Consider the following 57,592-nt stretch of genomic DNA (forward strand, 5'->3'; position numbering starts at 1 on the left):
AATTTTAAATAGGTCTAAGACAGGTGACCATTAACCACCTCACATATTTCGTACTTATTATTATGGAGATTATCAAATTGAAGTATCTTGAAAAAATATATTTTCTCAAACTAGTTCATTTCCAAACATAATATCGGTTTGTGAAGTGAATGAGGATAAGTCAGAAAATTGCCCGAGGAACCCCAAGATAGGCAAGGCAAGGACGCAGACGAAGGACCAATGCAAAAGCTCCCCTGAGACGAGAGTTTGTAACAGTCCTCCCTTATTATCGATTAGGTTATAAATGATGATAGTATTAAAAAAATGTCGATGAATATGAAATATAGTGGACATGGGAGCATTGCATTATGAATTCTACAAGGTGACAATACTAAGTTGGAAATTGATTACACAGAACACCGGAACAGAACAACTTATCAACTAAGTGTAGTCAAAGAAGCATGCACCTTCACATGGGAACACCAATAACAAGATGGGGCCTATTATTTTCTGGTTAGGTTAGGTGATACAGACAGATTAGCGTACAATACAATTATAAGAAAAAAATGGACCATGTCTTCAGTCATTTTGTTTATGTCAGCTCCGAAGTTTCATTTTGTACCTTATTCTTCTTAACCTCGGTTTTAAATTCCTTTTTGGTTGTGACATTGCATTCTTGGTTCCTGAAGCATGTCAAGAGGTGGTCATTAACAAGTCCTGCTACTTGCATGAACGAATAAATCACAGTCGGTCCCACACATTGGAAACCTCTACGCATCATGTCCTTGCTTATGACTTCTGCTTTTGGAGTCTTCACTGGTACTTGACGTCCATATCGGAATTCATTTCTTACCGGTTTGTGGTTAACAAATCTCCAGCAGTAATTGCTGAACGAGCCAAACTCCTGCTGAACCTATAATGAATAAATCATCAACCATGTCGTTTTGAGATGCATTAGTTCCGACTTTCCTCACTTTACAATTCAAATCTCCACTCATATAGAAAGTTCCAATGTATTTTGCTTGAAAAGCAGCATTAAAAGTTACCTTAAGTAATTGTTTAGCATTTTCCACAATGGCACGGAGCTTTGGCTCTGATAACAATGAGCTGTCGTTTATTTTCAGTGTTAGCAATTTCTTTTCAGTAAACTGTGCAACTGATGAGGGGTCAAAATTTTCAAAAAGCTTCCTGCGGCATATGTTAAAACACTGGGAGTCAGATCATACGTATTCAAATAAAGTGTCAGGTTATTAAAAAATTGGTTGATTTAGACATGCCTGAATATGTCTCTCTGGTTAAGAATTATTGGCCAACGATGTTCTGCCAATGCTTGTGAAAATACCAGAAGTTCAAAGAGCTTTCTATCATTGTTAACTGGAACACCCCATTCTTCGTCATGGAAAGCAGTGTAAAGGGGATCTGTTCGGAATGAAATAGCATTGCTTGAGAAGGTAATTATCAATGGAATAAGGTAATAGCTCGCATACTCCAGTTAAATTTAGCAATATGGAGTATTTGATAACTGATCCGAACACTAATTTTTATATATTCATGCTTTTTAATTTATTAAAAAAAAAAATACTTAATTATACACTGTATCTCATAAAAAGTAGTCTAAAGTGGGTAATCCAGAATCACTCAACAATCACCCACTAATAAAAATTTGAAATTTAGAACTATCACATACAAAAAGTTTAGAAACACAGACAGGCAACTAGAATAAGAAACTAGAAAGCAAGATCAAATTATGTACTTTCAGATGCATTTCTACGTAACTCCATTGGGGGAATTCTAACTGAGTTTTTAGCTATGCAGAAGCACATGCATGGAAAGTTAGTTGAACAAAAAAATAAAAGCCCATTTCCACCGCCCTCATTAACGAGATTCATAAAGGTGTGGTATGAGCAATATAGCTCTAGACAAACACTTTAAGAAGGAGTACCGTAATGTGACTTAATGTCCATATTTAAAACAGTAGTTGTCACAGCAGATCATGCTCTATAATTTGTGATGATGCTAGGAGAGAAAGATTAAAATCTTCAGTTCTTAGAAATTAGTTTAATCCAGACACCCATTTCATCACTGCCGAGGAAATAAAGATGTTATTGTTGGTAACATAAGTACGAGGCTAAATTTCACATTATATATAAATGAAAAAAATAGAACATTATATTATATAAAGATAACCTGTTTTAAGGTTTTTTTTTAGAAAATAATGTCAATCTCTCTTCCTATAGTATGTAATTGGTGTTTGTGTTACTATTTTACAAATATTATTTGTCTTTTACGTTTAAAGATAATTTTCAATGAATACAATTTGAGAATAAATTTAGAAAAAATGGAAGTAATAAATATTAAAAATAGATTTAATTATTATTTTTTATAGTTTTAATTATTTAATTATTATTATACTCTCGTGTAAATAAATGACATGTAATAACTACTACCGAACAAAACCAGTTTTCGACCATAAATACCATCTCAAGCGTAATGACTATGGCACTACTCGACAGACTTTTATAATCACAATAAACTTTTGGTTACTCAAGGGCCAATATTGACAAAAACTATTATATTTTTTTAATAATAGTGCATAATTAAAATTACGTAATAATAAATTAATTATCATAAAAAGCCTTATGTTTATATCATGATATTAGTCTTCACTAAGTATCACTAAATTCATTTCTCGAAAATTCTTCTAAATATTGTTATTCTAATATTAAAAGTATCTTTGACGGGAGGGATTATGTAATTTTTTTCAAAAGTAGTAAAGTAACTTTTTAATTTTTATGTATTGAATGAACAAATTCAATTTAAAAAAAAAAAGTAAATTAATTAAAAATTAAGTAAAGTAAGGAAAATCATCGAATTCGTCCCCTGCTTGACCAAATTCCTAAAGAGTTCAGGCTATTACACCAAATTGTTTCCAAAAATTCCTTTTTTTCAGCTCTAACTCTTTGAAGGAAGGGTATTTTGGTCAAAAATTTAAATCAAAGACTACTTTTACAATAAGTTGACTATTCGAGATATAAGTTGTAGGATAAAATTTTCAGAAAACTTCCATGACTATTTAAACATTATGGTGAAAAATCGGTGACCCTAATACTTCTATAATATGTACCAAATACTTAGAAAAACAGGCAAAGAAGAGCGCGATAATCTGATTAAAAATTGGCTTAAATATGTGCGAGTTTTTTTTTTTTTTTACTTTATTCTCTATAAAAATAATTATTTCTAGAATTATAACATTATATTATCCTGATTAATTGATTTATGTGTTGAATTAGAATATTATTATATTGTAACATAAGTTTAGCCTAAGACATTTATGAAAATCTTAAATTTTTTAAAATCAATACTATCTATCCATATAAAAATAATCTAATGGAGAAAAATATCGATTTAAAAATTTGGTAAGATGAAAATAATAAAAAAAAGTTTAGAAAAAAAAAATTAAAACTTATACATTGAATAAAAATTATAAGGATATAAATCAAAATCCATACATGTTTTAAGCGTTGAAATTTGGTTACATGCAGTTTCAGATTCTCACCATTCATTAAAAAAGAAAAGGTGACTTTAACACTGAAGAAGAAAATGAAAATTCTCTTCTCTGTTATGTGTGTGGGCGAGGTAGGCTTACCAGAATGTTGAGTGATCCATTCACATCTCTTGGGAGGCGGAGACACAGTAGTGGCTACGTCCACGGCGTCGGGCACAACCCTAACCGGCTTAAGCCCGTTACGGTTCACGCTTCTTCTGCTTGCAGTTGCGGGATTCACCCTTTTGGTTAGTGAGTTGCTTGAACACGAATCCGAGGAACACGTGCTGTCCAAAGACACGGTGCTTTGCGCAACGACATTTGGAATTTGCGGTGCCAGGTTTCTCAAGCGCTGTGGAGTCTTTACGTGGTTCTGGTTCTCGTGTTTGGGCACGTTTCCGGCGGGTTTCAGAGCGAGTCGCGGTTCGGGCATTGTAAGTGTTTGTTTGTTTGTTGGATTTGATTTGGAGTTTTGAATTTGGAGGATGAGATGAATATTTGAATCCTGAAAAAAGGGGAAGAGAGTAAGATTGAAGTTTAGCTTAGGCGAAAGGTCACACTCACTATTGTTCAGTAACGTTAAAGGAATTGGATGTGTGGGTTTGTTGTGAGAATTGGCCTTGCTTTTGTTTGTTGTATTGTATGGAGGATGGGTTGCTTTGTTTACCGTTAAGAAAAAGAATCCAATGACTCTCACACTCACCAAAAGGCCACCTAATGCCACCATTCACTTCACTCTCTATCTGTAACTTCTCCCAACATGGGCCGGGCCCTCACTTATCTTCTATACAAGCCCTGCCCATTCATTTCATGGGCTCAAAAAACGGCCCGTTATGATTTCACTTTCCTTTTTCTTCTTCTCCCTTCCCTTTTGCACAAAATCTGGTTGGTTGTTCGAGTTTGATTTGATTTGGGAGCAAAATAATATTAACAAAATTATTATATTTTATGATAAATTACTATTAGTTTATTCTAGCTAATTTAATTTTCTTTTATCGAAACTTCGTAGATGTCACACCGTGTGCAAAATCAAATCTCCTAACTTATATTGAGGCGGTTGAATAACTTGGAACATTAAATATTCCCACGTTAGTTTAGTTATGTTTCCATATTTTGTATCACTTTGATTTTTTTTAATATTTATAATTTTTTCCTTTTTCAAAAATCAGATTATTGGGCCTGTGCTACTTCTCAAGATGAATCCAAACCTAAAAACTGAAATGTTTTATCCTATACCTCCAAGATATTATCCTGTACCTCCAAAAATTATATTTTTGACTTTCTAATATTTCATCTAAAAAAATGAAATTTTTAAAAAAAGTTAGAAATGCAAGGATAAAATATTAGAAGGTTAAAAATAAAATTTTTGTAAGTAAATACTGAAATATTGAAAGTGTTGGATGAAACACTAAAAAAACTGTAACCTCAAGAAAATGGGTGGGCCTACCCAATTCATTTAATTTCTTCGGTGTCAACGGAATCAGTTCAGCAAATATATAGGAGAAACAACTTTTTATTTATTTATTTTGTTGTGAAAAAGATATTTTAACGAGTTTATTAAATTTCATAGTATGTTATTGTTTTTGAATGTTTGAAAAAAAGGGGAAAAAGCGCATTTTTGAGGAAAGAAAAAGCAGGCAGGAGAGGATGTGGTTTGCGTGGGCAAATTTTGGTGAGATCGCATAAGCGAATGAATTAAAAAGAAGGAAAGAGAAGCATCGTCGTCTATCCTTTTCTCCCGTTGCGTCGCTGCATTTCCCTTCTCTCTCTTCCTAAAACCCTAAATCTGCCATGGAAGGGAAAACCAGTGACTAATTCATCAATCAAAGTGACTTCATCGTTCGATCCACTATGGAGTCGGAGCTCAAAGACCTCAATTCCAAGCCTCCCAACGGCAGTTCCGCCAGGGATGACCGTCCTCTCCTCAAGTCCGAGTCTCTAGCCTCCGCTGACAGCATCGCCGAGATGGAAAAGAAGTTCGCTGCATACGTTCGCCGCGACATCTACGGCACCATGGGACGCGGCGAGTTGCCGCCGAAGGAGAAGCTCTTGCTCGGTTTCGCGTTGGTCACTCTTCTCCCTATCAGAGTTCTTCTCGCGTTCACCGTATTGCTCTTCTATTACTTAATTTGTAGGGTTTGTACTCTATTCTATGCGCCCAATCGCGAAGATGAACAAGAAGATTACGCTCACATGAGTGGCTGGAGGAGGGCGGTTATTGTTTCCTGTGGACGCGCTCTCTCTAGAGTCATGCTCTTCATCTTTGGCTTTTATTGGATCCCCGAATCTAACTCTGCTTCTCAGGTTATTTTTTAATTGCTTTGTCTTATTCGCTTTCTCAGTTTCTAGTTCTTGACTTTTATTTGAGACTCGATGAAATCCACGACGATAAGTTTAGCTTACTTAGTGTTAACTAGTATAAAAGTAAGAGCATTCAGTATTGTTTTTAGGATTATACGGAAGATAATATAGGACAAAACTTAGATACGGGGCTCCTCTCCAGAGAGATTTTGCCTGATATTTTCTTCCTTTTTGTTTTCTGGGTAAAAAATAAGTGTTGTATGCTGTTCATTTTAGGATAACAACTTGTACGGATAGAAAGTGTCTACTCACGAGTTGTATTTCTCATTTCAGTTGAAGTTATGTGAATTCTGTCCCGTTGAAACTGAAAAAAGGATTTTGTTACTTTCTTTCCATTTTTAGTATTTTCTGTAAGTGGTTTGCTATTAAGCTTTACTGAGAAGTGGTGTCTCCCTTTGCCTTTCATTCTTGAGTGGGATGATGAAATGTATTTTACCAGTTATTAGATGATAAGTCTTTAGCCATGTTTCATTATAATTTATAATTCGCAATAAAAAATGTTGTGTATTGGTGTTTGATTTTACTTCTTTCTCTTTTCTTTTTGTTTACTTCAATTCCCGAAGGAAGACAAGCAACAGCCTGAAGAGTCGGACAGACCTGGTGTAATAATATCTAACCATGTGTCATACCTGGACATTTTGTATCACATGTCATCCTCGTTCCCTAGTTTTGTTGCTAAGGTTTGTGTTATGACGAACTTTCTGCTCCACGATTAGTTGAATATGAATGTATCTTTTACGTTTGTGTTACTGACATTTTTTTGTTTCAATTATTGTATTTCATCGATGAAGAGATCAGTGGCTAGACTTCCTCTCGTTGGTCTCATCAGGTCTGTTGGCTTAAATTGGATTACTGCAACCTTATATCCCTTTGATTCATTTGAGTTCTTTAGATCCTTACATGCTCTGCTCTTTTTTTAACCTTAAATCTCCATTTAAAATTGATCAACACATGGTTCTGAAAATGAGAAAGCTAGGTTTAATATAATTCAGTATGCATTATCTTTCCATTGCAAGGGACTGCTAAAAGATCAGGTGCTTATATATTTTGGTATATTTGTTGTCACAGTAAGTGCCTTGGTTGTGTCTATGTTCAGCGGGAGTCAAAGTCATCAGACTTCAAGGGTGTTTCAGGTGCATATATTTATCGTTGTATGAGCATGCACTTTATAACATTGTGTACAATTCGAAGAAAGTGAAAGAATGTAAAAGCGCTGGTTGTATTCTTCGTTCCGTGCTTTGTGGTTTTTCTTTCTATGTTTCCAATGGCATTGCATTAGTTATTTTGTATCTTGGATTTTTATTTTTTTGTACCCAATAGGCATACCTCCCAATCGTTTAATTGTAATGCATAAATTACTAGATCCGATATAAAACTTTATATACCATTTGTTAAAAGAGTGCCCAATCATTGTTTATAGTTCTCCTTCTGTCTGTTGGTGGCATCACTCGTTTGATTAGAATTTCAAATTCTGGACATAATTCTGAACTAACAATAATTAATCTTCATTTCCCTTTGTCTAAATTAATTTCATTTGTTGTATTTGAATTTCCCTTTGGCATCTAAATATACTCATTCTATTTATCACTGTCTAGAGGGCAGTTGTACTGTTATGCACATTAGTTAGTCAAGCTAGGATTTTAATGCACTGTTTATATTGAGTGCTATGAGTGGTGGGTAAATTTAATCTTATGCAATTTTTTCTTTGGGACATAATCATCGATAAAATCCGTAATGAAGCCGACATGTGAATTTTCATTCTGCAGCTATTGTCACTGATAGAATTCGAGAAGCTCATCAGAATGAGTCCGCTCCATTAATGATGTTATTTCCAGGTTATCATCCTCTTTCCTCTTTTTTTCTTTGGAGAGAGAGATCATACTTATTTTCTGAATAATTAGGTAGTGTTTGGTATCCTGTTGAAGATGAAGACAATTAGTTGGCAGTTTTTTGAACTTTTAATAAATTATTACCCTTACCACCTGTGTTCTCTATTATGTGAAGAGAAAGGTCTTGATTTTTATGTACTAACATATAAAATGATTTATGTCGATTTTTCTTCTCCTATTTGCAATTTGTTTTTATAATAAAATTAATTTGATGATTAAAGTTGCTGTAGTTCTTGACCTTTTATCCTAATTATTAATACTGAATCCGTGTTCTCATCCACAGACAAAAGTTTGTGTTTTTAATTCACCCTGTTTTCTCTATAAAATCCATTTTCACCCTAGCGATTCCTTAGTTGTGTTCATAACACCTCTCATTTCTATATCTCAAAACTCTGTAGCTTTACGTTCTTTATGTTTATTAATTTATTCTGCTGCTATTAATTGTTGCATATGGTTACACAAGAATTGGTCACATAAAGTTTCATAGTTTATCAGTTTCTTTCACTCATTTTTATTTATTGTTTAATTGTAAATGGAGTAATTTAAGTTGTTCATGCATATTTGGTATTCTACAGAAGGTACAACCACAAATGGAGAGTTCCTCCTTCCATTCAAAACTGGTGGTTTTTTGGCAAAGGCACCAGTACTTCCTGTGATTTTAAGATATCATTACCAGAGATTTAGCCCTGCCTGGGATTCCATATCTGGGGTGAGTACTTCAATAGTAATAAAGTGTCATGTTTTTGGCTGAATTCTGATTATAAAAGCCAATCTTATACCCCATAAACTGTTCTATTCCTTTAACTGTTATATTTTGAATCTAGAGGTGTGCCTAAGGTTTGAATATTTTTCTTGAATGTTTTTCTGAATTGAAGTTTGATGCCATGTCAAAATTTGTGAGAATGCTAGTGGAACTCTCTGTACTCATTTGGCTTGATACTTGGTAGTTGATAGTGCAATATCTTTTTATTTTTTCTTTTTCATGAGTAGCTCAAAAACATACGTTCTACCTGTGCGAAGTGTAAATTGTTGTAGTACGTTTTGGAACAGAGACCAGCCTTTGTCCTAAAAGGATGCTGTGCTAACCATCTTGGAGAAATAATTTGTTTCTGCTTTAGTATTCTCATTTTAATGTTATCTGCTCATTTTCAGTAAGTAGCTCTAATCAAATTTAATTCTTTGAAATCTTTTGGTAATTTGTATTGTTGAAATTGTCTTGTTCCTTAGCAACATTTGTTTTTATTCTTTATGTAAGTGTACATTTGTGTTGGCAGGTGAGGCATGTGATATTTCTCCTATGTCAATTTGTAAATTTTATAGAGGTGATCCGATTACCTGTTTACCATCCTTCACAACAGGAGATGGATGACCCCAAACTTTATGCCAATAATGTTAGAAGATTGATGGCTTCTGAGGTATTGTTTTCTCAAAGAAAAAAAAATCACCGTTTCTCTACTGTAGTGTTAAAGAAATAGTTAAGAAGGATACAGGTGTTTCTCTGTTCTATGACAGGACTCGGTCTTTACTGGTGTGTAAATTGACAGAGACTTTACAGTCACACCAAAAGATTCTTTAAAGAACTTGTTTTTTGGGCCAATCCATCTTTTGAAAATTTGTTGATTCTTTCTGCTTTCATAATTTTGAGGAAAAAGTGCTACGTGCTTCAATTATTGGTATTTTCTTTGAAAAGTATATTGTAAATTAATTGTCATGTTTTATCCAATTAAAAAATTTATTGGATTTTGTGTTTATTATTTTATTAAGATCTGCGTGTTTTAAACTAATTTGTTTTTTGTAGGAAACGTTAGAGTATTAGGACTGGGTGTTTTAGGAGTCTTGTTGCTAGTTTGCTCTCCTTGTTAGTGCGACTTGTTCTAAATTGTCCCAAGCCATACACTAGTACTCGACTTAGATTGGTAGTTTAACTTGGTGTTTGTGGTTTGTATTCAATACAAAGAATGCACAACTTACTCTCAAAATACTGTTACACTTGGAAGTTATTCCGTGGTGGACACAAGTGTGAATCAAAGCCATCTTACATTATATAATCTGTTGGATGACTTTCTTAGAGTCTATCATTATATTGGATGTTTTATCACATTCATAATTGTATAAAATTTTATATTCAGTTGAAACTGTATTTTGGCTTACCTTGATAACTCTAAACTTCTGCTACTTTTCTAATATAGAAGAATATTAATTGTGTGTGTGAACACGCACTTACACGCAATGCTGATAAAACATTAATTATAGAAATGGTTCAATGTTAATTGAGTACAATATTTAAATTTTTTATATTGTCCGTGTAATTTTCATTTTCATCGAGTTAGGCATAATGGATACTCTTAAAAATCTTACATACTTTCACTTTCAAGTGTTGTTTTTGTGATTATCAAAAGCTTAATTTCTTAATTTTCTTTAATTTTATTGTATATCTATATTGCATGAGGTATTTGCCTCCATGTTATACCATTTATAGCAAATTGCATTGGCATATATCTTATTATATAACTGCTGTTGGTGCTAGCTTATTTATTCTATATTGTGTGTTCTACTTGCAGGGTAATTTGACACTTTCTGATATTGGGCTTGCTGAAAAACGAACATATCATGCTGCTCTCAATGGTAATAATAGCCTGCCTAGTGTTTTGCATCAGAAAGACGAATGATAATTTCTGGCCCCCGTCTCAAATGAAACGTAGTTCCATTCGAGTTTTAGTTTCAACTTAGTATTTGCTTAAGAATTGTCGGCTTGCGTGAGGGGTATTTAAATTAGTATACATTCACCTAAACATCTGAATGGTACTTATGTAATTTTATTGTAAATAATGAGACTCATAATGTTTAATTGACGGTGTTCTATTGAGGCACACAGTTCAAGATCCATTAGTGTTGCTGTGCGTTCACGTTTTCTATTGTGATAAATGACCTGAACTGATTTGAGAAAAGCCATGTAACCTTAGATCTGAATCTTCTTTTTCGTTTTCCTGCAGGTTTGTTTTCCCAATGCTAATTCTTCGGATTCGTGGTTTGTATATTCATTGTATGGTTCCATTATTTATCAGGAAAGAAAAGGAAATTAATATAGCAAATGATGTGCAGAACAAATATTCGTATTTGAAATGTATTTATCTGATAACTGCCTCTAGAGTCTAGAGCATTAAGGAATTTCTGAGCGGATGCTCAATGTATCTATAAACTTTTGGTCAGCTTCTAGGATCAATAGGATCTACTTCAATATAGGGTGTTCTAAAATATGATATCCGATTATTGTTATTATCTACTGTTTGTTGCATTAGGTAGAACGAGTTGGGTGGCAATTTTTTAGGGTGAGGTTGATGGTGAGGAACAAAGCTACTTAACGGCAGTTACACTCTTAAGGAAGTACTGAACTCCATTTAGCTACTGATGCTGACATCTAGAGTTCAATTCTGTAACAGCCAGACAAATTTAATCTTGAATAGAGGGTACAATTTTGTAGGGGCGCATAGTAACGAGACTGTTCAGGTTGATTCTTTAATTAATTTAATATTATTGGAGCAAATGTGTTTATACATACTTCTTATTGGGTAAGTTCTAAAATCTTCCAAATATTATTACGCACTTTAAGAGTAATCTAAAACGATAAAAGGATGAAATATATTAGTGTAATGACAATCACCTTATTGGGTAAGTTCTCTAAGAAAGGAAAGCTAAAGTTGTCTCATATAATCGTAAAATTGCATATGCAATTTTGTTAATCGTTGGATTAGCCTGGATTTTATCAGTAGATTCAGCGCACATGATTCTAAATCCAATTGATTCACGTCTTTAGTTGAATGGAATATATATATGTACTTATTGAGTGATTGTAACCTCTTAATAATAGATAACTAACAATAATGTGTCATTAATAATTTATTTTATTAAGTAGTCTAAAGTATAATTGCAACAAATCGTGGGAAACTAATATTATGTTGAAAAGAATTCCCGATGAAACAGAAAAGTGAAACTGATACGCTAACTGTACCTTCGGGTCAGTGACCTCTCTATGTGCAGTAGATATACAAGAGAAATAAACTATCGTGTATGCATACCAGACAGGAAAATTACATATTTGAAACCCAATACATTACAATTGCTACGAAATTAGTTACAGGTATAGTATATAAAGTAACACTTGCTCTTGCGATAAGAACAAGATCTTTCCACCTTATTGAAAGTCTATGGAGGGAAGCTTCGCACTAGGTATCAATAAAGGCATTGACAAAATTAGAGTGCACCGAGCATATTGAATTGAGTCCATGCCTCCTGCATAGTAAAATATGGACAAAGTAAGTCCCTATTTTGAATAAGTTTGAGAAAAAAACCTAAATGATGATATGTTTATTAATCATTTCCTGAATTTCAATACCTTCCTAAGAATTACCGTAGTCCCTATGTGAAATTAAATTTTCTTAAGCATGAATAAGGCTTCCGCACAGCCATCCATCATTAATAATTTAGTATATTTTTGGGTTTTGTAGAAGTTGTTAAAAAAACATTTTCTTAATTAGTGAGTTGTTTCCACAAGTTTTGAGCACATATAAAAGATATGAAATAAAATCGCATGTACCGAGGACAACATGAACATGACTAACTTGAGTTTCTGCACCACATTTCGAGGGCATAATACGATTTCACGGATAGAAATGGAATAAAAAACACAGTTTAGTAATTTTATGCAAAATGATCACGAGTTGCGTTTGTCTTTGCACTGCAAAATAATCTCTCTAAGTCGGGTCGAGTTGCAGGTTAAGGAAGAAGAAAGCCGAAAATAAAACATAAATTTAGTTGTCAGTAGCTAAGCTGGTTTCTTCTGCATGTCTCTAGAATTGAATGCAATAGCGACTATGCGGTACATAATAACTTAGAATGATCCAAAACAATTGCACCCTAAATTGTTAGAAAAATTTTGGTTAGTTAGTTAGTTAGAAACTTTTGTAAGATTGAATTAAACATAAATTTTTAACAAGAGCTACTATAGTGTTTGACTTATGTTTATGTCTAATCCTATGTGATATAAATAAACTTGTGTGAACGCCTAACTCTCAATATTTCTTCTTCTATAACAAGGAATGCGTGTGATCAATTTTAAGGAATCTAGTCATAGATCCTGACAGAGATAGAATGATTGTAATGGTAATGAATTACCACAACTATGTTACCTGTAAAATATCAAAAACTTTTTCTGCGATATATTTCTGGTCAGAAGAAGCACCCTTTTGCTGCAACTTATCGGGATGCAGGCAGAGTAAAGCTCTTTGATAAGATCTTTTAACCGCGTTCCCTTCAATTATATCAACAAGAGGCACAGGCTTCCATCCACACTCCGTCCACAGTACCTTATGCGTGATGAATGTCAATTTAATAAGAGTTAGCACTTAGCACGGAACTGTGGATAATCAAATACTAATTAAATTGATGTTTAATATCATTAAACCAATTTTACTAAAGCAGGAATGTTATCCCAGAGTTGAGAAACTCCAAAAGAGAATAAACTTTGTCCACCCTTCCTAATACACGCACAATATCTGCTTAAGCCCTAATTAGATCACATAATAGGAATACATGACTGCCATAGAACTATCCTGAATAACTTACACACATGAGTCCTATAGAAGTAAATGACCATCGTACAAGATTAAATACATAATTATTACATTACCATTCCTCCCAATTAAATACATGCTTTTCTCATTATAAGATTTTTACATCTTATGTCCCCTCTTAGAGTATTCCATCGAAATAGGTTGATTTATGAGACTCTCTAGTCCCATTTACGTTAAAAGCACAACTTGAAGTAATAGTAAAATGGTTCATCGTATTATTTTACAAAAACGAAGAAATCAAATTTTCAATCAAATGAGACTTGAGCAATAAGGAGTGATTTTAGTTTTTCTTACATGTTGTAATGTCGATAGCAGGGATCGTATGTTTCCTTCCTTCCCTTTAGACCATTCTTTTATCTTCTTGTCAATCATCTACAGTGTATACAGAGACAAATACTTAATATGACTGTTCTACTATAACCTTGAAACTAACAAATCTAGCTAAGTAATATATTACTTGGATTTCTTGATTTTGTAAGTCCTCGCTCTCTTCTTGGGCTAATACTTGGATCTGAAAAACCAAATATAGAAGCTTATCAACATAAGCCGCTAAAATCCGGTACTCAAGAAAGGAACTTAATCAAATTTGAAATGAAATACCATGAAACTCCCGTGGAAGGACTCGTCTGTATCTCCAATAACAGTAAATGATACATCAGGAATTGCTGCTAACAAAATCAAGTTGTTTCATCACATAATTTAATATTCAGGACAAATCACATTTATAGAGTTTAAAGCTGATCAAAGATTGGTGTAAGCGTATTACAGACTATAAATTATAAACTTCTACGTAGAATGAATTTTTGTAGTTTTTTTAAAAAAAAAGAGTAAAAAGTAAGGAAGAGTAGTGTGAAATGTAAAAAAATTATGTGTGTAGTATCATTTTTCTAATAACTAAGGTTTTTCACTTGCAACGAAAAGTTTCTAATACGATTTTCTTAAAATAATTGGCACCATATTATTCATTGATTCTGTAGATTGTTTCCTTACCACCGTATGAAATCCATCCATATGTTGGATGTAACAGACTACCGATTTAACAGACAATTTAGATTAAGGAAATAATAAATACCACATAACATTTTAAATAAAACCTGCTGCATACTGCTTGTCATGTAGTTATATTTTCCTATTGTTAGATGTAGGTTACACACATATCCTCACTAAGTTTGTCATATCTTGTCACCATGCTATGAATAAAGAGGAGAGGAGTCTATGCACAATTCGATCGCTTCCCAAGTAAACCAATTCTAACTGAAGGAATATTGGGATTTGAATAACTAAGCAATACCTGGTTCTGATATATCCTCTTGATGAGACAAATTGTCAGCAGATATGTTGGTGGTCTCTATGGAAGAGTTTTCCTCCTTGGATTGTTCAGGACCACGTTCTACCTGATAGAGTTGAAAGACATATTAATCACCTTCGCTGTTGCGAAACCAGAATTATACAGATTTATCTCTAAAGCATATTTAAACAATTCGTGTCCTTTCAACAAAGTGCATCTACTTTTCAAGTCATCTTCTTAAGCTGTGAGAACACTTACTTTATTTTTTTTCCTTAAAGCATCTCTCTGCTTGTGTGTAGAACCCTGAGGTCGAGATTTGGTGTCAACTTTTGGTTTTGCAGCAGTTTCTTGGTTGAAAATTCGAGCGAATTCTTTGACCTTTCCTTTAACTAGGCCTTTCCCCATATTTTCACCTAAGCTTACTGAACCCTGGGAAGTGGCTTTGTCATGTCCTACATCTATCACGGAAACTTTCTTTTCTTCTTGTTTCATGGGGTTCACAGTAACATCAAAAACAGCAGACAATTTTTTTGTGCTTTTCATCCTGTTTTCTTCTTTATCCCTAATCATCTGATTATTATCTGTCATATGAAATGAACAATAGTATCACAGACTGAAAAGGTAGTAATATGTGTATAAATACACATACATATATACATAATGTAGAGAGAAAATTACTTCACCTTGTTTCTTATCACTTTCTTTGAACAGAAACTGTAAAGGTTTAGACTCAAGCTTCTGAGTATCCCTTGCTGTCTCAGTTTTTCCGGAGAAGCCGTTCTCGCCTACAGAATGAGTACTTGATTCTACTGCTCTAGCGTCGTCCCGCGGGCTGGCGGGAACATCTATGGTAACCGTTTGAGGGCCGCATGATGCACGTGATTGAGCCTTGGCGGAAACTATTTGTTCTACAGTCTGGTTTGAATCTGCTCCATTTTCAGTGGCTGTGGAAGTAGTAGATGCATCTTTTCCATTATTCATCACAGAGGAACCATTGTATGGCATAGACTTTTGTGTGGTAATTTCACTGACAACCCACTCTTTAGTACTTGAGCATCTCTCAAGTTTAACCTTATCCTTAGCCTTTGAGGCTCTTTCTGTCCTAAGAGACATCACCATCGGCACACCTTTACTTGCCCATTTGTATATTGAGAAATGGAATTGACCATTACTAGCACTAGGCGAAACTTCGCTAATAGATATGTCTTGTTTCATGATGCTTGCTTTGTCTGCTTTATCAGATGGACTCGAATTTGAAAACTCTTGTGATAGAAGACTTTGTCGATAAGGTTTTAAATCCTTTTTCAACTCCTTTCGCTGGATTGAAAATCTGGATGAATAAGAATCTGGAAGGCCTTGTCCATTTGAAGCAGCAATTCCATCGTTGATGTTCTTCGTCCTCATGGGGGAACCAAATGTTGGAAGATCCACCCCATTTGTCAATTTGGCCGGAAGGCTGGTCAGTTTAAAGTGGTGGAGAAAGCATCACCGGCAAATTGAAGATGAACAAGAAGAAATCATTAGTGAATTGATTTAAAATTCGGAGCAGCTAAATCATGAATCCCTCATCTACTGGAGATAGTAAGGAGTAGTTTTGTAGCATAAGAAGTTTATTGATTTAGGATAAGATAAGGAGTCATCTGTAGGGAAAGAGGTGCTTTATTTTAAGGCACCTTCATCTGTTATTTATAGCTAAAAACTAAAACTCCTTTATTTAATGTTGCATTCATGTTTGAAATAATTTGATTTCATGAATAAACAACAAACATGTGTGTCAATTTTCCTTACGTTAATCATAATTATGGAATCTGAATCCATTTAACCCGCCCAACAAAACTAAGAGAATAAATTAAGAAAATAGTTTAACTCAGGTTAACATGGTCCGAACACAATTGGGTCAGTTAAATGTTCGGTCGGACTTATTTTTGTTATGTATAGACAAGAGATATAGAGATCCCTTAATTTAGAGCACTTAATATTCATGTTTTGTCTTCACTTATGTTCAAACTGTTCAATATAATTAATTAGCTATCCTTCTTACAGTTATAATTAGGTCTAAATCAGAGTTTACAGTCACTAGTTTTCTTATGATAAAACTATTTCAGTATACAACTCTCCCATCTTAAACCATAAAAATATTTAAAGAAATTGGAATAACACTCAGAGTACATATTCAATTATGAGCATTTTCTATCTTATTTAGGTTTCTCACTTTAAAAATGGTGTTTGTAGCAGATCCCAGTTGGTGGAAGCCCTTGTGTAAATATCTTGTAATCTCTATAATAGTAGTATTACATTTGCCAGTTATTTTCATCAAAAGTTTTGTTAAGTGCCATTATTTCCAGAAATAATCCCACACACTTTCGCTCATTGTTCTGTTTGCAATATATTATTACCTAGTTTAATTTTGTATTTTTTATTTAATTTCTTTAGAGAAATTAATTTTAACAAATTATCAGTACAAAGTTTTTACATTGTCATTTATTAAAAATTACTTTATATACAGCATTGAAAAGAATAAATAAATATATGTGACCATTTATGATTTTTTGAATTTGTTAAGAAAATAAATTATAATACATTTTAATTAAATTTGTTTTTAAAATATTTTCAAATTCCCAAGTGATGTTTTTTTTAAGTGAGTACTGGTTGCATTTGAAATTTGATTATTTATTAAGTACTGATATATTGACAATAAAAAATATTTGTTAATAATAGCTAACTTAATCATTCGTCATTAAATAAATTTGAAGATAAATAATCAAATTATAAGTTCTTATTTTAGAATTGCAGTGTAGTTTTGATGTGAATTATAATTCTTGGAATAACTTTGTGTATCATAATTGGAGATGGACATTTACTAGAACTTACAAAGGGTGCATTGCATATAATAACTTTTATAAGTAGTGCTTTATATAAATTTGACTACTTTTTTCTTTTAAAAAAATTATGTTAATTTGGTATTTCTGAGTCTCTCCATTTCTAAACTATTGATATTTAATGTTATTACATAATATTTAATAAATAATAAATATTACTCATAAATGATATAAATTTAAATACTCCCATTTAAAATGTGGAGGTTTAATTATTAGTTCATGTTATACTGAAAGTAAAATTTGTTAACTTGGATAATATCTATCATAAAAATCGTATTAGACATTACACTTTTCTTTCCTCTATTGCTGAATTTTTTAAATTCTTTAATTTCTATGTATATATGTCTTTATATACTTCAAAAATATGAAAATATAGACTCTTTTAAAATTTAGTTAATTATACTTTTACTTTAAAAGTAATCGCTGATATATCTACCTGTTTGTGTAACAATAATAAATTCATAGCACCCTGATTAAAATGTAAATTTAACAATCTAAGCAAATGTTTACCTTATATTAATATAATTATTGGTTAAATAAAAACAGTAATATTTTTTTTTCATTTTCATTATATATAAAATAGATATTAGTTTTCAATTTTTTTAACAATATTTTTTGTTTATAAAATTGTTAAAATAAAACAATAAAAGATAAACATGAATGATAAATGTTTAAAAATATAGCATTTCATAAATAATTGAAATATTATTTTATCATAGTAAAAATTTATTATATTAGTCTCATTATTATAATTCTGAAAAGCTTTCACATATAAATTTAAAAGTATATTACCATTCCCTGTTCTTTATATTGTACGTAATTCTATCTTTTTCTAAAGTCTGCAATAACCTCCTTTATATAGGATAGATAATGTAACATCTTTCAGAATTGTTAGGTTTATATATATATATATATATATATATATATATATATATATATATATATATATATATATATATATATATATATATATATATATATATATATATAATATTTATGAAAATAATGGTAAGAAGAGGAAAACCTGAATGGTAGTGGAAGAGAGGCAGCAACGGGATCGGCCGCCGGAGGCAGAGGACTGGACACTCGAGAGAACGTGAAAGGGTCCGCAACGCGTCTTGTTGGCGTAGAACACACACTCCCGGACTCCTCACCTCCGAATATGTCATCGAAGAAGTCATTGTTCTTGTTCGCGTGACGCCTCCGGTTTCCAATATCCTCTCCAAACACCGGTTTCTCCCGCTCCGGCGGCCACCTACACCAACCTCTTTCCCCTTCCTCTTCGCTCCAACCGTTCAACTCGGTCAGACTCTGCCGCGCTTCGTTTAACGACGACCGCCGCGGCGGCCCCCCAAAGACGTCGTTGAAATCAACCTCCAAGTTCGAATTGCTGGACGACGACCTCCGAATCAAGGAATTATTACCATTCTGATAACTATTATTATTATGATTATTATAACCTAAAAGAACGGTCTCTCGTTGAGAAGAATAAAATGTCTCCATAAAATAACGATTCACAATTGAAACCTGGCGGGAAACTGTCGAAGCGAAAATACGAAGTACAGAAGAGGAATGCGTTTGTGAGATGGAAGGGGAATTTGGAGAAGAAGAGGACAATGGTGTGTAGGGCTAAGGGAATTGTAACAGAAATTGCGAAGCCACAAATTATGATTCAACGCGGATTGGCTGCCAGAATTTCTAAGGGATAAATCTAAAGTTGTGATGGTGATAAGCAACGTGATCTGCTCCATGTTTTCGATTTAACACAATTTTGTGTGATACTAAATAAATACGTTCTCTAAAACCTAAACTATGATTATGACTACACTCAAAGACCATAGCCTCTCGTTTCAATTCCATTGCTCTCTACTTTTGTCTTTTCCTTTCGCATTTGCAAAATCTACTCATTATTTGTGGATACATACAAAGAAAAAAGTGCGCATGACAGATAAAAATATTTCTTTAATATAATAATTACATTTAAAATAATTTTAATTAATTAACAATATAAAAAACAACATATTTGTATTAGATGAAAATTAAAGTCCTAAGATTACTTTTCAGATCGATGACTGCTATGAAACATTGATGGAAGAGGTCCCCTGATACGTTAGGTTCGGCGTTGGGAAGCGAAAGCGACAACAACCAATTGAAAAAGGGAAATGAAACTATAATTTACCTTAAACATGTTTTTCCATTACTCTTTAGAAACAGGATTTAAATACAGTGTTTTTATTTTTAGCAATATTAAGTTTATCTTTATTAAGAATGGCGATGTTTACCAGAAGAACAGAAACTATACAACCCAATTCTCATCAACCATTGCACACACAGTAACGTAACGGATTCAAAATTTTGCATTTGATTCATGAGCAGTTGTTGAGGTATTTGTTTGTCGGTTTATATGTCAATTTAATTATGCTTCTAATTATAATTTTTCTCCAAACATTAGTTTTAATTTCTATATAGTTTTTTGTAAATTTGACATTATTATTTTTCATTATAAACATGTGTCTACAATCATTGTCATCAATTCTTTATATTGTTTTCAACTGATATTCGTGTTTTAGACAATTAACTGGATTTCATTTGTACGTTTGATTACTTATTCTTTCTAATTTCATCACCTTTTACTTCATCTCTTCAATTCAGTATTTCTGATCCTTCAATGGATTTCATTAAAGAATTTAAGTTGGCTAATTTCATCAATAATTTAAATATAAATTTATTTTTTAATTTTTTTTAAACATATATGGGGAAATGATTCTTGATGAGACATATGAGTTAGAACCACAAAAGCACTTAAATAAGGATGAGGTGAGGATATCTGGGTGGACTTGGAAATTGGGGGATTCATTTGGAATAATGCGAAGAAAATGAATGGAGAGTTAAATACATTGTTGTAATTGAAACTGACATTGTTTACTTCGATGAAAAAATAGCAAAAATAAATACAAAGTTTATTGATGTATTTAATTAATTAGACTGAATTAATAAAATTGTTTCCTTGTTTTTTAATATAATGTTAAAATTGTTATTAAATGTATTTTTAAAATATATTTTTTTAGAAAAAAAAATTTTAAAAGTATTATTGATTTAAATATATAATTTATTAATTGACTAATTTACAGGTCTTTAAACTGGATTTGGTTACTGTTGTGATTGAGTAGGCTCAGGTAGGAAGAGGAATGATAGGTGAGGCTCAAATTTTTGGTCAAAACTGAACCACAGACGACAATAGATTTTGTTATTTTCAAATACATTTTAGTGTTGGATAAAACAAGTTATAAATTGTGTAATTGTTGAAAATATATGAATAAGTTAAACACGGTATAAGATAAAATATGTTTTAAAGTTCTTAATTAAGTACGATGAAAAGTTAAATTTCTTGTTTGTTTATGACGTATAAATAGAAAATTTATAGTTTTATTTTCTTCGATTCCCAGCCTAATTCATGCACATGTAATATTAAGTGTTGTTTTTTTTTAATCACAAATTACTTTACTCTTTAAAATGAGTTCTCCGTTTTGACACTAACAATATGCAAGATAACCTTGATCCGAACACAAATATTGTTTAAAGTGGTCTTCAACATTATTTTTGTTAATGATTTTACCTATTTCAATCTGTATTTGGTGCTGCTTAAATTCAATTGTAAAAACTAATTTCGTTTGAACTTCTTTCCTTCCAATTTTTCTTATTTTAAGCCAATTTTTTGTGGCTAATAAATATTAATTACATTATAAATCTAGACTAATAAAAAAAATGTTTAAAATATTGATTTTAAAAGTGGTTAAATAAATATAATAAATTAATTAAATAATAGAAGAAAATTAGATGTTATAATTCTCTTAGAAAAAAATAATTATAACCTCAAGATAAATAGTTATTTATAATTTAGGGGCTCCAAGCCAAATCAAAAACAATATTAGAACATTTCATGCTCTAATTTAATAGGTTTCCTAAGTTATGAAATATAACATTTTGGTAACCATCATTTTTCAATACATTTATTATTTATGAATAAACTCAAACGAAATAGAGATAAATAATTGTTGTAGTATCATTTGGCAAAATCTGTGATTCTATTTTTTATTTTTTTATTTTTTTATTTTTACTTTTTGGCTATGAAATTAGTTTATCCCTATATTAATCATTTTGTATGTTTTATATTTTTAAGATTGTTCTACATATCAGGTTATTTTATTATTAAAATAAATAAATAAATTTGGAATTTTAGTTATCAAACGTACTGATATTATCTGAGTTATCAAACATACCGATGTATTTTTCTTAATAACTTTATATTTTTTTTATCATTATTAATTTTTCAATTTTTCAAAATTTTAATTATTGGCTCAAATTTAAGATTAAATACCTAAAATAAATGTTATAGAAAAAAGATTAATAAGAGAACAAATTATTTTATAGAAGAATAATAGTTTGATACTAGCATTTCCCGTGAGACAATAATTTGTAATTGAAAGCACTTATCTGTTAATATAATCACATTAATTTTTCTACAATATGTTAGAACAATTAATTTGGTTGGATAACCTATTAAAAAGTTTGCTCGTGAGTAAAAGGTCAAAGTGTGTTTTACGGCCAAAATGTCATAGTAAACAGTTTAGGAGATTTCATAAGCAAAATCATCTAAAATATTAATTTATTGTCTCTTGAGTCCTTTGGTTTACTTTATTATTTTTTAAAATTCATTTGTATATAAAATATCTAAAAGAAGGAAATTATATAACAATATATATATATATATATATATATATATATATATATATATATATATATATATATAACTTTTTTTTCTATCTCATCCCAATTACTAATTATTGAAATTGTTCATTCGAAATATGTTTTGATATTATGTAACATATTGTTATCACAATTAAAAAATAAAACAAATAAAGTAAATTATATTTTTAATTTTTTTTTCACATCTTATTCATTCATCAATGGATATCGTTCAATAATCAAATCATTCATCTAATCACATCATAACAACCAAAATCAATTACATATATAATTATTTTTTTGTATTTTATCTCAATTACTAACTATTGACATTGCTCACCTAAAATATCTTTTGATACTGTGTAACACACTATTATCACATTAAAAAACAAAGCAAGGTAAGCAATTTTCAAAAATTTTCATACAATCATCCATTTTCACGTTTTTTCAAAATTTTTCATAGAATCATCTATTTTCATATTATCATTCAATAATCAAATCATTTATTTAATTACATTACAACAAACAAAATTAATTGTCTAAATCTCTCATTCCAATTAGTTATTTCTTATATCATTAAATACTCACACCATATCATCACAAATCTCATACTCTATTTTTTAAAAACTCAAATATTTATCTTTGTCATAGTATCTTCACTCATACATAGTTATACATTCTAGAGAACTAAGTTATCATAACATGATAGGATAAATTCTTGTCAAGTTGATAGAAATAATACACACTAAAAAATTTCACATCACCTAGAATAAACAATGGAATGAATGATAATAGTTATATAATGAACTTTAAGTTTATGGTTTCAAACACTCTAAGTCAAAGATACTTAAAATTTGTACTTAATTTCTTTTATATTTGGAGTTGAGTGTGCTAATTATTTTTCTTCGATTTTAGATTTTACATATTATTTTCTTGTGTTGATTATTTTTATCTTATTTATTTTATTGGTAAGATAATTCTTGAAGTAAAATTGTCAATGTTCTTTATGATAACATTATTTTTTCATCAAATTTTTATGGCCTATAAACATAATTTCTTTTCACACTGCAAGGTAGAAAAAACCTTTATCAAGATTCATCACCTTATAATTCCATTTATGTGATTCTGATACTAATAGATTCATGACCATCTTCTTCAAAATTCAAATTAAATACATTACCTACAATATCATCTCATTGAAAATAATTATGCTCGTATCATATATCAACGAAATCATTACATTTCTCATTCATGTAAGTATAAATTTTTTGCTATTCACCACAAGTAAAAATAATTAAGCACATTTTAACACTAATTTTACTTATTTAAAATTCTCTTATCACTGAGAGAGCTCACTAGCTCTCGAATAAAACAATAAAAAAATTATTATAAAAAACTCGATGAAATTACCCATTAACTCAATAAAACATATTTAAAGATCATACTACTTAATAAAATCTCGCTCATGACTATTTAAATTGTAATTAAGTGAAATGAAAAAATTGTCTCAATTAAGAATGAATTCATTCAACAACACTATATTTGTCCCACGAATAAGCTACATTGAACTATCAAACTTTTGATTAAATGAATTTTACTCGAAAAAACAATTTATTAAGATATGACAACACTTAAAATATTCGTAGTAATATTTATTTTAAAAAATATTGTAATCCGTAAAAAAAATTATCTTCAAGCACTAAATAGTTAAAAATACCTGTGAAACATATCATGCAATAGAACAAACTGTTACATATGTTTATTTTTTTAATTAAAAATAGTATAAATGTTAATAAAAAACATATAAATAAAAAATAAATAACTATTTCAACCCGAGAGTTTTTCAAAATGGTCGTGAAGTTACACTGTGGAGAAAATGAAAGGGATAATTATTAAACACTTTTATGAAGCAACAGTAACAATATATTTTTTTTATCATAATTGTTAAAGTTCTTTCTTATGAAGCCTTCTCAATACCATAAATTTTGCGGCTGTTATTGAGAGAGAGAACAAGTTGCAAGAGGGTTGAAATGAAAAAGGTTGGTTGGAAATTGTCTGAACTTGGAAATTCTGGGAGACAAGTTTGAAAGTTGCATTGCATTATTTTGCTATTTCGTACAAATGCAGAAGCTGGACCCACTCACACTGCTGCACAAATTGACTACCACCACCGTCACCTATCCATTCTCATGCATTTATTTTACTCATTAAACCTCGTCACTTCACACTTATTTTCAACCTTTTTTTTTCTTAATTACAAATATTATTTCAATGAAATATCATGTTTCAAAAAATTTAATCAGTTTGTGTAAACAATAAAACTAAACACACAAAATGTAATTAATTTTTTTTCACTCAAAATAAATATAAAAAAAGTCAATTTGGTTAATTATGGTTCTTTCTTTCCTTATTCTATGTTCCATGTCTTGTTTGTTTCTTTGTCCCTTTGTTCTTGTCTTTCTTATACAAAAAAAGCTCATCCGAGAAATACTATTTAAGTCGTGGGCAAGCATGGTATGTACGGTATACGTGCGGTGATTATAGACTGAGTGACAACAGTTCTTATACTAAGGCATAAAATCTGTGTGAAGAGTTTTTTCAATAGAGAAACGTTTCAAAAATCTTTCAGTTTTGTTTGGAACCAGAGTCGTAGAGACACGAGTCCATATAGGAACTTGTGGACTTTGCTGATCGTGACTCTTTAGCAATGATAGACGGTGAATGGTTCGACAGATGAATAACCAAAAATGTGTTACATGCTCATTGGAATAAAATATAACTATTTTTTATATTCACGAACATGGTATTTTTAATTTTTCTCTTTAACAAGAGGAATTTATCTTTTACCTTATTTGTAGGACCAACCTTTTTAGATATAATCTTAATAATCCGATTATGATAAACTTTTTATCCATTAAACTACTTTTCATATCGAGATTTGAATTATTTGAATATCAGTCTAAAATATTATTTAATTTTAGTACTTATAAATTAAGAATATACATTCATTATTATTTTTTTTCAGTTTATAAACGTAAATATATTAAAATTTAAGATAGATAGAAACATGTTAGTAAGTACAATCATATTTATCTCTATTATCGTTTAGTATAAAGTAACTCTTTCATATGACAAATTTATCAAAACATCATTTCTCAAAAATAAGATTACAGTGGCCATCTGGCCATACCTACATTTTGACGACAGCATGAGCACACTTGCTAGAGAAAAGAAAAAAGTGAGAAGACGTTTATACATATAAATATTGCAAAGATAGATTCTAATGCATTATACAGGTAACTTTATTCTATAGTTTTCTGATTGCCAAAAGAGTTTGGCTGATTAACCCGTCACAAAAATTCCGGGCGTGGCAAGAAGACCGGACCGTTTTGTTGCGCAGATGCAACTGATTAAGGCTGTGTCTGTTTTCCGCCCGAGGAGAAAACAAGCACACACTCAGTTTTTCCCAGTTTTCTACCGGTGAACTCCTCCATCACCGGCTGAATCAAAGTTCCCTCCGAAAGACGTGACCAAAGCAGAGAGACCACCCCTGCTTGCTCCGCCACCGATGCTAAGACCGAGAAGATCACGGGTCATTGGCTGGCCCACAAATGGGGTAGAAGGGCCCATCATCACATCACTCCCACAGGGAAGCCCAAGCCCAAGGTTATCCACCACGGGCTGATTCTCTTGCTTTACTTGGCCGTTCCATTGTGCTGTTGTGGTTGCACTAATGTTAAAAACCTCGTCTTTCCCCAAGGATGACGGTGATGTCGTTGCTAAGCCTAAGCCACGGAGAAGGGAAGCACTGGAAGCACCCATTTGAGCTGCTTTTTGGAGCAATGCAGTGGCAGATAGTGCAGGCTGAGGAGATGCTGCGAAGTGGGAAGGGTCGTTGTTGGAGAGATAGAGTGGTGAGGAGAGGGAGAGGGATGTGGTTTCTCTCATATTGGTGATGGCGTTAGGGCTATCGGAGCGAGCCAAATTTGACATGAGGTTGAAGAATAAGGAAGTTGACGGTGACGGTGATTGAGAATGTGAATGAGTTGTTATTGTGGACGGTGCCAACACACTTGCAAATACAGTAGTGGAAGAACTGGAACTGGAAGGGGTGCTGCTTGTCCCGAAGCAGGTTGCTTTTGGAGACATCGGTGACAGCTTCCTTGGGTTTTCTGGAATTTCTAGTGCCAATGACCAAAAAAGGTAAACAAGGGTAAATAGTTGAGGACACAAAAACGAGGAAAAGGAATTAAAACAAAAGTAGCAAAAACAGAGTTCAAACTTAAAAAGAAAAGTAAGCTTTTTAGGTTTTAAATGATTATAGATAATTATATAGCGAGGGAGTTAAAAAGCTTGAAATTGAATATGCATGGAGCAAAAAGTGAAGCAATTATAGAGTTCTACCGCTTCCACGTTTTAATGTTCTTTTTTGTTGTTGGAAAGATGCAGCTATGGTGCCTGGTTACTAAATTTTATCCTGGAACTTGTTGGCACATGTGTATCACGCAGGAGAGTACCCAAAGTAACATTATTTTTTTTCATATGAAATTAAAGTTAATAAGGATAATTTCGAAAGAAATCATGGGTTAAGAAACACGTTTGATTTCTATTAAATCTAAAACATAATTGTTTAGCTAACGAAATAAAAAAAATATGGAATTTGTAAAGAAATATTAATTAGAGTAGATCCCATCCTTATCTCTTCTGCAGACCCATCCTACCGACCCTTTGCTGGGATTGGCACTATCCACTACAGCTAGACTTGTCGTTTGTCGAACAAACAGAAGAAAACAAAAATGTCAAAAAAAAAACTGCATCTGTACGACGAGACAAAAAACTCATCCTCCCAATTCAAATCATGCCGGCCTCATGCTTAAAACTTATAAGCTACATTATTATATATATTTATCTTAAATATTTCCAGTTAAAAAGTTGACGAGAGTCTGAAAATGTTTCTGAAAAGTTCACAAAGGTTGAACCTACGAAAAACAGAAAGCGAAATACTTAGCAGCACAACTACGTACCTGAGCTCTGAATGGACAAGGTTGGAGACACCACAGACGCAGCGGGAGTAAGTGGAGGCGCAGGGGGCGAAGAACCCAAATCAGCGTTGCTAGTGCTAACATTCTGGGCCTGGGCCTGGTCTTGGACCTGGGTCCTGGCGCTCTCTTGCGCTAATACATCGCAGAATGCTCTGTGCGTGATGAAACTATCCCTCCTTCAAGAACATAAGCATTACTGTTAGTGACATTGCGTAGAGGAAAATTGAAATAAAAGTAGATAACAAAAGAGAAGAGTTTTTCTTTTGGTTCTGATACCTAGAGAACAAGGTGCCGCAGTCGCAGCGGTACTCTCTGCTGCCACAAGTTTTTGTATGGGCTTTCCAGTCCGACTGTACAGCGTATTTCTTAGAGCAGCGTTCGCATTTCCACTTTTTCTCGCCGTGTTTTCTGCAGAAGTGCTTCTTGATGCCGGTGAGGTCGCCCAGCGCCCTGGTGGGGTTGTGGTGGACGCACGAAGGCTCGGGACACACGTACGCCTTCTTCCGCGGTTCCTTGCTCCCCCGCTGCCGCAGCTTCCACGGCAAGTTGTGACCGCGCCGGTGAAGCTGCAGGTTTTGATCGCGCTGGAACCCTTTGTTACAGATCTCGCAGACGAAACGGTTCGTGGCCAACAGTGTCTTCGGTGACAAAGCAATCACTTCAGCATCTGGATCTGAAAAAAATAAAAAATAAAAACGCGCAAAATCCAAAACAAGGAATATTCATGAAGTCACTCAAACTGAATATTTTTATTATATGTATAAGACATGAAAATTATGGTTAAACAAATTGAAAGTAAATGAATAAGCATGAATATACCTGGCATTCCAGGGAGGTTTCGCTTCCGCTTGGGAGGTGGCAGAGGTTGTGGTTGTGCTGCGATTTCAGAAGCTGAAGAATGTGTGAATGGTGAAGGATTCTGAGGCTCCGCCATGGTTGTTTTATTTACTAAGATGAACTGAAGAATCCCTCTGAGAGTTTCTCTTAGAATTACTTTGCCCTTTTTGTAGGAATTATTTGTTTCCTTCCCAAAGAGAAGTGGTGGTTTTCCTTTCCGCCGCAGTTTACGAAGGCCAAGGCCCTCTCAGGCGGCACACACGGTGGAGGAAGTTATAGAAGAGAGAGAGGGAGAAATTATTTGAAACGAGGATGATATGTCATGTATTGGAAATACTAACCAGGCTAGAGCGGCACAAGCTAACCATGGTTAAGCTGCTAGGGAGACAGAACTGTTCAGAAGGTTTCTATCGAAGAAAACAAAAATAAAATCTCTAACCTCTGTATTTACTTTATTAGTAATTAAGGAATTGACATAGAAACTACTTTAAAAATACATAAAAAGTTAAGATACAAGGTTATGTTGATCATATTCTTTGTAATATTTTTACAGAGATAGGATATAACGTGGGCGCCAAGTTTTCCGTGGAAAATAAAAAATGTGAATCCCACCGTCCACGTGTTAGAAGAACCGGGTTCATGACCTTTGTCGGGAGCAAAACCTTCTGGCGGTGCTTGTCGTGTAGTCTAATGAGTATCCATATATCACAACAAATATTTTATTTATTTATTATTTATCACAAATTGTGTCTCCACTTAAAAACTCAGGAATACTTAACACAAATTGTTTGTTTCATGTTATATACAATTATTATCATTACTACGTTCTCATAACACCATGATGGTTGTCAATTCTTAACCAACAATAGGATTGTGTAATAAGTGATAAATGACAAATATTTCCAACACTTTCTTTCATTACAAGTACATGCTACAAAATTCTTCCTTCATTTAGAAATAGACTATATCTATTAACTTTTTATAAATCTCAAATGGAGTATTTATTTCTTTGAAAAGAAAAATAATATCAAGTATAGTGGAGAAAACTTAATTTTGGTCTTACAAGGAAGAAGCATGTAAAAAGACATCTTGGGGATCTACAATTTTAAATAAAATCAGTGACACTTTAGTTAAAACTTTCATAAATAGTATTAAATCTTAAGCTTTAAATTTATGAATAAAATTTAAAATATATTGTGTGTATTGACTTGTAACATCATAACTCTACATATGTAGAATTAAAATTTGACTAGTCTTGAAGTCACGTGCAAATATTTTGACAATTAAGTAAGATGTGTATAAAGTGTAACATGCTGAAAGAAAGATAATTGTAGAGTGTAACATTGAGATAGTGTCTTTAATGCATGTTGGTTACTTTTATTTATTTTTTTCATAAAGAAGAAATAATAATGAGATATCCCGATACTATAATATTAATGTTAATGATATGTTGAGACTAAAATTAGAACTTATTTAAGCCGGGCATTTCAGCGTATTAATGTCATTATAAAATATGAATGTTATGATAGAAATAGCTAATAATAGGTTGATTTTTAAGACCAATTACTTTTTATTTTTCAAAGATGTCATGATTATGATGGTAAAGGTCAAGGGCATTTTGGTCATCTTAGATACTTATTACAATTAAACTTTATTGACTTGTATTGCACTTCACCATAAACACCATTCTACAGTTAAAATTATCCTGGAGACAGTCAACTGAAACCTTCCATTTTAGATTTTACATTTTTAGAGTATATTATAAAGTTTTTAAATAAATTACTGCATTAATTGTATTAATTCTTTAGCTAAAATTTAAATTTAAGATTTTTAATTTTATTTTAAAAAGTAGACTTTTAATATTTTATTACAATGAAAAAATTAATATTTTAAAAAAATAAAACCTATATTTTAAAACTTATTTTGATTAATTTCAAATAAAAATATACTCAAAGTAATTATAATTAAAAATATGACTGACTGCGCAAATTTGTTTGAGATGTATCCATTCCCACACACTTTTCAGATATTTACCAAAAAAAACCTTAAAATGACGTCAAATTTCAAACGGATTTTAGGATAGCTTTTAGGCATGACAGTTTCATATTTTTTTTTTTAGTTTTTACTTAACTTTTTAATGAGATAAATGTAATTATTTCTATAATCATTTTGTAGACAAATCATTATTTTTACAAAGACTCGCCTTAAATCTCCAAGTTTTATTACAAATATTTGTATTTCAAATAATATTATAAATTTATTAAAAATACCTACAAGATTTTATTTTGAAAAAATAGATCAAAATTATTATTATTAATAATAACAAATAGTAACTAGTTAAAAATAAAATATAATACAATTTAATATATATATTTGTAAAAGTAATATTGAGAAGTTATGTAACATTTAAATAAAAATAATATTTAACTCTTTTCAAATAAAAAATTTGATTAATTAATTACGTTATAAAATAAATTAGTTTTCATTTATTAAATAATAAAATTATTTTAATAAAACATTATATGAAATAAAGTTGCTAAATATTTTAAATTATATAAATATAAGGTTTAGATGTGTAAACACAACTACTTACACCAAATCTTAACTTACTTTTTATATTAGGTAATCAGAGTAGTTAACTATAATTAATTTCTGCTTTAATGAAGAGTGATGATTTTAATTTGGAAATAAAAATAGTTTTCAATATTATAACTATGAAATTAATGTTGTGTTCACGTTGGAGATGATTTGGGAGAGAGTGACTAAATGAATTTGAGGGGATTTTAAGATAAAATTTTTTGTGTTTACTTGAATGGATTTGAAGGTAATTGAGAGTGGATTTAGAGGTAAAGTTTGTGAAAATTAGTATAGAATTTGATTGATGTGATAGATAAAAAAATTGTTTAATTAGTAAAAATTAAATATTACCAAAATGCTCCTAGTTATTAAAATAATATAAAATGATAATGGTTAATGTTATATTTAATTGTAGAAATATTCATAAAGAGTAAAAAATTAATGATTAAAGTAAATTTAAAAAATGTAAAAAAAATTATAAATTAGTAAAATAACTTTTTTTAAATGTAATATTTGTTTGTAATAATATTAAAGTATTTATTATAATTTTTAAATATATGAAAAATCAAACTTAGATGTAACTAAAAAAAACTTATTGCAGCAGCGGTGCACCATTGCTCTTGCTTCCTTGGGCGAGGGAAGACGACATTTGTTGTCTATGCGGAGAACATGGACGAAGCGGCGGGCTTCGGCAGGGGCAAGGATTGAGGTGTGTCGGGAAAGGGAAGGGTGGTGAATCGTTATTGTGCCACCTGACGTTGTTCTCGCCATGGCAGGTGCGTTTCTTGGATGAACTACCAAATAGCCACACCTTTCGGCGGTGGTCGACGCAGGTTGCTGAGGAAGATGAGTGAAGCTTGCTGAATCCAAGCGTACACCATGCTGCAACGAAGGCCTGGAACCGAATCCCACAAAACTATAACCAAATACTCAGCCCATAATCGAATACAACGTTTAGCTCAATTTCTTCTGTGCAGTGAAACCAGATACAACATTTCTGGAACCGATTATTCAGTTTGGAATCAAATAGCTTAATTTTTTAGGTGATATACGAAAGGCAAACATGACAATGTCTTCAATTCACCCCAAATCATCTCATAAGAGCGAGTGATAGAAAAATCGGATATCTCGCATATCCGTTTGCTTCCGTTTTTTCAAATCCTCAAATGTGAACACAATTTTATCTTCATTCCTCGCTCCCAATAATGCGTAATAAGTAATTCACCTTCAAGTAAACACAATGTAAGTGAAGAGTCTTAAAATTAGAGATGACGTATGATTATTAATTTAAATATTTTAGATTTAAAGAAATGATTAAGGAATATATTGTTGTAAGTTGTATGATTGGTAGAAATAATTAAGAAAGGTAGTAATGATGAGAAGAGGGGGCATTGGCAGTTCCCATCAATTGATGAAATGAGAAAAGGGTTGAATTGAAGAGAAAGAAGAGAAGAGCAGCCAAAAAGATAATCAAACTCCAAATCATTACATTTTTTTTTCCTTTTGCCATTATTGTGCAAACTGCAAGCAAGCCAAGGGTCCCAAAACCCACCATACCTTACAGCTGTATCTCATCATCATCCCATCATCCCATCAGCCCTTTCTCTCTCTCTCTCCCTCCCTCAGAGAAGTACTTCAAAATATCAAATTATTTCAACTATATTTAGTATTGATAAATTTTTATAGAATATAGTTTTATCCATTCTATTATTAATCCAGCCTATAAATTAGTCAATCTCTTTTTTTTTCCTCAGAGAGAGAAGACATCTCTTTCTCAATGTATACATTAATTATTTTTAATAAAATGTGAATATATTATTATTTTAAAATACATTTAAAATGTGCTTTGTTGATTTTTTTTTTATGAAGAAGAAATATGAATACATAACAATTTTTTATACCATTTTGATCTGCGCCACCAATTTATTTTTTAGAGCAATAAGTCAAAAGTATAGTTATATTATTTTAATAATTATTAGTTAAAATACATGTTTTGTATATCAATTTTTATTACTCATAACAAAAAAATACATATTCAAAAATTAATTATTAAAATATATATATAATGATATTTTATTAATCTTTATTATATATGTAATTTTAATTATAGAAAATAATATAGTTAGTTATGTTTATTGAAATGAAAATGATGAAAGAGTATAACCAATGGTGCAGTTAAAGAACACAATATCTATTAATAACTTTTAGGAGAGTGGAGAAGAATAAGGTGTGTACATATCAAAAGCAAATAAAAAAATGTTAAAAAAGTATTATTAAATAGCATAATTTCTATTAGGTTTAATGGTTTTGTTTGTCCCTATCGTTATCATTAATTTTTCACTTTTAAAAAAATGTTAACTTCGTCTAGACTTTGTGTATAGTGTGCATAGAAATTTTGCAATTAAATTTTAGGTTTTTGAGGGGAAAAATTAAATGTTAATAGAATTAGGTATTTGGAGCAAAGAAAATGAATACGAGGATTTCTATTAGAGAGAAAGAGAAGTTGAGTTTGCGATTTGGAACAAAGAAGAAGAAAATTTGTGATCAAGATTACAAAAAAAGAAGAAGAAAATTTGTGATGAAGATTACAAAAAAAGAAGAAGAAAATTTGTGATGAAGATTACAAAAAAAGAAGAAGAAAATTTGTGATCAAAATTACAAACAAAAGAAGTGAAACTACAAAATCAACTCTTTCCATAGCGAAAGTTGTAGCCATAAAGCGAGCTTAAAAAGAGTTAAAGCAGGGAGAGAAAAATTCAAAGCTAAAATTGAATTCATCTCCCGGGTCCACCACAAAAATCTAGTTAGCCTTTTGGGATTCTGCTTTGAACACAAAGAAAGCGAAGTGCAAAAAATTTATATTCAAGACAATCAAAACTTCCCCTCTGTGTCAATATAAAATCCAAGAAAGCAAGGCCATAAAAATCACATATTTTGAGGATCTTGTAGTAGTCTCTTACACCCATCTTAGTCCAAACTGAATTGTGAGCAAAAAAAAATTGCCTTTTTATTTGTTGTTGCATGGGTAGAGAAAAGTTATATGCTTTCTTAGGTTTTGAAAGAAAAAGAAAGGGTGGGGTTTGATTATGTTGTAGAAGTTGACACATCACTACACTCTTTTGTTACATAACTACACAATTAATGTAGTCAATGAAAAATTGACAGAATGAATTTGATTGATGCACATTAAACTAACTGTGAATGAAACTAATACTTTTTAAAAAACGAAGACCAAATAGACATGTTACCTTGAAAATAGGAACCAACAAAACAATTAAACCTTTATATTAATTATCTTCATAAGGGTGGAAAGGGTAAAAATTAAGAGTGAGTAAAAAATTATAACTTCATTGCCTTTCACCAAATCGAATGAAAAAAAAATACAAATTTAAATAATATTGAATAAATTAAAGCAGATAAAATGACTATAAACGAATGAACTTTGAAAAAAAAATCAATAATACTCGACTTGACTCAATAAAGAATAAAAACACTTACTTTTAAGGTTGTTTCTTTATGTACCTCCACATCTTTTCAAAATTCCAAAATTATCCTCTGTAATAAAATTTCCTACACTCAATTTTTTGTGCTTCAACGGATTTCAAAATCTAATTTTGAAATCCATTAAAGAATTGGAGGGAGGGATAAAGCACCGATGTTTGAAAAAAATTGGTTACTATCAAACATAAAGATGAAGTGGAAGAGTACATACATAAATTTGAGATGTTAATAGGACAAGCAATGGACGTGACAAATGATCAACTGATGATATATTTTTTTGCGAGATTGCATGTTAATATCAGAAACTAGATCCGCCCAGACAATCCCAAAGATCTATTGAGAGACATGGAAATCACTAGAGATGTGGAAGGAGTTTCTAATGATGTAAGGTCTAGTGAGAGGACAACAAATAAAAGTAATTTGTATCAAAAACGTTTTCAAGGAAATAGGAAAGTGGTTTCTCGAGTAGAAACGTTAAAGAGGACTCAGACTGAATCAAGGAGTTCTAGTCATATTAGCACGGTAAAAAAGACGGAGGGGCAGTAACCTTAGACTAAGTGAGATGTTCGCATCAAGGAGAAAACAAAACAAAGGGATGTTCAAATTTACCTTACCTTGAATGAATATATTATGCGAAGAGAAGAGGACAAATATTTTCATTATGGAGGACCATATCATCTTGGTCATAAATGTTCCAATTCAGTATTAATTTTAGGAAAGAACCAAGAGAAAGAAGATAAGGATTAAAGAGGAAGGAACCATTCGTGATAATTTCCAAATTTTTACCTAGAGAACAAGGTTGTTAGGAATTCGAGAAATATTAATTAGGCTCTTAAAGTGTATGTTAGAAGAAAAGAAAGTTCAAAAATAGAAATTACAAAAACAAGTTAGCAGTAGTTAAGCAATTTATAAAGTAGGGGTTATATTTTAAGGATAAAATTGTCCCTCCTCCTAACTGGTGGATATTTTTGTTTTAGAATAGAGCTTGTCTATTGCAGAAGGAATTTTATTTCCTGAGAAGCTGTTGAATGTTTTTTTATATTATATTTTTCCTAATTAAAATGTGATCATAGTGTAATAAGATTTGTATGATAGTTTCTTAAACTAGATTTGAAATCTGGTTTCTTGTCTCCAAGAAACCTGCCAGGAGCAGTAACAGAAGCAATTACTAAAAACAATCTGTTTTCCAACACTCCTCCCTTAATATGGTATTATATTCTTTTTTATAATTTTCTTTAACAAAATGATATTCATAATTTTTCCTTTGAAATTTTGTAATAGATATTTAATCAAAGTTATTCATTATTAAAAAACACACCCACACATCAGTCAAATAAAAAGAAAATCTTTTACAGTGAGAATTTAAAATGTTGATCTAATTTTTTCATTATCTTTAACTCATTTCTAACCTTCCATAAACCATAAAAGACAATCAATTTATACCGAGTCTTTCTTCAATGCTATGTTAATATCACACATGTTCTTATCAAGAATATAATCAAGGAGAAAAGACATCATTTAAAGAAATCATACTTATAATAATTTTAATAAATGACAATTTTTTGCAATAATAATATAAAAGAAATAAATCTAAATTTACCCTAATCACTAGCCCTTATAACCTGAATAAAAGATCTAGCTGGAAGGCAATCAATTTTATACTCTCCAGCCCCACCTCCAAAAATAGATGAACCCAACCAACTGTACAAGATATTAACATTGGATGAACAAAAAATAGACACTTTATATAGGCAAATATTATTAACATACCTGACCTTCAATATTAGTGCTCTATTATTGACATGTCTTCCCTTCAACATCAATACTCTATTATTGATGAACTCTACAAACTATTCATATAAAAATAAGTACATTATTAGCATTTCTCTTGTTAGTTCAACTAGTTTACAGTATCAATTAAAAATGTCTACCAAGCATGTTAAAATAAGCAAGTCTACCAAAATATACCATCCCCACACTGCAACATTAACTGTAATAGATTATGGTCCTATGTACTCTCAAAAGGCACATTATGAACAACAGATTTCTCATCTAAGTACGTTTCAGATGCTTTATATGTGTGTGTGTGTATATATATATATATATATATATATATATATATGACTATCACATTTCATACTAGGAGTTCAAATTGGATAGTACGTGTGTGTGTGATATTCCAAGGATCTCACTCGATAACTATGTTGTCGCATCTTTAGAGGTTAGACGCTTAAGATGCTCAAGCTGAACTTTCCAGCTATCGACAAATGAAGCACTCGACCAAGCAGCATCTATAAATACCCGATTTATGAACGGCAGGCATTAAATATTTGCCCTCTCATTGCATCAATCGGCATATGCTCAAATGTGTAACGCTCAGGACCAAAGTACACTCCCGTCCTTTCCAAAAGTGCAATACTTTCATCCCTACCGTATCTTGAAGCATATAGTCTCAGGTACTCGATGTCCTAAATAAAAGTCAAGGAAACGGAATCAAATATCAGAATGCAGAAGAGAAAAACACTTGCAGCTTTACGCCAGCACATGTCATGAATGCAGATCTTCAGGCAAGAAATACAGAAGGGGAAAAGCAAGTAAATAAGGAGGCTGTGACATTTCTTCAAAAAACAAAATGTTAAGAATATCTTATAAAATTGTGAGGAAAAGAAAAAATGTTTTACCTGCAAGCCATTAAGTATGCGTTCTAGTCTAAGAGAAGCCACTGGCTGATGAGAAGTTGAGAACACCTCACCGGGATAGTATAGGACTCCGTCTCCAGGGGGTAGACCATGCCTGAATTTTATCTGTGTCCAAAAATGTATTTTGATTGTCAGAAAATAGTCATATTACCAATGAAGTATAACAAGTTCTAACATCCTTTTTAAGAAGACGGCATAAAAAGCTATACAATCACCTCTGCGCTGGCTACAGTTGCTTTCTCATAGCAGTTGGCCCCCCAGTACAAAAATCCTGTGCCACCCTCTTTCCACACACGCCACATAACGGCACGGTGTTGGGTACCTCGCATTCCTAGATGCCAATTTGGATGAGGATCTGATGGTCCCATACAGACATATGTCCACCATTCCTGTAGCAAAAACCACCAGGCCCTATTGAGCAAATAAGAGTATATGCACCAGCACAACATTAATATGCAGTGCTTGTTATTCTTCTGGCGTAGGATATTCCATTATGCATACAAACATCTTGCGATTTGTTTACCAGTTTACTTGGGACTATTTCTTAGTTTCCTCGGTTTTCTCCTTATTTTATTAGGATTCTTAGTAAAATAATGGATTTTTAAGGGGGAGGGGAAAGAAGGAAGAGAGGAAGAGCGAGATCCGATAGAACTTGAGTTGTCAAAACAAAAAGAGGATCAAGAGAGATAAGAGGAAACAGTACCAAAACACAAATCGAAGTTGAATAAAAAAGAATATATGTTCGGAATAAGACAAGTGCACAACATAACATAACCAAGTCAAATATATACTATAATCCATAATCACATTTCTTTTCTACTTCCCTCATTCTTTCTTCTACCTCGCAGGTCTGCCTATCTACCACCATTGCCACATTACCACCCAGCCTGTTATTCTAATAGCATCCTTCTGTATGTGGTCAGATTTAGGTCCATGTTATTGGTTTATTTAAATTAGTTAAACTTGGCTTAATTTATTTATTTTTATATATGATGATTAAAGACAAAATTAAAATCTTTTGAAATTAATTAAAATAAAATATTTTAAGCTTATGATAAAAAAGTCAAAACTAAGTAGCCAAAATTCGTTGAATCCATTAACATATTACATACAAAAATTTAAATAACTACATGGGATCTACTAGTATTTTCTCTTTGGATAACGCGAGTAACTTTCCACATTTAAAATATTAAGCTACGCTGTTGTCAGTGTCCACTTTGGATTCCCTTACTTTATGGTTATTATCCTTACACTCTCTATAATTCTTCAAGAAAAATATTAACAACACATGATATAAAAAATTATATAACTTTGATTTCCTCATTGCAATTGGGAATATATATATATATATATATATATATATATATATATATATATATATATATATAAGAATAAGACCATTGAAAGAATATTCTTTCACCAGTTTCAATGCTTTCTCATAAATAAATAATAACTAATAAACAAAATCTTCAACAAGCTTAATTTTGTTATTAACCTTTGTAATTTCTATGTAAAAAAGGTAAGATAAATATTGTTGATATTTTCATTTAGTGCATTTAATTAAAGATGATTATTTTGGAACTACCTTCATAAGAAGCTAGTAACTTCCCTATATGATTAATTCCTGGAGTCAAAATATGGTTTCTAAGGACTAGGTTTTGAAACGAAATTTTGTAATGTTTTCCTCTAATAAATAAACTTTGGTGACAATTCCCATTTTGTTAATTTATTTTAAAGTTTTTCCAGTCAGTACAGGCACCCGACACCTTTGAAGATTATTTATACATCACAAATTCATAATTAACTTGGGAGAATACCAGATGTAACGATCACAGGTGGATATGTACACGTGAGAGGGAGAAGTATAGGGGCTATCCGTAATACATAAGAAAGAAAGCACGAGGATTCCATTAAATAAGGCAACCTGAGCCATGGTACTAACAATTAATACACTGAAATTTTAAGGAATTAGTCTTGGAAGCAGGTCAAGGACAATAAGTTTATAAAGAATCTACCCTAAAACGTTGATGCTAGTACTGTTTCCAAAACCCAGATCATGGCAGACACAACGGGAAAAACCATGATAGGAACATAGAGCTGAGCCTCACGGTACACAAGGTAGACTCAGGCCATTATCATGAAAAATATATACCAAACAAGAGTGCTTGCTTACGTTTACAAGATTTTGTTCTACGACCAGCATTGATGAGGAATAGTAAATATCAACCACATCGGCAGAAATTTAGTGCACAGAACAAATAACAACTTTGGAAAAACAATGAAATTATAATATTACCTCACCATTCTCTGGTTGTAATTCAGCAATAATATCCTTAACCAGATCTTCCCGATTGCCCAGAACCCATTCACTGCAAAGACATATTCAATTACTTAGCATGCTTAAGTATAGAAAGTAATATGATGACATGATTTCTAATTTTATATTTCACCATTGCCTAAATGTGTTTTTAATTTTGATTTCCACTACTGCAGTTATACATTTATTATCTTCTACGAGCTTTTATACAGGCTTCTTAAACATAACTTATTTTGTTATTTTTAGAATAAATACATTTCTGTATTGGGTATATACCGTATGCAATATGCATGTAGTATCCGTGCATCATAGTTGACTACATATATAAGATCCTGAAAATTGGTTTAATTTGAATTCCAAAATTGCTTCACCACACCCAGAGTCTCACAACACAAGTGAATTTCAAGAAAATCCGATCACTACTTGAAATTGCAGAATCAAAGATTTCAGAAAGTGAGGACAGAATGTACAAAATATCAATCAATACCAATTTTGGAAAACAAGTGTAGAATGTGCCTAGAATGTTGTTCACTCATGTTCAATGCCAATTCACTCTGAGAGAACGATTATGCATCAGAAAGAAAAAAAAATTAGTGTAAATCAAATACATCTGTGATCAGTATAAACGGGAACAAAACCTCAAAAAGTATCTCCTTATGCCCTAAAATAGGTAAAAAAACCAAAAAATGAAATCACCATAGGAAATCCCACAAAAAATCATAAACACATAAAAACAGTATACCAAAGGATACGTCGGTTCCAAGAGTAACTCCAAAATGACAAGGAAAAGGATAACTTTCAAAATTACGTTTGACATACCCATGGTCAAAAAAAGGGAAAGTTAAGCATATAGTAAATAGTTCAAAGTTACAAAATAAATAGTGTACTAAACTCAGGATAGGCATAGATGAGTATACAATACCTTGTACAATAAATTTGATTATGAGGACGCAAAAAACTTGGAACTTTAACAAAAGCCTCAAATGGAGTAGGTGCAAGAGGCGCATCATTTGGTCCTACACATAATAAGAATCACAAAAATAAGATAATTAAAAATGAACCAACCAGTTGGAGAAAGCCGAGATGAAGTTGGGATTAACAGAGTTATTGAACAATATATGAATTAATTATGAAGTGTGTTCAATAATCATCATAAACAAGCGGCAAAAGTAATATTCAAAAAAATAAAATTACTGGCTGGAATCATATAAACACATTTAGAACTGTTATTTTTTCCAAGGTCAAAGTCACAACCCTTTTATCAGATACTGTCAAGTACTATCTGAAAAAAGTCAGAAATTGTCAGCCAAGATGATTTGGAAACAGGTAAAATATTAAACCCCAAGAATGTGCCTGTAAATAATTTATACCATTCTACCTAAAATCTAACAAGATTAAATTTGCCATAAATGAGAATATATGTTTTGTTTTTTGAGTAAGCAATGTGTAGAAGATTGGAAATGTTCAGCAAAAAGAAACTGGAGGCCATTACCCAGGCAAAACTATTCTTAGATCCAACAACAGTAGAGAGCACCTGCATGATACTAATTCCAACTATCCAATTAACCAATTTACGATATAATTACTGTCAGAAATACAGCTATGTAGAAGTATTTGCAGTAACTATGAGAAATGCATTTGTCAAATAATCCAAGCCATTGCCAATATGAGAAACAATCGAGAACACACCCTAAGGGACAAATTATCAGGTAGTATACACATGACTGTAGAGATTAGATTACGATAATTTAAGGTATATAATACATACCACAATAGTAAGTAGTTAAAATACGAGCATCTGGAGCATACGCATGAATATCACTAGCCATATTGCGAACAGAATCATATTGTTCCAAGTTCAGTGGCTGGAAAAATTATGAAAACAACAGCTGATCAGGGTCACAGCATGCTGGACCTGGTAGATAGTTACAGTAACCAGACTGTAAAAATATAATGAAGCTATTAAAAAGATTTATTAGACAGAAACGCAATAAAATAATTAACCAATGACTACAGCAAAAGTCACTTGCCTGTTTTCTATTTTTATTAAGGAGCGCTATCCATTCAATAGATAGAATAAAGGTAGATCTAAACTATGATGTCATTCTAGTGAAGAATTTTTTATATTTTAGCAAAAACGGTATAACACATGTATACCTCATCCCACAAGTAAAAGTAAGCTTTTCTCCAGTGAGTTTTGGTTCTCAATATCTCAACTTGTTTCTGCAAGTAATCCTTTGCTGCATCATTACTGTGGCACATCAACAGGTGGGTTGAATCTCATCAGTTTTCATTGCAAATATACCTGACAGAAGTGAACGGGAACAACTGACTGTATACCCGGAGATTACTTGTTTATACGGTACAGCATATGCAGCCAACCGTGGATCTGAAAAATATTCATCTGACTTTGGATGATCCGCTACAATGGCAAGAAGGGAGGAAATTTCAGCAATCCCATATTAATTCTCCTTTTGGAATTGATTCTGTCAAACTTACTTCCACAGAAAAGTACCTGGCCATGGAGATGTATATGTCAAAACACGCATACCATCAGCCCATTTACAAAAATACGGGCTGATTCTATATTGAAGAAGCCATTTGAAATGTTCATCCAATGCCTCATACCACTCAGCTGTCCCTTGTTGAACACCAAATCGATCCTCAATTACAGTATCCGATATCTGGTGTGGTAAAGGTAAAAGAAAGTTTGCAACAGATAAACTTTCCTAATTCCTAAGTTTACAAAGAAATAGATCCAAAGTACATCATTGAATGGAAAATAATATATAGGAGGAGGCACTGATTGAACAAAATGGGTGATATCAAGCTTCAGTCATGGAGTTTGTTAGAAATAACTTAGTCATAAGTTTCTAGCATGTAATGACACAATTGAGACAACGTAAATGCCAATTATATTTTCTACAAACTGTTAAGAGATACAAGTTCATTATATTAAATGGTAAATATCTTAGTAGATAATCCTCATTATAAGTAATTAATTTTTTTCTGTTACTGCATCATTTCAACATTATAAATAAGAATACTCACGTGTGTACATGACCCAAACATTACAAAAAAGTAAATATAATCATCTGGATTTAAATCTTTGGCCTTTTATGGCTAGAGGATACACCAAATACAGCAGGGAGCGAGGGAGTTTCAGGAAGTACGAATTCCCAAACAGTCAGATTTAACTTCACCCGTAGAGAGAGATTTGAAATCGCATCCTCATCCATTATGTCTACTGGTCCATTATCTGAAATGAATTCAGAAAATGATGGAGACAGAAGAATCCTTCTTAAAGATGCAGTCGCAGATTTCACCCTTTCAACCTAAACAAGGTATGCTTAAATAAAAACCCATAATAACATCAAGGTCAACAAGAGTATCAAAATGAGGTTAGAGTGATTTAAAAAACAAAACCCACCACTTCATCTAATGGTTTTCCATCAATTGGCTCAACAACATCAAGACATCCCTTTAGGTCCCTATATAATTGATGTTTCTCAACCTTGCTAAAACTTTGAAAAGGAGATCTGTGCAGTGGGTAAAGTTGACAAAGTTGATAAACAGAAATTGTAAAATTATGTGTAACACAATCAAAAGTAACAGAAAATAAAGCTCACTCTGCATCTGCTTTTATGGCAGTAATGAGAATTTCTCCTTCATATTGTCCTGGAGGTTGAGAACTAGGAACATCAATAGATATCCAAAGAGCAGTAGTCTCCCTAAAGAAGCAAAAGAATGCCAAAAACAGTGAAAACTGAAAAAGCAGTCAACCATCCAGCAACTTTTGCACACAGCACTAGAACTCAAGAAGAGAGCATAAATCAGACAAGTACCCAGGAAATAGGTTTATTTGACTGACTGGAAGCTCAACAGGAACAAGAGCATCAGGTACACCTAAAATGGGCACCACCCGCCGCAACCGTAGTGACTGGCCAACAATCAGTCTGCCAAAACTGATGTCAGCATAAAATGGAAGCAAATCATGTATTTGTTACATACAATTTGAAAAACTCCAACCTGTCTCCAGATGTGGAGCATAGGTCATTGCACTGAATCTGCACAGTCCCTGCAGCACTAGCACCACCCCATGAAACCTTTGGTCGGATAGCTATTTGCACACTCTCCCTCTCATTTCTAGCTGCCAGCAGGTTTATCTACAAGATAAAGCAAAAATCCTAATATCAGAAGAAAAAATAGAAAATGTTTCAGGATTTATAATTTCTTAAGATCAATATGATTCCACAACTTTTTAATAACAAACTCCAACCACAAATCTAAGGTAAGAGCTTTTTGGTTCTAAAAGTGAAATTCATACGTTTGTCTGGTGAGCAATATTATATCTATTACCCCCTAGCTTCATACAATTTAAAATTGCCATGCCAAACTTGTGCATTAGTTAACCATATAATACAATTCACTTTTAGGCATCCATTAAGTGCTGTCAAGCATGTAATTACGCAACTATGAAGGGAAGAGTCGATTTACAAGTGGATAACACCCTTGAATATAATAACATTATAGCTATCATGCAGTTCGAATTCATAAACGACAAATACAAGAACATGCTAACAGAAAACGTAATTGTGTATAGATGAATTATTAAAATAAAACACTACTAACAGGCTCCAAATGTCTGGCCATATCTTGAGGTCCAATATTTGCTGTGTTTGGCATGCACCATACATGAACTAAATCCCTAGTTGGAATTTCTGTTGGGTCAACTGGTCCTTTGACATTCAAGCCAAGTGTGCCACCATCATTCCACCCATAAGCGGTACCACCTCCTGCAACACCTTCAACCGGTGGCACAACCACATCTTGAGAATTACCTGCCAGATGCGTCAACCAGTTAAATTGTAACACCACGGCACAGGTCCACTAAAGATCAATGTACTCCCCAGTGCTTTGTTTTCAAAAGTCCCATAATCCACTGGATTCCTAAAGCGAAGGTCAAAATAATACAAATTTTCAAAAGTACCTCTTTTTTAGACTCTATATAACTATCTCATTGAAACAGTTGAAGCACAGCAACTAGCTAATTGATACAAGATTCATTATTAAACTCATTAAATGCGTGTTTGGAAATGTCTCCAAAGGGTACAGATGTGAGTAAATTGCAGCCTTTAATTCAAAAGATACAATAGCTAGCGTCAGGGGATGATCGTCAAAGTTTCAAACAAGCCATAAGAATTTCTTTTTTCATAGTTCCACTCAGTCAATCCATATAAAAATAAGTAGAGAAGTAAACCAAAAACAAAGGGGGAAACAAAAACAATAAAAATCAAGGTTGCACATAAACAAAACTTTGAAACCTCTCACAGAATTCACACACAGCTCCTCACTCACATCACACAAATTGTTCAAGTTACTTTTTAACGAAGTAATTTCAAAGATAGCAACACCGTTAAAGTTCATTAGGCTTGCGGATCATGTAGATTGTCCATACAAAAGCCCTCTCAAAGCTCATTTTACACAGATACCGACTTAACAACCGGCATAGATCGGTTAGGTCTCTAAAGCTATCACAAAATGAGAAACACAATCCATAACGAAAGCAAAAACAAGCCGCGGCAATTGTAAGCACAGCACACAGAAACGTTGAATCCGTGTGATTACGCCAAAATTGAAGCGTGGGAAACGAGAACTCGAAACAGGTGAAACGAGCGAGGTTTTGATGTTAGATTCGAACTGAAAACATGAAAAGGATTGGCAAAACGGAGTAACTGAATTGAGAGTGAAAGGGAAGAAGAGAGGTTTGTACGTAAGCGAGAGAAAGGAAAGTGAGAACGAACCAGAGTTGTCCATGACGGATCAGTGGAGGAGACTGTTCCGATGCAGCGGTGAGTGGAGAAAAGAGAAAACGATCGCCTTATGTTTGAGAGTAGCCAATATTTTTCTCTGTAGGCAATTCAGATATCCGAAGGAAGGTAAACAATGTTTTTAGTAAGTAGTAACTACTTCGGATTAACTTCACATTTTCTTTATAAATGGAAAAAATACCCCATTTCACACTTCTTATTTCACTTTATTTCTATCTTACCTTAATTCATCCCAAAACTTGTCATTTCTCTTAATCAATACCTCTACTACATTAAAAGATTTAATTGAAATAAACTATATTATTTTTAACTAATTGAAAGTTTAATGTCTAACAAAAACAATGTTAAAAATCATTATTAAAGCCATTCAATCAGCATTTCAATTTTAAGTAAAAAAGTATTTTTTTTGTAATACTATAACTTTGTAATAGGTAAAAATAATAGTCTTTTTTATTCATGGATTTTTTAGGAGAAGTAATTGTCATAGTTAAGAGTTAGACCAAACTTTTTGAGGGAAAACATGTAATCTGTTAAACAAATTTCAGCATTTTGAAAAATTATTTTTCTATAAAAATATCTGTGGTTCAAAAAATGGGATAAAAAGGTACTTCATTTAAGATAATTACTATTTAAAAATATTTTTTAAAAAAACAATTATGTTTCTCGCTTTAATTGCTAAACCAAGATTTAAGGGATAAGGTAATAATATATGTTTAGTAATTAGGAAGACTTAAATCTAAAATAAAAATTTTCAGAAGATTTATTGATTTAAAAAATTAATAGATAATATAATTTTAAAAACTAAATTGTTAATCTAATCTTATCCTTTAGTTAAACCTTACCCATTTCGTTTCATTTTCAACCTCGAACCTCCAGCCAGATGTTGGTTTGGGAATTTGCATGTATGCAACGACGGTGCACTGTACTCAAAGCATGTGAAACAATAAAACAATATTGCCATTCTTAAATTATAAATAAATTTGATTAATACTGTGTTGTTCCTGTTAATGTTGTTGACTTCCTTGCAAATTTCAGTATTAGCATAATAGTAATCCAACCATACAAACCACAACTACGAGAGTATTAGATGTTATGAACTGATAACAAGGTTTGTGTCAATGCAAAAAGGAAGTCTCCAATATTGTGACAATTACTACTTTTTGCTGCTTGTGAACATTGCTTTTGGTACATTAAAAAGTGGAAAATTGTCATGGAACCTACAAGTTAAATTTGTTTTCATCTTTCTAATGCTATCTCCCTTATTAATCATCTTGTTCAAATATTTAAAATTAAATAAAATAAAAACATTAATTGATACTAATTCAAACTTCTAAATCAACAACTAAATTGAAACGGAATTTTCTTTTAAGAGTGACAAATATAAAAGCAAAACAGAATCTTACAGAACGAAAAAAATAAACAAGGTTACTTTACTTAACCATTGCTTCACATACGCTGAATTTATCTTTTTTCAATTATTTCAGGGATCGAAATAAATTAGATGATAATCGATGAACGATTAAAGGTTTAACCATACGAAAATAACCGATATTTTCATCAAACTCTGGCCTACGCCTTGGTTGGCTTCTTCACTAACTTGAATGCATCAAATATTGATGCCTTTGGTTGAACTTTGGAATTCTGCAAACTGTGCTCATGATGGGAAGACTTCCTTAATATATCCAAAAGCGATACATTTGACTCTTGAGATGTAGAATTCGAGGTAGTATTTTGGTTCTGTGTATTTCGTTGGAACTTGGTAGAAGCCGCTTTCGGTGGTTGACTTTCCCTAGGAATCTGTTAAGTTCATCGGGAAAGAAACACATCTTCCAGATTAGCAAATTGACCAAGACAGAACAACAATGTCAAGTAAACGTGCTTCTTATCATATCATCGGTATCAAACTCCAACCAAAATTACTGATGTTATGCTAATAATAATTGCTAAACAGATGCAAAAGAAATGTTGTGAAATATTAATTTCATAAGATTAATTATTAGTATTAGAACGTTGAGACACCTCAAAAATATTTGGAAGAGTATTTGATGCGCATTAATAAAAAAAATTACCATAATATCCATCAGAAATTATTTATATTGTAAAAAAAAGTAAACTATAAAAATAACAAGTGTTTCTGAATAAACATCTCCCTAAAATATCAAAATAAAAAAAATTTAAACTAAAAGAAATTAATGTATAAAAGATGTCATTAATTTCACCAAAATTTTACAATTAACATAAATAAATTTATTTTCTAGAAAAACATTTTTTTCTTTAAGATAATTATAGAAAAGTTCATGAAAACATACTCTTGTATTATTTAGTCAAACTTTTAGTAATATAAAAATGATTTCACACGCGTTTTACACTAGAAGTATTTCAAAACAATTTCTCCGAAGTCTGAAGTAATGGCAACAATTTTTCAAAAACCACAGAAAGGTTTACGGCATATTTTTTCAGCTAGTTATTACCGCATCAGAAGAATCCTCTGACATCAAATATGAACTTCTGCTGTCGCTGTCATCTCGCCCAAATACAAATGATCGAACTTTGCATGATCCTTGCTTCCGAGAAGTGGGCATAAAACGATCTGAAGCCCGACCGACAAAAGATGACTGCAATATTTAAAATATAAAAAAAGAAACTAAGAATTGGCACATAGTATATAATTGAAGATAATGAAAACGCACTTTTGTGATCTAAATATGTTCAGATAAGTATTTAAACATAGAGTATGACGCATGTATCATAAAGGGGCGTTTAATAAATAAATAGCTTCATAACAGACTAAAAATAACCAACCATTGATGATATTTGTATGTTCTGTCCACTGGTTGGCATAGAAAAGATGGCTGCAGCATAGATTAATGGCAAAAACCATTAGTATTCTCACGACCTAGAAGCTTTATTTATATACATTGCATAGATTTTGCTCACTGCAATGTGGTGAAAATGGAACTTATAAAACTTACAAGTAGTTCTTCCTTTTCTCTTAGTATCGGGAACATTTAATTTCTTTATGAGACTGAAAACACCCCTGCTACTTTCGTCCTCTGCTGGTGAAAAGAATGTAGCTTTCTCTTCCTGCTAGCACAGTACAATAACTAGATCAATTCCTATTTGATAACATGAGTATATCAGTACACATGGAGATGCAAATTATAAATGAATTCAAGTTAAAACAACGATAGAAAATTCAGCACAATTATAAAAGACATGATAACTGCAGTAAGCATTCATTATGGTTTGCTTAGAGGTTAGAACTCACAGTTTTATAGTAGAGGCAATGTCTAGCTAGCTTCTCAGTCTCTTCATCGTCAGATGATACATATTTATCATCTTTATCTGAAAACATCTGTGGGATCATCTGCTTCATCTTTTTCAGAGTGGCCTTCAAGGATTCTGCTGGAGCAGCGTATTCTTCAGCTTCATCATCTTGATCGTCATCATCTCTTTCATTTTCGCTGTCTTCCTCATCTTCCTCTTCAACTGATGGTGTTTCTTTCAATTTTGAACCACAATTTAGTTTCTTGAGTACATTATCCACTCCAGCTGTATCTTGTTGTTGAAGCCACTGTTGGTGGAGTTGGTCACGTTTTTCTTTATCATTTGGCTTTTCATCATATTGAGTTGCAATCATGTCATTAAGTTCCTCAATATCATCATCATTGTCTTCTTCACCTTCAGTATCTTGGAAGCGCTGTAGATCATGATCACTGTCATCCTCCTCTTCTGCTTCTTCATCAACAAACGCCCTAACAGGGTCACCATTTGGCAGTAAAGTCAAGTGAACTGATCCATGTACACGTGGATCTACGTTCTCCTTGTCATTGTCCTCCTCATCAGAAGAGCTGGAAAAAAGAAGTCGTCAAATTTTGTAAATTAGAACAAAGTGCGGCAAAAGTGACCACTAATCAGTTCCTTAACTTGGAACAATTAGAAGTCGTGTTTTGCCAAAGAAAAAGATCCACAGATCAATGTTACATATCAATTAGTATCTTTTACGTCATAACAAGAGTTTGCAGACACAAGGCCACACCGTATTGTTATTTGACTAATTTCTGTGTTTTCAAGGTTTTAATAGAACCACAGTTAGGAAAAGATTAAATAAGAGCACTAGCTTCATAGTAGTGTAGTATTGGCAACATAGTCATAGGTGGCAATAATAGGCAATGGAGTATTAAGCATTCCATGTGATGAATTGTCTGCGTTAGCAAATCTTTTGATAAAGCAAGAAAAAAAAAATCAAAAACTCACACATCATCATCGGGATAAGCAGAATCAAGTTTCAAGTTCATTGATAGCAATGATGGGGCAAAAACTTCTTCCGAAGGATTGTTTGACTTCTCGTTTACAGCATCTTCCTTAGTCTCACTTCTTTCAGAATCAGAGAAGAGTTCCTGAAAATTGCATATAAACAAGCAATTAGTCTACAAAATCGAAAGCTAGTGGCAAGGACCTCAGCAAACAGACTATTGGAAAACCTGTGTATCACCAATAGGAGCTCGAAATGCATGTTCAGACTCCGAACTCATGGCCTGAAATTCAATAGAGATGTGATTTAGAAATGTTTCAAAATACATACACTTAAAAAAAACAAAAAAACTAATAATAAGTTATGGGGAAAAAAAAGCTTAGTATAGCACATATAAATGCCACACTCCCAAAAACATGACCAAAATTAGCACATTACATCTCCGCTAGTTGAGCAGAAGAAAATGCCTAATGGCATTTCATAATCAAAATGAAACATTAACCCACAATAAACTGCATAAATTGACTCACTGTGGGAGAAAGAATGCTTCCTGAACAAAGATTATCTTTAGCAACGCCTGATTCAACATTTAACGTCCCAGAATCACTCTTCGCGGGTGTAGGGCAAGTAGCTGGCATTTCTTCCGGTTCATCCTTTTCTACATAATCAGCTATCCCCTCGTCCATCAGGGTATCGTCATCATCTTCAGAAGAAGCACTAGATCTACAAAGCAGATGAACATGAGTATGTTTTCTAAGGTTAAAAATGCGTGCTAAGCAAAATCTTTATGCAAATCCACCTACTTCTTTAAAATCTCCAATTTCCTTTGCCGAATTTTATCTAATATCAAAGAAATTGGCTTTTGAACGAGAGGAGCAGGTTTAAAAGCCGCATCTCTAGTTTCTGTTAAAACCACAGTGAACCGTTAGAGCGTGTAAAAACTCGAATCTCCACTAGATCATAAAATCGATTATTGCTTAAAAAGTAATCCGTACCTCGAAGGAGCCTTTGAGACTCGGCTCGAAGATTTTTCATAGTTTCTCGCCGTTCCTGTTAGATCATAAAATCCACAAATTAGCAATTCCGAAACCAAACGCATCAATACTCAAAACGATCTAACAAAATAGGCAAACGCAGTAATCCACCTTCTCGGCTTTTCTGTTATTGATGGCTGATTCTTTAGACTTCTTTTCACTTCCATCACTGCTGACAATCCTCTTCTTCTTTTTGCTCTCTGGCATGTCAGTTAAACTACGTCGTTTCCTCTCTACTTCGTCGTCGGTATTCAAAGCCATAAAATCATCGCTGGCCTTCAGATCCCTAACATCTTGACTCTCACCATCAACCTTTTCGTGTTCCTGAATTACTGAATCAAAATCCCTAACCTCTTGACTCTCACCATCAACCTTTTCGTGTTCCTGAATTACAGAATCAAAATCCCTAACCTCTTGACTCTCACCATCGACCTTTTCGTGTTCCTGAATTACAGAATCAAAATCGAGAACCCTCTTCGCGCCCAAATCATCATCTTTGACGGTTACGCCTCTTGGAAAGTCGGACCGAGGACCTGGACTAGGGATTGGTACCTGATGTTCTTGATCGGACCCAAATCCTCCGTTTGACACCGTGAAGTGTTCTTCGCATTTTCTGGATTCATAAGAAACAGCGGGCGAGGATGGAGGATAAGAAGGTTCGTGAACCTTACTTGCTTTCTTCAAACGCTTCAGCTTTCGTTCGTGGACGGGAGATGAAGGCAATAGCGCAAGGTCGTCGTCGCTCTCCATGGATGGTTCTGAACTGAGTTTCAGAGTTTGGTTGAATCAGGATCTTCGCTTTGGAAACGAAAGCCGCAAGACTCTGCAAATAAAAAGGGGTCGTTGCATCATTATACCCTAATGAAATGGCGGCAAACACTTTCGAAATTGAGAAAAGGCGCCAAGGGAACCCTTGGTAATTTCTTCTGTTTTTTAATTTCTTACATAATATAAACTCGTTGTGTATTTGTTTACGAAAAAAACATTTTTTAATTATTTTTACTATATCTATTTATTATAAAAAAAATTATAAATTGTTCATCAAGAAAAGCTAGAAAAGTTTTTTTCCTTTTCTTAAATAAAGTTATCATAAATATTAAAAATAATAATTATTGAATATTTTATTAAAAAAAGTTCTAATAAAAATAGAAACAGTAAAACATTTTTCCCAAATTCTTAATAAATATATTCGAATTATACTAATTGTTTTCCTTTCATCGTTAATTTTAAAATCAAAATCACATTTAAATTGTTTCAATTCAGAATAAAACAACTTTCAATTATTTTAAATAAAATAAAATAAAAACACGTCTTGTTAGTGGACAAAAGTCTATATTATCAACTCACTTTTATATGTGTTTTTTTTAATTAGGTAATACTAAAATCGACCAAATTATTATGTTAGCCTTTATTAAGGGCTTACATACTATAAATTGACAGTACATAATCAATTTTTTTAATTACAAAATATTATAAAATACAAGTATATGACATAATAAAAAATCTCAGGCCATATATAATGATCAAAATCGTTTAAAATATACATTTCAAATGTAAGTTAAAATAATATTAGAATTTCTTTACAAAAAATAATAAAATAATAACATTTAGTTTATAGAAAAAGATTTGTAGTTTTCTTCTAATTTTGAAATAAAAATAGATTTGTAGTTTCTCAATTTTCGAATCCAGTGACTTTCTTTAGAATTCTTATTTTAAATATTATAAATGTTGTAATTGAATACCCAAAACGAAGCATTTAAAGTATAAGTTGACATATAGTTTTCATTTTTATTCGTTTGATAACTTGTACGAAAACTAAGCTTTCACTATTTGATGTTACATTTAATTGTCTAACAATTAAAAATCCACCAAGGACATCAATCAGATTTAAGAATCGTTATTGCGTACAACTTGCAACAAATTCAATTAGATTTTCTAATATGTTTTCCTAGTTTTCAATGAATTCCATTATATTTTTCTATTTTAGATCTCAATATTTATTCTTTCAAATTTAGTTTACAACTTTATTTTTATGAGAATTTTCAATTTAAAAATTATATTGTTAAACTTCCGTAAGGTCATTTTGCGGATTTTTATTTGAGGAAAAATTGTTGTCATAAATCTTTTTCCTTGTTGGATCTTTATATGGAATTGTTGGAATTGTATTTGCTTACGTAAAGTGGATATCTTTTTTAAAAAAATTACAAAAATTATTATAAAAGTATATATTTGTAATTATTAAACTTATTCATTCTCACCGTTTTCTTTCATATTTGGAAGATTTAAACTGTTATTTAAAAAGTGTGTCAATCAATTTAAAAGTTTCATTAATAGATCATACGCTATTGTTTTGATATCATCCAATGATCTAGAAAATAAAAATAATGAATATTTCGGACAATAAAATAATGGATCAATACTATAATTTTTTTCTTACATCGGATCCACGTTACATCTCACAATTTATAGATATGTGTTTCTACAACATCATCATAATAGGTTACTTCTTGCTTATATTAATGAGTAACATAACTAATATGAATGTTTCTTAACTTTAATTATATATGTATGTGTTTCGATAAATAATTTCTTCTTTTATCTTTTCATCCTCTAAATATAACACATTTCAAACATTCAAACAATATAATTTCCTATCTTACAATATTATCATCCTTGAGTACATTAAAATAATTATAATATTTTATTACAAACTATTCATTTAAATTACAACTTATTATAAACCACTGTTATTTTATTTTAATATGATTCAATAATTCTTAATTTATAATGTTTATAACAACGTAATTTTATGTTTACTATGACAATAAATCTTAAAAATTGTTACAATCATAATGTTAAAAATAATTACAAGAAAAATATAAAAATTTTATTCAAGAAAATACAATTGAAACTATTTTCCCACCAAGCCCTATTAATTTATATTTTTTCTCAGCTTATTTTTTTTTTATTATTTAAAATAACAACTCTAATCCCATTTTAATATAATTTACTCTATGTATATTTAAATTTATATGTCTTTTGTCTTTGAGGATAAAATCATAATCATATAATTTTATTTATTGAAACATTTTTTTATCTATCTTACTCATTATATTATACATACATTTTTTTTCCCAAAATCACTCAAATAAGACTGTTTTCATTTATTTAAACAACCCACCTTTCCGTAATCTAGTTCCCCAAATTCATCTCTCTCATCCAAATAAAGCCAAGAGTTTAGTGTTTTTTCCATCTATGATAAAAACATGATAACTGATTATGATATAAATTTTACTAATCTTGGTATGTAAATATTACAAATTAAATAATAATAAAGTAGTATAAAGGATCAATTGAACATATTTAGATTTGATGGTCTCATAACCACAATTTAAATGTTTATTTTGTAAATATAAGACATGTTAGAACGATGACATAAAATGAAGTTGAACACAGATTAAAAAAATAAAAATAGCTTGTAGACTTTTATGAATAAGTATCTTAATTTATTTATTTTGTATTGTGGTGTAAATAATAAAGTTGTTATCGTAAAGGAATGCGTCGATATCTAGAAAAAATTACAAATAGACACTGTAGTTGTTTTACAAACATGAATATTAAAACCAAATGGAACTTAAATCTTTATAATCTACAAATGATATCTTGAAATAATATAAGAATAAATATTATTATATAGAATTTGGGAGGTATAAAAACAAATTTAAAAATGATTTTTTTATTTTATTTTTTAATAAAATAACTTATGTTAAAATATATTATAATTTTTTTAAAAAAATTATAATATGAAACTATCTATTAAATTATTGTAATTAATTTCTTTAATATTTATATTTTTAATAGATAATAAGTTTAATCCATTTAACTATTGTTTAATAATGACTAATCTTAAATATTTTTTTATTATTTTTAATTTTGAAAAATATATTTCGATTGAAACAATTAATATGATAATATTATTCTACAAAAGCTATATATGTATTTGAAAAATATTTTATTCTTTTTATAAAATCAAGGACATCAGTTAATTTATATTTTTTCAATGGTATAAGATATTTAATTTTAAAGATAAATCTAATCCATCAACAGTGTATTATGAGTTATTTGTCACTAAAATTTCTTCTATTTTTTTTTAATTACATGTATTTTTTTCACTCTAGTATTTGTAATAAATAATTATCATTATACAATTCAAAATACTTTGTAATAAAAACAAATATTTCCTTATGAAAGTATTATATTGATGACAAAACAACATAAATCAGCGTTTTTGTAAGTTTGAGTGCAATAATCTTCAGTTTAACCTACATTAGAATCACTCTGTATAATCACTGTAAAATTTGACTCACACTGTCATCTCTTTTTTTATTACAGCACATGTATTCCACACATCTCTTTTCATAATATTTCTCTACTAGAATTGAAGCAGACTAAATAAAAGGTGTATATGAATAAATTTTCAATCCAAAAACAAATCAAACATCCTAAGACTAACTCATTCACATATAAAGTAACCTAAAACAAAGCACAATTTACTTTTCCGTATCAGTTTTAACGTCCGTGAGATTTTTCACGGACTTTGGGTTCCACACGAACATTTGTTGCCAAATCTCCATGAAAACTCTAACGATGACTGCATGGTAACTCCGCGAGTTCAAAGCCAAGAAACACTGCAAAAGCTGTTCCAGGTCTTCCGCCTCAGACATCTCCATCTCCGTTATCATCTCCATCATCGATTTCTTGAAGTCTTCGTAAGGATCCTTCGACTTCTTCACCACCGCAAAGCTCTCCCTCACCTTCCCCTCAACACTGCTCCGCGTCACCGTCGTCGACATTTTCTTCACCTTCTCCGTCGTTCCCGCTCCTCCTCGATTCTCCGAAGAGCTCCGAAACCTCACGCTCTGAACCTTCTTCACGCTGCTCGCCTTCCTTCTATGCCTACTGTTTCTCAAGTCCCTCGCCTCGTCGTGACAAATATCGTCGGAGAAACTCGTCAAGCAAGAAATCAGAGTCTCGCTTTCCTCTTCCTCGACGTTGTCGATCAGAAAATCGCTTCGCCTCGACGGAACGCTCGACGTGCCTTTCCGGCTTCTGGATTTGGCTTTGTACGGCTCCTTGTCACGGCACATTTTGCACCCCTGCGAAACGGACGACGTTATCTTGGACGATTGGGGAGAAGGAAGGTTGGGATGACGTGCGTTGTGGTTAACGGGAGAGAGACGGTATATGGCAGGAACGGGGTTTCCTGGGAAAGAAGAAAGGTCTTTCGAGCGACATATCTGAAAGGAAGGAACATTGAATTTGATTTTGAATCGTTTGGACATGGTGTGGTAATAGTTGGAAAGTAAAGAAAAGATGGCACGTATTAAACAGTTTAGGGTTAAGAATATATTTATAATAAAGAGAAATGCAATAGAATAAGAATGGCCGGCATTGATGTATAGAGTAATAAGGAGAAAGGAAAGTGGGACCAAAGGTTTGATTGTGTGAGAATATGGTGACGGTCTCTGACTGAATCCAAGTGAGAGTGTGGTTGGTATTGGAAATGGCCTTCAGGTTATGCTTGCTGTTCGAAAATGACAGTGATTTAGGGTTCAGTTGCGTAATGAAGACACGCACATAATTTCAAGAATCTCACCTTCCCAGAAAAAAAAGGATTAACACCATGCTATATTAAACACTTAATAATGTCGACAATTGAAAACTTAGTATGCAAAATGTTCTGCGAAAGGTGTTGGTAGCTGCTGTAATCAACCGAACAGCCACTGAATATAAAATTTGAAATGAATAAAAATATTTATGGAAATTTGATCTAAATGTGAGTTATAGTTTGTTTTTGTCGAATAGTGATGGAAAAGAAGGTGTGTCCAGCAGTGCATTGACGAGTTCAACAGAGCATATCCCCAACCGCAAAAGAATGATCCATCTTTATCAAATGTCTGAAAAGTTAAATCACACCTACGTTTTTCGGACGTATATTTTGGCACCATGGCTCCCAACACAGAATTGGTAACCAGATATGATACGTGTCCGACCTATCACACTTCATAACTCCACAAATGGACAACCATTTCCAAACAACATTCATATTTCATGCATTTCCACACTTGACTCAGCCCACACCTCTATTGCGTCATCACACGCGTTATACTTTACTTTTTTTTATTTTTTTATTTTCAAAAACTTATTCATAAAAATGCTTAATAAATTAACATAATTTTTTAGACAATCAAGTGAAAAAATAAAATTAATTATTTCTCGTGATATCCCTGTCACACCCAAATGCCACTCACGTACAAACAAGCGAAAAATCCACCCGACGTAGTCTTCGGCGTTTGCATTGCATCTTCTTATCCACATCTTGTATTTGAAAATTTCTCATTCACTTTTTTTCTTTTATCAATTCATACAAATCATGAAATGAATTGTGATGCTTCTGCAAGAACCTTTTCCCTGCATGAAAGCGTTGGGTCTTCAACCAATAACCCTGAAATTCTGTACCAAATCAAAGATTCGAGACATGCCGTTTGTTTTGGACCATAGCGTAAATGATATCACTCTATGTTAAATCGAGTATTTCCACCTATGAAAATAAAAACAAACAATTAGTTATTTGCCTACCACGTCTCTTCAATCTTACATTATTTAACAAAAGTTGAGTTATAAAACTATTTAAATATTTTTTATATATATAAAATCGAAATTCTACATTTCAAAAACGGACAATCGATGGTTCATTGATTTACATATATTTTATTGGTTTTGGTTGAATCTAATACTTCAATAATTAACTATCTCTCCGGATAACGATTTAGTTAGTTGAGTGCTAGATTTAAAATCTAAAAACCAACATTAAAGTATTTATCATTTAAAAAAACGTATAGCTAAACATATGTATATTTTTTTGTTCGGTCTCATCTATATAAAGCCCAATCGAATGCAGAAAACATTAAACTATTGTTCATTGATAATTATTATTTTAACGGGAAAAAATATATAAAGGTAAATTCTTCACCTTCAATTGCATATTTTTTTTTACATTCATAATTTTAGTTTTAATTTTGTGATTTAAAATCAAATTATATAAAATAATCACACACAAAAAGAGAGGATGAGAGGAAAATTAAGAAACATTTTAACTTAGATATTACCTAGTTAACTTAAA

General features: G+C 31.8%; 7 protein-coding genes across 12 annotated transcripts; 1 reads left to right on the forward strand and 6 right to left on the reverse strand.

The window, feature by feature from the left end:
* Positions 1–310: 310 nt before the first annotated feature.
* LOC148204220 (uncharacterized) lies at positions 311–4,366 on the reverse strand. Of its 2 annotated transcripts, none has more exons than XM_088107326.1 (4): positions 3,626–4,366; positions 1,253–1,398; positions 1,026–1,163; positions 311–892 (listed from the first exon to the last, which is right to left on the reverse strand). In XM_088107326.1, the coding sequence occupies exons 1-4, from the start codon at positions 4,248–4,250 to the stop codon at positions 572–574; spliced, it is 1,230 nt and encodes a 409-aa protein (XP_087963452.1). In that variant the 5' UTR covers positions 4,251–4,366; the 3' UTR covers positions 311–571. The 2 variants fall into 2 exon arrangements, with proteins under 2 accessions (XP_087963452.1, XP_087963451.1); XM_088107325.1 differs by having other exon boundaries at positions 1,026–1,167; positions 1,257–1,398; positions 3,626–4,356.
* Positions 4,367–5,125: 759 nt separating this feature from the next.
* Positions 5,126–11,052, forward strand: LOC124828019 (lysophospholipid acyltransferase LPEAT1). Of its 2 annotated transcripts, XM_047301224.2 has the most exons (9): positions 5,126–5,827; positions 6,448–6,564; positions 6,676–6,713; positions 6,953–7,017; positions 7,651–7,719; positions 8,349–8,482; positions 9,048–9,188; positions 10,335–10,398; positions 10,767–11,052. In XM_047301224.2, the coding sequence occupies exons 1-9, from the start codon at positions 5,375–5,377 to the stop codon at positions 10,784–10,786; spliced, it is 1,101 nt and encodes a 366-aa protein (XP_047157180.1). In that variant the 5' UTR covers positions 5,126–5,374; the 3' UTR covers positions 10,787–11,052. The 2 variants fall into 2 exon arrangements, with proteins under 2 accessions (XP_047157180.1, XP_047157179.1); XM_047301223.2 differs by lacking the exon at positions 10,767–11,052 and having other exon boundaries at positions 10,335–10,659.
* Positions 11,053–11,695: 643 nt separating this feature from the next.
* LOC148204221 (J domain-containing protein required for chloroplast accumulation response 1-like) lies at positions 11,696–19,269 on the reverse strand. Of its 2 annotated transcripts, none has more exons than XM_088107327.1 (9): positions 18,595–19,269; positions 15,375–16,147; positions 14,950–15,272; positions 14,695–14,797; positions 14,004–14,071; positions 13,861–13,914; positions 13,698–13,775; positions 12,960–13,136; positions 11,696–12,063 (listed from the first exon to the last, which is right to left on the reverse strand). In XM_088107327.1, the coding sequence occupies exons 1-9, from the start codon at positions 19,071–19,073 to the stop codon at positions 12,025–12,027; spliced, it is 2,094 nt and encodes a 697-aa protein (XP_087963453.1). In that variant the 5' UTR covers positions 19,074–19,269; the 3' UTR covers positions 11,696–12,024. The 2 variants fall into 2 exon arrangements, with proteins under 2 accessions (XP_087963453.1, XP_087963454.1); XM_088107328.1 differs by having other exon boundaries at positions 14,004–14,068; positions 18,595–19,266.
* Positions 19,270–25,386: 6,117 nt separating this feature from the next.
* LOC148204222 (zinc finger protein GAI-ASSOCIATED FACTOR 1-like) lies at positions 25,387–28,530 on the reverse strand. Its single transcript, XM_088107329.1, has 4 exons — positions 28,178–28,530; positions 27,635–28,031; positions 27,341–27,534; positions 25,387–26,497 (listed from the first exon to the last, which is right to left on the reverse strand). Exons 1-4 carry the CDS (start codon positions 28,290–28,292, stop codon positions 25,791–25,793), a joined length of 1,413 nt encoding a protein of 470 aa, XP_087963455.1. The 5' UTR covers positions 28,293–28,530; the 3' UTR covers positions 25,387–25,790.
* Positions 28,531–36,132: 7,602 nt separating this feature from the next.
* Positions 36,133–45,238, reverse strand: LOC124847162 (uncharacterized). 3 transcript variants are annotated; one of them, XM_088107331.1, is made up of 17 exons: positions 45,094–45,238; positions 43,922–44,130; positions 43,319–43,455; positions 43,135–43,245; positions 42,919–43,020; positions 42,720–42,828; positions 42,424–42,624; positions 41,918–41,973; positions 41,789–41,804; positions 41,641–41,711; positions 41,447–41,540; positions 41,058–41,154; positions 40,212–40,305; positions 39,269–39,341; positions 37,188–37,361; positions 36,955–37,077; positions 36,133–36,741 (listed from the first exon to the last, which is right to left on the reverse strand). In XM_088107331.1, the coding sequence occupies exons 1-17, from the start codon at positions 45,104–45,106 to the stop codon at positions 36,580–36,582; spliced, it is 1,842 nt and encodes a 613-aa protein (XP_087963457.1). In that variant the 5' UTR covers positions 45,107–45,238; the 3' UTR covers positions 36,133–36,579. The 3 variants fall into 3 exon arrangements, with proteins under 3 accessions (XP_087963457.1, XP_087963456.1, XP_087963458.1); XM_088107330.1 differs by lacking the exon at positions 41,789–41,804 and having other exon boundaries at positions 41,630–41,711; positions 41,805–41,973; XM_088107332.1 differs by lacking the exons at positions 36,133–36,741; positions 36,955–37,077; positions 41,789–41,804 and having other exon boundaries at positions 39,274–39,341; positions 41,630–41,711; positions 41,805–41,973.
* Positions 45,239–46,436: 1,198 nt separating this feature from the next.
* On the reverse strand, positions 46,437–51,211 carry LOC124847164 (uncharacterized). The gene is made up of 11 exons (XM_047324583.2): positions 50,521–51,211; positions 50,371–50,425; positions 50,179–50,278; positions 49,906–50,098; positions 49,605–49,658; positions 49,378–49,520; positions 48,389–48,971; positions 48,093–48,207; positions 47,923–47,972; positions 47,592–47,735; positions 46,437–46,917 (listed from the first exon to the last, which is right to left on the reverse strand). The coding sequence occupies exons 1-11, from the start codon at positions 51,157–51,159 to the stop codon at positions 46,690–46,692; spliced, it is 2,304 nt and encodes a 767-aa protein (XP_047180539.1). The 5' UTR covers positions 51,160–51,211; the 3' UTR covers positions 46,437–46,689.
* Positions 51,212–54,761: 3,550 nt separating this feature from the next.
* LOC124847167 (uncharacterized) lies at positions 54,762–56,005 on the reverse strand. The gene has a single exon (XM_047324588.2). The coding sequence runs from the start codon at positions 55,749–55,751 to the stop codon at positions 54,960–54,962; it is 792 nt and encodes a 263-aa protein (XP_047180544.1). The 5' UTR covers positions 55,752–56,005; the 3' UTR covers positions 54,762–54,959.
* Between the last annotated feature and the right edge of the window lie 1,587 nt (positions 56,006–57,592).

Source organism: Vigna umbellata, chromosome 2 (genome assembly GCF_029865625.1).
Source record: "Vigna umbellata cultivar VRB3 chromosome 2, Vumbellata_1.0, whole genome shotgun sequence".
In the NCBI taxonomy this organism is placed as follows: Eukaryota; Viridiplantae; Streptophyta; class Magnoliopsida; order Fabales; family Fabaceae; genus Vigna; species Vigna umbellata.

What these genes read in the sequence shown, in the direction of transcription:
- LOC148204222 (XM_088107329.1), bottom strand. Translation starts at nt 28,292, where the DNA reads ATGGCGGAGCCTCAGAATCCTTCACCATTCACACATTCTTCAGCTTCT. An exon ending in AAACCTCCCTGGAATGCCAG is followed by an intron (nt 28,032 to 28,177) that starts GTATATTCATGC and finishes TATTTTTTTCAG; the next exon opens with ATCCAGATGCTGAAGTGATT. An exon ending in TGCGGCACCTTGTTCTCTAG is followed by an intron (nt 27,535 to 27,634) that starts GTATCAGAACCA and finishes ATGTTCTTGAAG; the next exon opens with GAGGGATAGTTTCATCACGC.
- LOC124847167 (XM_047324588.2), bottom strand. Translation starts at nt 55,751, where the DNA reads ATGTCCAAACGATTCAAAATCAAATTCAATGTTCCTTCCTTTCAGATA.
- LOC124847164 (XM_047324583.2), bottom strand. Translation starts at nt 51,159, where the DNA reads ATGGAGAGCGACGACGACCTTGCGCTATTGCCTTCATCTCCCGTCCAC. An exon ending in AAATTGGAGATTTTAAAGAA is followed by an intron (nt 50,099 to 50,178) that starts GTAGGTGGATTT and finishes TCTGCTTTGTAG; the next exon opens with ATCTAGTGCTTCTTCTGAAG. An exon ending in CAGAGGATTCTTCTGATGCG is followed by an intron (nt 46,918 to 47,591) that starts GTAATAACTAGC and finishes TGAACTTAACAG; the next exon opens with ATTCCTAGGGAAAGTCAACC.
- LOC124847162 (XM_088107330.1), bottom strand. An exon ending in TTTAACTACTTACTATTGTG is followed by an intron (nt 40,306 to 41,057) that starts GTATGTATTATA and finishes TATTATGTGTAG; the next exon opens with GACCAAATGATGCGCCTCTT. An exon ending in GCATACTTAATGGCTTGCAG is followed by an intron (nt 36,742 to 36,954) that starts GTAAAACATTTT and finishes ACTTTTATTTAG; the next exon opens with GACATCGAGTACCTGAGACT.
- LOC148204221 (XM_088107327.1), bottom strand. Translation starts at nt 19,073, where the DNA reads ATGGAGACATTTTATTCTTCTCAACGAGAGACCGTTCTTTTAGGTTAT. An exon ending in CTTTAAGGAAAAAAAATAAA is followed by an intron (nt 14,798 to 14,949) that starts GTAAGTGTTCTC and finishes CAACTCTATCAG; the next exon opens with GTAGAACGTGGTCCTGAACA. An exon ending in TGCTATCGACATTACAACAT is followed by an intron (nt 13,137 to 13,697) that starts GTAAGAAAAACT and finishes ATCACGCATAAG; the next exon opens with GTACTGTGGACGGAGTGTGG.
- LOC124828019 (XM_047301223.2), top strand. Translation starts at nt 5,375, where the DNA reads ATGGAGTCGGAGCTCAAAGACCTCAATTCCAAGCCTCCCAACGGCAGT. An exon ending in TCCCTAGTTTTGTTGCTAAG is followed by an intron (nt 6,565 to 6,675) that starts GTTTGTGTTATG and finishes TCATCGATGAAG; the next exon opens with AGATCAGTGGCTAGACTTCC. An exon ending in GAAGATTGATGGCTTCTGAG is followed by an intron (nt 9,189 to 10,334) that starts GTATTGTTTTCT and finishes TTCTACTTGCAG; the next exon opens with GGTAATTTGACACTTTCTGA.
- LOC148204220 (XM_088107326.1), bottom strand. Translation starts at nt 4,250, where the DNA reads ATGGTGGCATTAGGTGGCCTTTTGGTGAGTGTGAGAGTCATTGGATTC. An exon ending in AGAGAGACATATTCAGGCAT is followed by an intron (nt 1,164 to 1,252) that starts GTCTAAATCAAC and finishes TGCCGCAGGAAG; the next exon opens with CTTTTTGAAAATTTTGACCC. An exon ending in ATGCTAAACAATTACTTAAG is followed by an intron (nt 893 to 1,025) that starts GTAACTTTTAAT and finishes TATTCATTATAG; the next exon opens with GTTCAGCAGGAGTTTGGCTC.